The sequence below is a fragment of the Diabrotica undecimpunctata genome, chromosome 2 (assembly GCF_040954645.1).
Source record: "Diabrotica undecimpunctata isolate CICGRU chromosome 2, icDiaUnde3, whole genome shotgun sequence".
Classification (NCBI taxonomy): domain Eukaryota; kingdom Metazoa; phylum Arthropoda; class Insecta; order Coleoptera; family Chrysomelidae; genus Diabrotica; species Diabrotica undecimpunctata.
Window position 1 is genome coordinate 126,959,035 of NC_092804.1, and position 72,089 is coordinate 127,031,123.

General features: G+C 31.6%; 1 protein-coding gene across 1 annotated transcript; it reads left to right on the forward strand.

The window, feature by feature from the left end:
* The first annotated feature begins 11,973 nt into the window (after positions 1–11,973).
* On the forward strand, positions 11,974–49,641 carry LOC140434855 (uncharacterized). The gene is made up of 4 exons (XM_072523429.1): positions 11,974–13,376; positions 28,528–28,730; positions 32,872–33,543; positions 38,043–49,641. The coding sequence occupies exons 1-3, from the start codon at positions 12,026–12,028 to the stop codon at positions 33,538–33,540; spliced, it is 2,223 nt and encodes a 740-aa protein (XP_072379530.1). The 5' UTR covers positions 11,974–12,025; the 3' UTR covers positions 33,541–33,543; positions 38,043–49,641.
* Positions 49,642–72,089: the final 22,448 nt, after the last annotated feature.

A 72,089-nucleotide genomic window follows, 5' to 3' on the forward strand; every position in this document is an offset into this window, starting at 1 on the left:
ATAAACCGAGGCCACAAAATATGGACACTCTGGAATGCTATTGTCTACTGTGCAACTGTATATACCACATTGGGTAAGTATCTTACTACTTTTGAATTTAATATGAATATTACCTGTATAACACTTACATTTAACACATTTAGCGCCATGCGTCCACCATTAGACATTTTCAATGTTTTCTTTAAGACATCGTGTCCACCCGTGGACATTGGACGTTGCTTGATTCAAGTCACCGTGGCCATATGTAGGTTAATATTAGTTTAACGTATGGTGACGTATTCAGTGGTCGCAGGAAATAACAAAACTTTACGTGGACTAGGCAGAATGAATTTATCAATTGTGGTTTTTGGCAGTACAAAAAAACTGATATAATTGTGGGTTTTTACATCGTTTATTACAAAATTAAATTTAACTCTTCCCTAATATTAATACAAATAAACGAATAATCTGAGAAAAATATTAAAAACAAGCAATCTTAACGTATTTGTAATACTACAACAAAAATAATAAAAATTAAATTTCTGGAAATGAGATAGTTGCTAGATGCTTTTGAAAATATTCGAGGCACATTGGCAGATAACACTTATCTTAATATGTATTAGTTGTTTTCGTATTTATACGAGCATAAACTGGATTTTGTCGCTGAGACATAGTCTTGTAGCATAGGCTGCACCTTTTTATGGTAGCCCTATTTTGTCCACCGTATTCTTTCTAGAAGTGTTTTATCTTGGAAGTGGAGGGCCTCGATAATAGTGGATTTAAATCTTAAACTTTTTTTAATTCTATTATACTCAATCTCTTGTCATTGATTTTGTTATACAGATGCAGAGCATTATCCATAACAATGAAAAATGAGTTGCTTATATCCCTTAACGGTTCTTCTCACGTTTGGCGCATAAGATGCCATCTGGTCAGAAGTATAGACAAAAGTTTTTCCTTTGTTGTAATCTATAACCGTCGCTCGTTTATAAACTTTTTGTCCTTTGCGATTTACTATCACCATAAAGTCGTCATGTTTGGCATTAAGCATAAGAACATTTTTTTTATCTTTTCATTTGCAGACAATTGTTTTATTTTCGTTTTGTTGGGTCACAACTTCGCCTTTTCTCAATTTAGATTTGACCACATCTGGTGGATTATATTTTCTGTTTGTCCTTAGGGGTCCTACTAAATGTGTTTTCCGTTGAATTAGACTATTAGACAGTGAAACACTAGTGTACCAGTTATTGGTGTATAAAGTTCTACCTGCATCGAAAAGTCCCTTTATCAGTGTTATGATAATGTTTTCGTCAACTGATATATCGTCCGCTTATCCTTTGCCTGGATAGACTTTAAACGACCATGTACAGCCTTCAGCAATACAGAGTTTAAAAACCCTTCTTCTATACTTATGTCTTTTATTATTCATCAAAATGGTACGTTGCTTTTGTGGCAAACAAAATACAAACTTCTTCTTTGGGAATATAAGATTCTTTGAACTTTTTTTCTAGTACGTTTAAAAATTTAAAGAATTTGTGGAGTCTCTCTTCCGAATCAATTAGTTGGTCATTGTTTGTTAGATAAATCATCGAAAGTTACATCTTAAATCTATTGCCGCTCATTATTTTTGGAATTCCATTTTCATAAATTCATTTTTTGCTTTATTAATCCCTAAATTTTGTCAAATGCATAAGTTCCAATGACAAGACGATGCCTAAAAACTTGCGCCGCTCTGTACGATCAGTGTCAATCCATTTATTCAGTCTTTAAGTGTATAAGTGTTAAGAGTAACTTATAGGAGAGGCTCCATAAAGTTTCTTGGTTATATGGTCGGGTACACCGGTGTAGGCATAAAGAAAATTAAATTTCAATTTGTTTCCTGTCACAGGCTCCCACTTGGTCTATGGTATATTATCGGTTAAAGGGACTGCTTTCGTTCTAAAGATTAGATACAGCTAATTCATCCTCACTTAAATAAGAGCTTCCTTAATCATATGAGTAATCTCGATCTGCAATGGAGTCGTTCTCGGAATAGTCTGCTGCTTCAACATCGGACAAATTTTTCAACTCTCAAATCAATTTTTCTTTTGCAAGACGTCTTCTTGCCAATAATGTTTAAAATCTGCAACAAAAGAAATGATGAAATGCTTAACTACTGGTTGATATTTGGTCCCATAATGTAAAATTACAACCTGAGACCGCGTAACCACCGGTGGGCACTAAAAAAAAAAACAAATAAAAAAGCTGAAAGAAAGTGTGGTTTAGACTATAATAATAAACGTTTAAAAAGCAGGTTTTAAGAAAAAAAAAATTTAAATATTTGGTCCGAGGGAGTGAATAATATATTACAGCGTGACCCTAAATATGTTAAGATTGTTCTAGGAATGTTATTATAGTTTAAATGTGATGATATTTTTTTTCTACAAACACAAAAAAAATAATAAGATAAGCTTAGATAATTAATGCTAGTAAATTAGAGTAATCAGAACTAATTAGTAGTACAGTCTAATTTCGAGATTGGACCGAAACGAGAGTTAGTTTAGCTTTCTCTTACAAAAAAAAACACACATTTTTAGCTATATATTATTCAAATCCTATTAACCAGTAAACTTTCATACACTTTTAAAAACTGAGGTACAAATCTCTTCTTTTTAACACTAAATAGTTTTTTCTAAAAAAGTATTGTACGGAAAACGTTTAACAACGCCAAAAGTTTAGGTCATAAGTAAAAGTAAAATAAGTTTTACACAGTATAAATAACAATTGAGATAGTAGAGTATTTCTTTAGTAGAGTAGAGTATTTATTTAACTACATAACAGATACAAATATTGTTTGTAGCAAGTGAAAAAAAAATACATTGTTTTAAAAAAGGATAATAAAACGTAACTTAAATATATATAAACAAGAACACATCTTAAACAGAAAAACATTTATGGCAAAGTTACGGTAAGCAGTTCAGTGGATGTTCTGCAATGCGTCATATATTCTTCTGAGCAGTGAAAACAATGTATTAGAAGATATTTTTTTATAACTTTATCGAAACTATCGAACAGCTTAGATGTTTTATACTTTTTGGTACAATATTGTAATAGTTATAATTAAGACTATTTTTTTCTGAAAGACTTCATTTACAGCAATTTGTTCGTAGGTAATGACAGTTTCGCGTATTGTGAACATGGACATCAGACTGCTTTATTAAATGGCCAAGGTTTTTGTGAATTTCAGTTAGAACTTGAAATATCAACAGAGTAGGTAGCGGCATAATTTTGATAATGGTCTAAAAGGGATCATCATCATAACATATGGTGGAATTATGTAATTTGAATAGAACTTTGTGGTTTGAAAAAGTTTTTTAAATAGCTAAAAGCTACAATCTTTTTACAAACTAACGAGGAAATCATAATTTTTTTAACTATTCATTTTTCTTCTTTTGAATCTGTATACACATCTCCAAGAACACTAAAGAGTCTAGTGTACAAAATCATATAATTAACTGGGTTATCTGTAGCTTCACGCACTACAAATCTTCTGTGAGTTATGGTAGCTTTTGACCCTTGCTATACCACGGCTATTATATATTACTAACTGACCTAGCAAAAATATTAAATATGAGTTTCATCTTTTTCTTCGTATTTCTGTTCCTCTTTTATCGGACACTGGATATTATTAACGCTATTCAAACTTTGTTGACAACCGTTCTGAACAGTTAGTTTGTGGTCCTAAACCACTGTCTTAAAATTTTTACCCAGGGCATTCTTCTGCGGCCCGGATTCCTTCGTCCTTCAATATTTTTCTGTGTTATATTTTATGGGAATGTGTTTTTTGAAGCGAAGCTTCTATACTGGCGTTGTATTTTACTTTTTTCTCTATACTAAAATGCTGAGGCAGGCGTCACGGAACTAGTGCTACAAGATGGCATCGTCAAGGGTAGCGTCACAAAATAGCAGTTCCTCACATCGATTCAATGCTCTTGATCAATTCGTTTCTAGTCATCATATATTTACGCTAAGCTTAACAAAATATAGACATTAAATAAAAAGAAAAAAATTTAAAGTATATCTTTTAATAAAAGATAGTAAAACTAACAAAAAAATAAAAGATTCATACTTAAATACGATTCGTAACGACTCTCGAACGTCAAAATTTAAAAGTCGTCATAAATGTCATCAAATTAATAACAAGAGTCGTCTCGATTGCATAATTAATTTAAAGTAAAGAATTTAGTTATTTATGTACCAAGGGCGTTAAGTAGAGGTTTATACACATCTAGTAATGCCCACTGTGGATACAAAATTGTATGTCATACTATTTTGTTCATAATCTAAATATTTTTAAAAATTCAAAAAAAAGTGAGCAATACCGTCGTTAGAGAAATGAGGTTATATATGATCATAAATAAACATCTGCTGCTGTCAAACTTAAAAAGTGAAAATGTCAAAAAGTATCTATCACTGAATCTTCTCAGAATTACCAGTTATATGTGAATTCTACTAAATTATGTTATGTAGTGAAAATAGTAATAATACAGAATATTAACGTTATCAATTTTTTTTTGTTTTTATGCCTATGCGGGTCATTAGGTGCAGCGCACGAGCATAAATCATACTAGCTACAGCTACAGAATAAAAAAACAGGAATAAACTCGTATGACATGTTTTTCTGTCTGGCAGACGAACCGAATACTGCTACGGTGCTGGTCCCTACTGGTCGTAAAGTCAAGCAATGGAATAAAACGAGAGATGGTGAGCCCTCGCTTGAGGTATAGGGATCGCAGCAACGAGTATAGGGCGCGATCTACTTCTTACGATCCGACGTAGGAACAGTAACGTTGCCATCGTTTAAGGTGTCGGTAGTTAGTATGGCGGCTACTAGAAGCAATACAAGGGTCCATAAGTCGCACTGGTCAACGGGTTGCGTTCCTATTATCCGAGACGAGCTCATCTGGGGCCATTCTGCTTTCTTTCCACAGAACTTCTGCAGGAGGTTTTCCAGGTTTTATACCATCAGTTCCAATTTAAACGTGCACGTGTAAAACGTGCCTGTAGCTAAAGATGAGAGGGAGAGGAGTAGGCTCCTCGGGAACAACTTGTCAAACGTGCCTCTGCTATCCAGCAGTTATTTTTTATATTAATATTAACAGTTATGAAAAGTATCAAACAAATAATGAAATGGTCCAAGTTAAGAAAAAGTTAAGTTATTCTATGATTTCCAAGATGCATAGCAGCAGCTATTTGTACTTTAATGGGAATTGATTTGAAGAAGTTCAAGGAATTGTTAAGAAAATAAATTTTTGCAATAAATGTCCGAACACTCAGTTACTAGTTCAAAAATTTGAAATATTATTGCAAAATCGCTAGATTCTGTACACGATCAAACAATATTTAATTAAAGCTGCATACAAAGATTCAAAGCGCAAGATCGTAGAAGATGGAAGGCTAAAGTATATGCGGCAAAGACTCACCCCGAGTTGTAAAGCCAGTCAAGAAAAAGAAAGATTTAAAGCTGGGGACTTCGTTAGGTTTGTACTATTTTTTATAATTGGTGAGTGTGGTTACAGTTTGAAATCATATTTATTAACAGGGCTAGACTGTAGATATTTACAACTCCTTAATTAAATTTTTAAAAGACAACAAATTATCATTATAATTCTCTAAAAATTATTTAGTTAATCTTGTTACCTTTGTCTCAAACCATTTGTATAACTTCCTCCTCCCCGTGACCTAGTGTTGTTGTGTCTTTTATAAATAAATGCCTTGATAGGTCCCTAGGCGAGAAGAGTGTGTCCCTGTTCTCCTAATATCGATGTAATAATCTTTTATTTTGATAGGGCAGTTAGGTAAAAATTATAATGATGACTGTCTTAGTCCTTTTGTGTCTGGCTGTATGACGATAAAAAAAAAAAAACAGGGCTAGACAAAATACTAGAACAGAAGCAGAGAATCTTTATATGAGTCTCCCGTACAAACTAGGTAGGTATGTTGTGGAAAGGCAATACAGGATATGGAAATGATAATATCCAATTTAAAAAATTAAAAGTGATTAAATTAAAAGTTACTATGAATGTAATAGTAGCAACAGCAGTACTTCATACCATCACCGTAAAAATGGAATCTTATTTCCTGTAGATCATAATCTAGATCTAGATCAACAAGAAGACCATTTAATTACGGCCATAAAAAGAAAAAAAAAGAAGACAATTTCTTTTAATTTCGAGGAATCTGGCTGATTGACATCTAGTCTAGGCCAATAAAAAAAATTCGAGCAAGCTTAGATAATGCAAGACATTATTGTAAATTATTTATTAAAAACATTTTGGAGAACAAGAGACTAGCAAAACCTTCCAATGCCAAACAAGTATACGTAATAATGCAATTTTGTATGTTAGACATTATATGGATATACGAATTTGGTGTACAAAATGATGAAAACAATATTGCAACTATATTCTCTCACAATAAAACCATTAGAAGAAAAGGACAAAAGAAGTAGCTACATTATTGTTTCAATATTTACGAACTAATGAAGTGACGGCAAAGAGTTTTATTCTAATAAGCGACGGATGTGCCGGACAAAAAATGAAAACTATATTCTTATGAAATCTTTGTACCTGCTTGTCAATAGTTTACACATGTTTGAAACTATGACACGTATTTTCTATTCGAAGTCATCCATTTTTAAGTTTCGACCAAGATTCTTCATTGATTAAAAAACATAAAAAATCTGAAACTGTCGAAATGCCTTAAGAATAAAAACACGTTATCAAGAATGCGAGGAGTAAAACATCACCGTTTACCTTAACTGATGTTAATCAGTATACGGTTTTTAGCATTTAAGAAGCAGTAACTCCATGTATTCTTAAAAAGCTCGTTCTCCAGTGAATATCAAAACCGCCCGTATGTGGAAATATTCAGTTAATGAACCTGGAATTGTTTTGAGTAAGATTTATACAGGTAGCTCGGAAAAATCCCTTATAAGTAACAAACATGGTATACCGAAAGAGTTTCAATTTAAACCGTTATATAGTACGCGTTTGGATATTCCTCCGGCGAAAAAAGAAAACTTTCGAGATTTAACCCAATATTTGAAACAAAGAGGCTCAAAACTTTTATAACCAACTGGTCACAGAATATGGCCATCTGGTCATCAGTCTAAAGAGACTATCCATTTAGATGAAAACGATAACAGCAGTGGTGTGAGTCATAAAGACGAAATATTTTGTATACACACTAAATGTGTGTAATCACCAAAATAATAAATCACTAATTTGAGAATTTCCGCAAACTTGATATTGTTAAATCCAATAATTATTTTTTAATTTTCTTTAATATTGTAATTAGCGACAAATGGGGTTTTTTCAAAGAACGCCTCAATTCGAATTGGAGAGTGACCATCGACTTCTTAGGACCAGAGAAGAGATAAAAAATAATATGCCTAGACTGCTTTCCCAAACTCTTAAAATTAAAACAACTAAGTACAAATGCAAAAGAAGATGAAGTAGAAACATTCTACCAACAAATTAAATATGCACTTAAAATGGCAAAGAACAGGAAAATCATGGTAGTTATGGGTGATTTTAATGCAAAAGTTGGCAAGGGAAGAGCTGGAGCAATAATGAAGAGAGATGAAGCACTAGGGGAACGTAACGATAGAGGAGATTGTCTAATACAATTCTACCAAGAACAAAATCTAATAATCACAAACACGTTCCTTAAATTACCTATGAGTTGATTATATACATGGCGCTCTCCAGCAGATAAACCGGAAAAAGTGGTAAGAAACCAAATCGATTATATAATGATTAAAGACAGATATCGTAACAGCAGCAAATCAGTTAAAACATATCTAGGAGCAGATGTCAGATCAGACCATAACCCACTAATCGCTAATGTCACGGTAAAGATTAAACGTATTAGAAAACCCCAAAGAACTCCAAAATTAGAAGTTAAAAAACTGAAAGAAGCTGATGTAAAAAACAAACTCTAACAGAAAATATACGAAAACGAAACTTAATAAATTAGATACTAACACGTACGAGATAAGCAAACAATGGGAAACGTTAAAAAACTGCCGCCTCGTTCCATGCAAAGAAATATTAAAAGAACCGATAAGAAAAAGAGACAACCGGATGAACGACGAAATACTCGGCAGGATGGACCAAAGAATTACAAATAAAATCAGAAAAATGATAAAAAAGGCAGAACGTACTTACTATGAGAAAAAATGTAAAGAGATAGAAGATCTTCAGAACAAATTCGACCTATTCAACCTACATAAAAAGATTAAAAAATGACAGGGCTGCAAAAAAGACACCACAACACCACACTTTTAGACAATAATGAAAATACTATGATAACGACAGACGAAAAGCTAAAACGATGGAAAGAATATATGAAAGAGCTCTTCGACGACGAAAGAGGAAACCTATAAGACATGCCTTTTAAGGACAGAGAAACAAGTATAGAAATTACAAAGGAAGAAATATTGTACGCACTAAAGAACACCAGAAACGGAAAAAGACCAGGGCCAGATCAACTGCCTACTTATATCCTTAAAATAATAGAAAATAAGTACATGGATGTCCTTTTATTTGTCAGTCGGGTGACATACCCAATGAATGGTTGACCTCAACATTTAGTTGTCTCCCAAAAAACAAAAATGCTAGATAATACACCAACCACCGCACCAGAAGCCTGATGTCTTATACATTTAAAATGTTTTTAAAGATCATCCATAAACGCATTTACGAAATACTTGATATGGATATTAAAGCAACCCAATTTGGATTTAGTAGAGGCGTAGGTACCCGTGAAACTCTATTTGCATTCAACGAACTAATCCAGAGATGCTTAGATGTAAACCAAGATATGTACGTCTGTTTTATAGATTACAACAAGACTTTCGATAAAGTCCGATAGTTTTTGATAAAGTTCGTTTTCGATAAAGTTTCGACAAAGACAAAGAGCTAATGGACGTCCTTAAAGCAAAACAATTACAATACAATGACTTTCGAATTATAAAAAATCTATTTAATAAACAGCAGGCACACATACGCATTAATGAACACACATCAGAATGGTTCGAAATTAAAAGAGGTGTGCGACAGAGGTGTGTATTGTCACCACTACTATTTAATGCATACTCATGCAATGCAGAAATTATGAAAAGAGCTCTTGAGGAAGAAACAGCAGGAATAAAGGTCAATGGAACACCAATTAACAACATTAGATATGCAGACGATACTATCATAATAGCAGACAACCTACAAGACCTCCAAAAGCTAATGAAGAATATAGTTGAGTATGGAGAAGTATTATCAATAAACATGAAGAAAACTAAATTTATGAGGATATCCAAAACCCAAAATAATGATGAAAGCCTGACAATTAACGGTAAAACTTTAGAACAAGTTGAAAATTAGCATTATCTTGATACAATAATTAATCACTCAAACGATTACTCCAAAGAATTCAAAGTTTGAATGGAGAAAGCACGAACAATCTCCAATAAAATAAGAAAGGTACTTTGTGCAAGAGAAGTGAAATACGACTTGAGAGTGAGGCTGGCAAGGTGTTATATTTTCTCTCGGTTTTGTAGGATAGAAGCATAGACATTTAACGCGTTAACTACCAAAAAGTTGGAAGCATTTAAACTATGGGTGTATAGAAGAATCCTGAAAATATCATAGACCGAGCATGTAACAAACAACAAAGTCATGAGAAAAGCCAACAAAAGAATGGAAATATTGGAAACCATCAAGACACGAAAGCTGCAATACCGGAGCATATTATGCGTAATGAAAGATACAACATACTTTAAATAATTATACAAGGGAAAATCCAGGGCAAGAGAAGTGTAGAAAGGAGAAGAATCTCATGGTTGCGTAACTTGAGGGAATGGTACGGAGGCACATCAATTGAACTATTCAGAGCGGCAGCATCTAAGATCAGAATAGCCATGATGATTGCCAACCTCCGTCGCGGAGATTGTACTTAAAGAAGAAGAAGGACAAATATGTGGAATACCTGAAGAAAAGACTTAAGTTGATATGTAAACTGAAAGAAATGGAACTGAATGAACTAAATTCGAACTGACATTACAACCAGTATAAATGAAATATGTATCCCAAAGAAACCAAAAAACAGCAAATTATCACAATTTACAAACAACTTTATGAAATAAAGGTGATGCACGAAAAAAAGGAACATCAGAACATACAAAACTAAATACACAAGTCAGAAAAAAGTAAAAGTCATTTAAATTATAACACGTCACTCGTAAAAACAATTATAAAGGACAACAAAAATACTGAAGTAATGAAATCCTTTAACACATCTAAAAACATAAATAACTCAAATAAAAGATAAAAATAATGAAGTAAAATATAATAAAGATGAAATAAGAAACCTAGTCGAAGACTTTTATCAAAGTATCGCAACAAATCTACGACCTAACTGCTGAAGATCGATTGGTGTTACCAATGTCGCATTAAGGTTAATTCAGCAAACAGTCTCGGGAAGATCGGATGACAATCAAATCTAATAGAGAAATTCTCCTAAATATTAAAAAACTATTGAAAGCATATACCAGAACAACAAAATGGAAGTCAGATAGATGGACAACTTACAGAACCTATAGAAATATGCAGCGGAACAAGACAGGGCACTCATTGGGCACTATGCTCTTTAATTTAATTATAAATGAAATTATCAAAATCGTTAACAAAGGAAGAGAATACAGAATGGGGAACAAAGAAGTCAAAATACTCTATTACACAGACCAAGATGAAGATAGTCTGCAAAGACTGTTACACAGATTTAATATAAGAGCAAAAGAGTTTAATATGACAATCTCCTCTCAGAAAACTAAAACAATAGTAGTCAGCAAAGAACCAACCAGATGTAAAATAGAAATTGATGGCATCAGTATTGAACAAGTAATGGGAAATAAAATACCTGGAAATTACACTGTCCAGCTATGGAGTATTGGAAATAAAACAGATTGAAATTAAAATATCCAGCTATGGAAACCTGGACAAAAAAGTAAGAGAGCAAGTACAAAAAGCATATAAATTGGGAGGCTGCCTTAATAACACGACATTGACACTGAGATGAAGTCAAGAATTTGTAAAGCTAGCGTAAAAACAATAATGACACATGCCTCAGAAACAAGACCCGACACAGCCATAACACAAAGGCTACAGGAAACGGCGGGGATAAGTGCTGAGAATAATTACAGGAAACACGTTAAGAGATCGAATGATAAGTGAGGACATTAGAAAAAATGTAATATATAGTGTATAAACGAATGAACACTAAATAGAAAAAAAAATAATGGAATAACCACATAAGCGGAATAGGGGAGACCGATGTCGTAAAAATACCAAGAGATATATCACCAATCGGCAGAAAAAGTATCGAACGACCGAGCAAAAGATGAAGTAACAACCTTCCATAGAGGTATTAATCCGCTAATGAATAAGTAGAATTGCTTATAAAGAGGAAGAAGAATATTTTTTCATGTCATTTTATTCAATGAATGTATATTAATATTCAGTGCAGATATAGAATAAACAATGTAGCAGCTGCCTTATATGGATTTAATAATCTCATGTGGTAGATATTATTTAATTATAAATAAGCATTTTAATCTATCAATACTTAACAGTATATTAATGTTTGTTATTATTACAAATTATGGATTATTTCAGTGTATATTTTTATCAATATTATTTAAGTTAATACGCTATTATATCTTTTCGTTATTTTATCTTATCTTGGGCTTTAATTTGTCTTTAAAATTCTGCAATTATATTTATTTTTATTTAGAAGTAGATTTTTTATCACAATTGCAGCGCCCTGTATATTTAACGCGAACTTATTTCTACACTATTTTAAAATATCTACACAGTAGTTCCCTCTACAATGCACGCAATGAAACGGACCACCTGATGCCACCGCATTGCGATATTTACCCGAAATAACTTCCAGTCGACACACATCTCCTCGCTCTTGATTCTATTTATATAAATTTAGTCGGTCGGCAAGCATGGATTCCATGCCAACATCTCGCGAGAAAAGTGAAGTGAATGGTGTTAATAATGAATCCGAAAAGATCGATATCGACAAAATTAAAAACCTACTCACAGAAGAACAAGTGCATAGTGATACAATTGCCAGAAGACGACGAAGATTTACAAAGAAGCGAAGTACTAGCTTGACAAGACGAGATCCTACACCGGTAAGACACTTGGATGAAAAATTCACTTCAGACGAAGAGCCAGTCGAGCCGAAACCGAAAACACCCGAACGACCACGTAGGCCGAAAAGAAACAAAAGTTTAATAAAACACAATTTGAGTGAAACAGATACACCTTCTGTCGAAGATAGCAACAAAAGCAACAATGTTAGTAGAAATAACAGTTTTAGAACTAAACTTAAAAAGTTTGAGGCGCAACTTAAGGCCATAGAAACAAATGCTGCTAGAAAGAAAAGTTTATCGGATTTGGCACAGGATGAAATGGTTGCAATATTTAACAAAACTAAGAAAAGCATAACAAATGCCGCAATAAAAGGTAGGGAGAGATTTAGAAAAGATAAGGAAGTAGCGAAAAGAAGCCAATCTGCACCAAATAAAATAGTAGATCAAGAGTTTAATAAACATGTTCAAAATGGAGAGCAAATTGAACAACTGTCACAAGAAAAACCTAGGAAATATTCTGAGTCTGATATGATTATGGAGAGACTACGAAAATATTCAGATTCTAGCTTACATACAACCATACAAGATATTGAATTCTCAGGTCCTATAATTAAAAAAGCTAAAGCGTTAAGACGAGAGTCGCCATCAGGACTTCGTCATAGAAAAAAACCTGTATACTCTTCAAAGGTAGTGGAAATACTTGATCCTAGAACACTAAGCGTAGTTTCAAGAAAAACAGTTGTACGCCTTCCAGAAGTAAAATTAAGAGACTTATACAAAATACTAAGGTTCTATTCAATATTTGAAATCTTCAGAGCCTACAGATTATACAAAGTTGAAATGAAAACTGAATACAAAAAGATAAAAACCTTGTGGAATAAATGCATGTTCGAACTGTTTTTAATAATGATGTTTTGTGGTGCAGCTGGCTTTATCTTTAAATATACTGAAGGGAGATTTGAAAATTTTTACAAATGTGGAGTTAAAAGAGTTAAACGAGACTTTATTGATTTACTTTGGTCCAAAAGCCATAACTTAAGAGAGGATGATTGGAAATCGTTGTTTCGAAATAAGCTGAAAACATTTGAAGAAGAACTGCACGCAGCTCATGAAGCCGGAATGACCTCTTACAGTGGGCAACGATCCTGGAGTTTTTTAAACAGCGTTGTGTATGCTTTGACTATTGTCACAACTATTGGTAAGCCACATAATTCGTTTATAAAATAATACTTTTTCAGTCAAGTTAAATTTATATTTCCGTATTATTGTTTAGTTTGATTTATACAGTTTGGTCCATGGTTCTTTACTCGTGCGTCATCATTAAAAGCATACGAAATAAGTCGGAAATCTACTCCACACAACAGCAAGAGACAGAAAGTGGCTACTGCTCCGATCACGGATTCTATTATAAAATTTAACCTTATCAAATAAATAGAATGTAAAATGTTATCTTTACCTTAAAATTTTGGTGCAGAATTACAGCTACATTTGAAATAGCTTAATAAATTCTTTTAATATCATTAGTGATTAATATACTTATAAATAAAAAAATTATAAAAAAAATATAATTAAATGAACAATAATATTTACAGTGTGTTAATGTTATAGGTAACAGTAAAATTATTTAAAGAATGAAACATTTAGCTCAAATAATATTCTTGCAAGATTTTAAACGTATGTTTTTCGTTTCTCATATCTCCATTACCTCCAGAATCTGGACTGTTACCTTTATTGTTAATTATTACAGGTTCGATATTAATATTACACATCTTTCTTCTCTAATAAACTATTGTTTAATTCATTTTTTAGTATATTCTGCACACTTTGCCCAGGTGACATCGTTACACTTTTTGAATGAATTGCTTCCTTCCACATACTTAAAACATTTCTGTCTCTATATCCATCTCTGCCAAAATATTGTATTACAGTAAGTCTTGCAATCTGCCCATACTAATTGGATATAAAATCTAGGTGATACAGTGGCAATCTAAGCACATCCTGTTCATATTCACGTATTAATTCGTCTACAATATATATAACCTTTTACTTATATTTTCTTGTCGATTCGTCTTGACCAATTATAACAGTTCTGGTTTTTACTGATATTCAGCAAAAGTAACATTGTATTTCTTTAACCAATCTGTAATGTCTGATTTTACCTATTTAGCGGAAGATTGTTTATTCATGATTTCAGTATCGGTGGGTTCGTTTTCAATAACAATTAAAATGGGTTTTCTTAATTAGACATTAATAATTGTGTACTTATTTATTTAGTAAATATTGTACCATTCATTTCGCCGTGATAATTTGCAATTAAGGATTTGGAACAAAATAACAAATTGGCGTCTGAAATAAAAACTTTTGCTGAATCGGCATGGACCACAATAAGTTTTCCTCCATTATAACCACCTGGTTTATGTACACGTCTGCTGCCACGACATCATTTTATTTTCCATATAAAAAATTCACGTTTAATGTAAAAATACAACTTTTCGTGGATATGCACTAATGTCTTCTTCTTCAAGTGCCATCTCCGCGGCGGAGGTCGGCAATCATCATAGCTATTCGGATTTTTTAGACGGCTGCTGTGAAAAGTGTTTCTCTCGACGTGTAATATGTCTGAGATATTCCAACTTTCTTGTTTTAATTGTATTTAAAATTTCTATTTCTTTATTCATCCTTCTCAAAACCTCTTTGTTTGCGATGGTTCTGTCCACGATATTTTCAGAATTCTTCTATACACTCATAGCTCGAATGATTCCAAATTTTTCATTGATGTCGTGGCAGCCGTAGCTCAGCGGCTATGTTACTGGCTTAACAAGCTAGAGGGCCCGGGTTCAAATCCCGGCACCGACAAAATTTTCAATATCTAATTTATCTGAGCTGCCACCGTGCTTCGGAGGGCACGTAAAGCCGTCGGTCCCGGCTACGAAAGTAGTCGTTAAGTCATGTTAGGGGCGCTTGCGCGACCTGAAAACCCTAACACTAGACCTTAGCCAGAAGGTTACACGAACTTTACTTTACTTTTCATTGATGTCGCATTTAAAGTCCAAGATTCCATTCCATAAAACAAAGTCGAAAAAACATAGCACCTCTCCAACCTTACTCTTAGTTCCAATTTTAAATCCCTTGTACATAGCACTCTTCTCATTGCACGTAATGAACACGCTTATGAGTTATTTCAATTAAAGCTCTTTGATTATCATCTTTTTGGAATATTAAGCCAAAATCTTTGAATATTCTACTCAAAGATGTTTTACTTGTAGAAACAATTTCTTTAGCCTGCAGCTCATTGATCAACGCTTTATCGATTATATGATTCTATAAAAAGTTATCTATTTTAATATTTATTACTAACATGTTAAGTTGCCTCGTAATTATTTACAGAAAGTTGGCTTACTTATTTTTTTCGTACATATTATATATTATATTTCGAATTGCCATTATATTGCATTCAAGTGAATCAGTTTTCGTTTTTAAACGAGGTCTGCTTCCCAATATAAGTGCAGCTGCTATCCTCTAAAACAAAGTTAAAATATCAACATTTTTAATTAATATTTAAAAAAATATATATAAAGTTCCTAATTATAAATACTCTGTTTTTTCTTCTTCTAATGGCGCTACAACCCTTTGTGTGTCTTATCCTGCTTAACAATGTTCTTACATTCTGCCCTGTCGTATACTTTCCTTCGCCACTGCCTGATGTTCATGGTTTGACGATCCCTCTCTACGACGCCTATCCATCTTTTACGGGACCTTCCTCTTGTTCTGTTTCCTTGGGGCTTCCATCTCTGGACTACTTTTACGGCTCGATTATTTGGCATTCTTTCTAGGTGACCAAGCCAGTTTAGTCTTGGTGACTTTACAAATCTAACAATATCTGCGCTCTGCATTAGTTCATCCAGCTCGTGGTTCATTTTAATTCTCCACGAACCATCGCTGCATTGGGTTGATCCAAATATCTTCCTTAGTATTTTGCACTCAAAAATTCTCAGTTGATTTTCATCAGTGGTTGAGAGTGTCCACGTTTTACATCCATATGTAACGACTGGTCTAATTACTGTTTTGTTGATTCTAAGCTTAGACTCACGATTCAGTAACTTACTTTTCATTAAGTCTTTGTATGCATAAAAGCACTTATTACCGCTAAGAATCCGTACTTATATTTCTTAATTGATGTTGTTGTTGTCATTTATTATTGAGCCTAGGTAGGGAAAAGTGGAGGCATATTTGTAGATATGGTTGTCTACCTTCAGATTCTCATGTTGATTTGATTTTGTGCACTTCATATATTTTGTTTTGTGTAGCCCAAACGTAGCAGCTTCTGGTTTCAGTTCTATAACTTTTTCGCTTAATCTATAACCTTTTTGTTGCGGCTTATTATGGCAACATCATTCGCATATGCACATATTTGCATTGATCTTGTATTAATACAGCCGTTTATATTCAATTTTCTAACAACAGCTTCTAAAGTTAGATTAAAAAGTGTTGTTGATAAAGCATCACCTAGTCTAACTCCATTTTTAATACCAAAGGCCTGCGTTAAATCTCCATCTATTCTCATTATAGATTTGGAACCCTCCAGAGTCACTCGTATAAGTTTAACCAACTTATTGGGTTAAACTTATAACCAACCAACCTAACCAACCCCTAACATAGACAGTTGGTTTAACATCTTTTGTCGATCTTCTCCATCAAACACCTGTTTGAAATCGATATACAAGTTGTAAATAGGTATGTTGTATTCAATACATTTTTCATGTATACCTCTTAACATATGTATTTGGTTTATAGTTGACCTCTTTGGTCTGAAGCCACATTGGTATTCACCAATCATTTCCTCCGAAAACAATTCCACGCGGCTGTATATAAGTTCTGATAATATCTTGTAGACGACATTTAAAACTGTTATGCCCCTATAATTTTTGCAGAGTCGTTTGTATTCCCCTTTGTACATAGGAAGTATGATTCATACTTTCCAGTCTTCTGGGATGGCTTCTAGTGTCCATATGCGGTCGATTAGTTTATAACATAGCACAAGTCCACCATTCTTCATCAGTTCTGCAGTTATTCCATCTGTGCCAGGTGCTTTGTTATTTTTAGATGTTTTATGACGTTAATCGTTTCTTCCAATGTTGGTTGCTCAACTAGTTGTTCTGTTGTGTGGTGAATTATTTCTCCATATTCGTTTTGTTCTTTTTCTGGGTTTAACAGCTCTTGAAAATGCTCCTTCCACATTTATATTATTTCCTCTTTCTCGCTGATATTTGCCCCATTTTTGTCCTTGCAAACTGTTTATCTTGTAATATTATATCCTTGGGTGTATTGCTTGGTTTCCTTGTAAAATTTCTAGTCTCTCTTCTGTTATTATAATCTATAATCTGTATTTTTCTATTCAACATTTCTCTCTTTTTCCTTCTGCATATTTGTTTGCATCTTTTCTGAGTTCTTCATATGCCCTTCTATTCAATCGGGAATCCCTTTGTAGACATTTCTATCTAGCTATATTTTTCCTTGCCATGAAACCATTCCTCGTTTCTTTTGCTTGAGTTTTCACCTGATGTTTCCTTTGCCATATTTGTAATTGTCGTTTGGATGACATTCCATTCTTCTTCAATGTTATTTTGTTCTCATCTTTCTCTATTGTACTCTGTTTATAATACTATGTCTTCTGTTTAAGTTGGCAAATAAATAATATCAATAATATGTTTTATGTATGTAATATTATGTATGCATTTATAAATTGTACTTATTATAGCTCTTAAATAGATGGCAACGGTTCCAACGGTCCTCTATTCATTTTTTCTAATTCAAAGTACTCGATTAAATTTAAAACGGGTTCATCTGCTTGTGGTGTAAGAGTTTCTCTACAAAAAATCTAAAAAAAATTTTTCTTTTTGTCATTTTTTTCACTTTTGCGGAAAGTTAAACAAAACCATTTCTTAACTGTGTGAATGAGGTTATTTTCTTATGTAAATTAGTGACAAAATAGTAACATACACTTCGCATAAAATTTCGAACTCTAATATAAAATTAATTGTGAAAACATCTGTGTGTGTAATATAAATAACTTCTAAATGCAAAAACAGGATAAAAAAAAAACAGCAAAAAATCAAACAAATTGACAGCCACAAATAAACAAACCAGAAATGCCACAAATTGTACTTAAAATCTGAAAACTTCCCAAAGCGTCTTATTTGAACCTATCTCCTTTTGATATATTGAATCTAAAGCGTGCATAAAAATAGCATGTGTCTTCATTTAATAATAGGCTACCGCCTATTAGCTGATTTGTCTTAAGTTTCATGCATGGAAGACATGAAATAAACGGCGAGATAAAACGTATGTGTTTTATCTCGCCAGATATTATTGACGCAAGGATAAAGAACCATGGACTCAACTGTTTATTTTGGTATATCTTTCTTATAGATCTATTTGGCCTAAGTCTTATCCCTTTCTGTGTAGTTGATGTTGATCAAAAATTTTTAAAAATATTATTTAAATTTTAAAAATAAAGACAACAGTAGTCTACAGTACCACCTACTGTTCCAATTTTTTTGTTTTTATTGAATTTATTGTACTCAATAAAAAAAGTATTTATTCAGTCATCTAATCTTTATGTTTTTTCCTTTGGTTGTAAGTTTTTGCTAACTGCTTTAGTTACTGCTTGTTTTATATATTCGCCCAATAATGTGGATCAATGTTAACTACGTTTATTTAGTTTTTGGGCATGTTGTACATTTTCAGTAAGGGTTTTTACAGTTTGTTTCTTTGTTTACGATTCTGTCAATCTTCTTCTTCTTAATTCTTCTTCTTAATTACATGAAGTTTTCACCAAGTAACAAAAAACTAAATTTGTTTAATATAATAATGTTTGTATCTTGAGAACAAACTAAACTCCTGGATAAAATTAACGCACCACTTTAATTAATCTAAATATTTACAATATGAACACAAAAAAACGGGTGTGGCAGTCCAGTGGGACTGCCGGTAGAAGTTATACTTCTATACACGCGTTCGCCGTTACAAATTTATATGGGAGTCAATCTGCACAATCATTACATATTTAATGCTATAGGTAAGAGAGAGCAGAAAGAGAAAAATAATTAGGTATATAGGTATATGGTGCATCGTTTGCTGTATATAAACATTTGATTTGTAATAGGAGTATAGTAAATGAAGGGTTGTATCAATATTTTAATGAAAATAAGTATATATTTTTATTTTCATATATGTACAAAAGGAGTTGAATGCAAAAAAATTTTTTTACACATACTCTGCAGTAAAATTCATTGTTTATTTTGTTATTAATATAAAAATTACAATACAATACACTGCAACATAATTCAATATAATAATACAATACAAATTAAAATGCAATATTCATAAGTATTTAAAACTGCCAATATACATAACTTACTTTACGAAGATAAAAATAAAAAACCAACAACTGGGATTATGTTGTAAATTTTCATTTTATTTTGAAATTGAACATTTTTGCGTATATTACATATATTTAATAACATTAACACGAGGTTTTTAAATATTTCAAAAATAAAAAAGGAAATTCATATTGGGATTCGAACTCACGTACACCAGCGTATGAACCAAACATGTAAAAGATTTGACAATTAGACATGATACTAACGGATTTTAAAATTGACAGTTGTTGTCTGTCATACAGTGATTATTTTGAAATACAAAAGCCTAAAATAATTATGAACATTTAATAAATAATACAAAACATATCACATAAATAAGAATATTAATATATATTATATTATATATATAATATTATATATAATATAATATATTTATAATATTAAATATATATATACAAAAGGAACATTTTTATTCTCGAGAGAGGAAGAGAGAGAAAATATATCTTATGTCTCTCTCTTACTCATTATCTTACATATGTAATGGTTGTACAGATTTACTCCCATGCAAATTTCCAACGCCGACCGTTAGTATAGAAGTATAATTTCAATAAAACTAAGTTACATGGAAATAATAATAAACACCTACAAATAAGTCCAACATGAGTTTATCATGATCTTAATTTGTCTTATTGTTTCTTTAAAAATTTGTTTTTGCTGGAAATACGTAAATAAGCTAGCATAACTCCAAATTGCAAAAAGAAAAAAATCAGTAAAGTAACACAATAAAATGCATCTGGATCAACACTAATACTGTGTAGGCCCTCCTCTACTTCTTATGACTGCATTTATGCGTTGAAGCATGCTCGACATCAAATGTTCAACAAAAGACTGCGGAATATTCTCCCATTCTTCAATGACGGCCTCAATGAGTTGTTTGTGATTGGCAATAGGGGGTCTACGACTGCGAATCTTTTTTTTGAGATAGTCTCATAGATGCCCTATAGGCTTCATGTCCGGACTGTAGGTGGCCACTCTATTAATGGAATATCAACATCGTTTAGGTAGCCAATAACCTGTCGAGTCACATAAGGACGAGCGTTGTCTTGCATAAATAAAAAATTAGGTCCAAGAAACGGAGCAAAAGGCATTACATGTTCGACAATAATGTTGTCTAAGTAATAATGAGCATTCATAGACCTAGTACGTATGGGGACCAACTCCGTACGAGCTTCAAAACAAATTCCTCCCCAAAACATTTTAGAGCCACCACCAAAAGGTACTTTAGGAGAGATATTGCAGCTAGCAAACCTTTCTCCTCGCCTTCGCCAGACACGCTTACGGCCATCTGGAGTTTTTAGGCTTACTCTAGTCTCATCGGAGAAAAGAACTCGTTTCCATTCATCGATGGTCCAATTTTGATGCAATCTTGCAAAATTCAATTTCTAAACCCTGTGTTCTCTGGTAAGCAAGGGTTTTTTGGCCGGTTTCCGGTTGCTCAGTTCTGCTTTATGTAAACGTCTTTTAACTGTTCGAGATGATATCGCGACATTTTGAACATCTCCTAGTTCATTTTTTAGCAAATTGCTGGTGACTCTTCTGTCTCTGATAGCACGTTGTCTCAAAAAACGATCATCAATTTGATTTTTACAACGTTTTCGCCCTTGCCCTGGTCTTCGATTGTACGACCGTTTCAATATATCGCCTAACCTTGTGACTGATGCTGGAATGATGTCTTCCTAACACACCTGCAACGTATCACATTGACTATCCTTCATCTAAGAGAGTCGATGCTCGCACTGCCTCCTCCATTGACAAATTTCTTTAGCGGCTCATTTTTTTATTTGATTTTTATGCAAATGAACTTCCAAACATGCATGTGATGAAAAATATCACAATAAAAAGCTTGTTTTTCACAAGCACTTTGCTTTAATCGGCACGTTTTCTGAAAAAACTCACTTTTAGTCTAAAACGAAGTTTAAATTATTTTTAAAACAAGACTATTATTAGCTTACATAACAACTGTCACTGTCAAACAATATTATGTAGAGTCTATTATAAATAATACAAAGTGAATTTAAAGAACACAAACAATTTAATTCTGTGAGTGGTTTCCACAGTTTATAATTACTTAAGAAGTGAAATGCATCCTATATTACTCATAATATACTCTATATTATATAGTTCGTTGAGATCAGTTTATTAATAGTTTTTAAAAATATACAAATATACAGTGTGTTCCATAAACATAAAGCTTATGGGCTATGCTAGGCTTGCGTCAATCACTCTATACATTTAAATTTATGTTTAAAAAGCTCACATTTTTATATTAATGTCGACAGGTCTCGGCGTTATTATAATGTTTTAAAACAAGGACAGAAATAATTTTATTCCATAAGTGGTTTTCACACTGTATTAATATTGGAGTTTGCAATAGATCTTTTTTTTTAGTTGCTTTATTCAATTTTTTATATGTTACGCCGAGGTGACCACCTTCCTACAATTCTCGCTTTGTGCCTTATCACAAATCAATTTGACACATCCCGTGACTAAAGCACAGTTGTTAAGATGTTAATTAACTAATTGTTCCATAAATAAGGTTGGTTATTGACCTTTTTGAAAATTGGTTTTTTTTTCGTATATAAATTCATATTCAGATATTCTTAGAGAAATTTAGATAAACATAATGAAATAAATATAATTTAAAGACGAAAAAAATAGTAAGTAATACTTAAAGATTATTTTTTGCTCATATGGATAGCCAAAAACAATTTTTAATTTTACACTAAAAACAATTTGGTAATGTTGCACACCAGTAATAAACTTCATAAATTAATTTAGATTCACTATGTGTACCAGGTGGTGAATCGCCAAACGGGCCATAGTAAACTCAATGGGAAATTTTAAATTATTGAATTCCTGCTTCCCTAATTATTTTGCATCAACAGTCATAAGAAACTATTTGTAAAGGACTGAAATCTGTATTAACAAATGTTAAAATTGTTCTATGAATTAAGCCTACTTCAAAATTTTGCAAAAATATAATACATTTTTCAGGCCACACCTTAAAGTCAGGGCACACGCGGTGCAATATTGTGTATGACATGTTGCGTTTGGTCATATTTATGTTTCTGATATTTGACAATATTTGAGTTGTCAATATTTTTATTTTATGATTAAATTATAAACAGCAAATTTTCACAAATACTACTACTACTAGTAAACAATAAATAATACTTTGTATTATTATAATATAACAAATGTTCAAACAATAAGCCATTTTGTACTAAGCAGAATCTCATTCGATTGTAAAATTCTCGTCTTAACATTAGTCAGAGTTTTTTAAAAATTGTCTGTCTGCATTAGCCCTCTCTAAAATTTCATAACAAAATTCCGCTCGCCGCTCAGCAGCTCCTTCTCTTAGTTCTTGATGACATTGAGATTTATATGACCGGAATTTATTCCTTTTCAAAATTTTTAAAGCCGTGGAATTATGAATATTAAACTGGTCTGCAATGGTCCGGGAACTTATTCTAGGATTTTCTACAACTGCTGTTAATAGATTTGTTTCATTTTGATTTTCTAAATTTCTTGGTACATCAGCAATATTGTTTGTACAATTACAATTAGAAATCACGGTCCCAGTATTTTCAAAGTTATGTAAAATCCTTGAAAGTAATTGCAATTTGTAATTATTGAATGACTTCGAATTGGTCTATTGGGATATATCACGCTAAATAAAAAACTGACAATTTGCGCACTATTGCCTGAATAAAAAGCTTTTATTATTGCTACTTTCTTCTCGACTGAGTACACTTTTTAATCAACTTTATTGTTTTTTAAACAATAAATCACGTAATAAAAATTTTGGCAATTAAAATATTATCAAATATCAGAAACATCCATATGACCAAACGCAACATGTCATACACATTCTTGCACCGCATGTGGCCTGACTTTAAGGGGTGGCCTGAAAAATGTATTATATTCTTGCAAAATTTTGGAATACGTTTAATTCGTAGAACAATTTTAACATTTGTTTTCGATACATATTTCAGTCCTCTACAAATAGTTTTTCTTGACTTTTGGTATAAAATAAATAGGGAAGCAGGAATTCAACAATTTAGAATTTCCTATTTAGTTTCCTATGGTCCTTTTGACGATTCACCACCCTGTATATGTAATAAATAATAATTATATATTTTGAATAAATATATTTTTTAAAAAGTAAACTTCAGACTTTCACTTATGTGTCATTATTATGAATATAAAAACAAGGCAGGATACCTGAATTATCTGTATTATCATCGGTTGTCCAAACATTTCCTAGAAATATTATTTGGTACAACTGCTTTACCTTTAGTACCGGGTGGTACCGGTACGACCGCTAAAGCAATCTGACAATTAGATTGTTTTAGAAGGTCTTTAACCCTCGGGCGGGCGCGCTTTTAAAAATCACAAGAGTGGATAAAAATATACAGATTTATCCTTAGTAAAATGTTGTAAATAATTATAAACTTTAAATAGTTAACCCTTTAAGCCGCAAGTTTATTATGATGAACTTTTTTCAAAGATTTTTGTTTTTTCTATAAAAAAAAATGCTGGTCAACCGTTGTACCGGAGTTCAATCAACAAATAATTTTCATGCTAGTTTTTCTGTTACATAGGGTGTACCAAATGATAAAATGTGGATCAATAATAGGTATAGGACTTTAAAGAATACAAAAATACTAATACACAAACAAAAATATAATAATTGAAATTATAGTTCAGGAATTTCAAAGATATGGTTTAAGACAATCCAAGCACAAAGTTAGTGTACAATCTACGTACTCTATATCACTGCTTTTCTGTAATCCCGGGTTTGAGCTCTGCTGGCATTTTCTTCGCGATCTATATTCAAGGTATTGCTTTTTTACTATTACTTTGCCAAAGAGATTCTTTATAAAGAATGTAAGAATTTACTATGGGTACATTAAAAAGGTAATAAAATAACTTCATCCACCATCAACGACATTTGCAAGCTACTGAGTATGCCTGCATTTGTTGGTCAAACCGAGCAACATCGCCCATATATATAAGAGGAAGTGTGGTAAAAAAAATTGTCAAAGTACAAGCAGTGTCCCCTTTTTTCCAGCACTTTATTTAATTCAGTATAACTCTTTCCCTTGGCCCTAGAGTATATTCGTTATTCCGTTCATGTTTTCTACCTTGATATACCTTAAAATTGATGAGGTAGCCTGTTTCAGCACATGCCATTGCCCATATTTTTATACCCCTCTTTCCCAAAGTAGTCATTCCTTTAAAGGCACGCATGCTTTCATCAACTGAAATGCTTCTGCTTGGAGAAAAAGATTCCATAAAGGTTTTTTTAAATTGTTTAATAAGAGGTTTTACTTTGTATAACTTGTCAAATTCCCGAGTTAATCTGGCTGGCATTTGTTGGTTATCATTCAAATCTTAATATTTTTGAGAAATCTCTTTAAAGTAACCCTTTCATTATAAACTTTTAATCTGAAGACCAGTATTTTTTGATAGAAGGTAAACTATTAAATCCCATTAGAATTAAAATTTCCAAGAAAACTTTCAATTCTTTGAAGGACAAAAATTTAAATTTTTGTTGGCTTAGACAGCATACATTTGACTGTTCTACAATGTATTATAGTAAGGTATCATTGAAAAAAACATTAAAGAAACTTACTGGGTATTCAGAAGATGGTATCACTTTCGAACCCTTGAATTCTGCATAATTACAATTTTTAAATTCAATCGGTATTCTTTGTTCTTTAGACCACCCCTTACAATCATTGGTAATATCTAAAGTTGCTTTATCTTCACTTGATGATAAAACATTCTTATTTTGGTTTAAGAGGGTTTTTTGGGCTAGTAATCTCTGTCTGCTACAGAATAATCGGAATCCCCATGTTCTAAACGATCGTTAATTATAGAATTTTTACGTTTTCTACGTAGAGGCTTGTAGTAAGTTACTATGTCTTGTTTGGCTGTACCACTTCCAAACGAAGTAGACGACAATATTGTAGAAGAACTTCTACTAGAAGATCTTTCTGATGGTGTGTCAGGTTCTACTACATCCTCAGCATCTGAGTCCCCTTCAATCTCGGAATGTTCAGCTTGATTATCCGTTATTTCATGTAATATGTTGGCTAACTGTTTAGTTTTAGGCACCCCTTCCAATACTGTATATCAGAATAGTTTTCGGACATCTGAAAAAACATGCATGTTGGGGTAATGTGGAAAATATTTTCTGATCTTCTGATTGTGATGGTTATAAATATTTATATTTTGGAGGAAAGTTTGAAGTAAGGTTAGGTAATTTTACAAAGATATCATATTTATACAATGTTTACAAGTTAAGTAAACGATCCGATATCAGAGCCATCTATGCATGACTTATTAAAATACAGGTATACATGTAAATAGGTAGAAATCGGATTTAAACTACTCATTTACTCTGGCGAAAATGTGTGGTATTATACCAAGGTTATACAAGAGATACTTAAAGGGTTAAATCAAATAATTTTTTTCAAAAAAGTACCCAAAAAATCGTATTCGTAAAAAAATATATTTTTCCTAATATTCCTCTTTCTTTAGTTAAGTAAGTACACAATTTTTACAGATTATAGCATAAATATTAAAACTCCTGGATTTCCATAGAATCTGGATTTTGAAAATCTTTTTTTTCGGATAGTTCGAAGTCACTGTTATATAATTTCTTTAATCTCGCATTACTATTAATTGCTAAAGTCTACTATATTCTCGACATCTGACAAATTATCAGCCAACTCTTGAAACTTTGTGACCGTCAAATATTTTTTAGAATTTTTTTACAATTAATAATTTACTACAATTACCTTTAAGATTTTAGACCACCTTTTATCACAAAAAACATGTTTACTAAATAAAAAGTAATAAAAACAGTTAAAAATTAAAATAAAAAAATTTAGCTTACCTCGTCGGGCGCGCTGCTGCACGGAAAACCATAAATTTGACACTAATAAAACAAATAAATCGTATAACGACGCGGTATTTGCGTCTTAATTATCCTCAAATAAGTCATTTGAGAAAAGCGGGACGAACAAACAGATGTAACTAAGAATACTTTACGAAATCTTGAAAGTAGTTGAGTAGTAGGATCAATACCGCGCCCGCTGGAAGGTTAATTTATTCTATAAATGTAGTATAATGTCCAATATCTCCTTAAATATCTAGTGGAAGAATTATTTTCTTCTTAGGAGCGCTTCTTATTAACTTTTTTAGAATACTTGATAACGGTAAATTGAACACACACACACACACACACACACACACACACACATATGTCCGAAGATCAAACTGGTCACACTTCTCTATTGAAGTGGTACCTTCCTGACCCCCAGGCTTTTCCTCCACCCCTCCTCATCGTGTGACTTACGTGAGGAAGCTTATGATCTAAAAGTAACTTTGAATGTCTTGGGTAATGGAACACCCTCTGTTTGTATCGACTGTGATTAAGCCACCTAACTGTAGGGGTAGCACACATATCATCTTTTCTCCCTATTTACTTCACTGACTCTATTGAAGTTACTTTAACTTGACATTGGGACTGGTGTCCATAAAAAAAGAAAAACGCGTGTATTTCGAACAGAAAGCTATCAGCCTGGACTGATAACTCTCTAAATAAATTTTATTCTCTTCGCCGGCTGAGCATCCGAGTGGGTCCGGCCACCGAGCCCATGTATGCCGCACATGCCCTCGGTACTCGGATTCGCGATATCTGCATACGATCTGCCCGAGGGGCCTATGCCTAACGGCTGGTATAGAAGGCCTGACGGGCCTTTTATATATTTTGATTTTGGTTTTTTTTTGTGACGAAATAGCATTCACATGACATTCGATGTTCGGTTGAAGACGTGGTTTGGTTTAGACAGTGAGCGGTTTTTTTGTTTTTTTTTTTCTAACTACGACTACTATGCTAACTTAACTATGCAGTGTGTATTCCCAAGTGTATACGGCTCTCACACACCCCGTGTATATGTTTTTTTTTTTGGTTTTTTATATTTTTTACTACATGCTAAACTACTACTTTGTGTGCGTGTGTTGGGGTGTGCATTCTTAAGTGTATATTGCCCTCACACACCCTGGTGTATATTGGTCTTATATACTATGGTTTTATTCTCGCCAGAATGTGACCGAATTGCTGCAAGTATCCAGACTCAGCTAACCAGCCATCTCTTGATTGGTTGCAGCAGTTCTGCCTCATTTTTTTTTTGTGCTCACATGGTGAATTGAACCAACGCGTACCATCGAGGTAACCATTACTAAGAAAATCATGCAACAATAATGCTAATAGCGACCTCTATCGAGATAAAATAGCAATGTCAGTGTTAATAGCAATAAATTGTATTGCAATGGAAATAAATTGTAAACTCAAGTAAATAAAGCTTATAGGTTGATGTTAGGAATATTTAGTATATAGAAAATTTACCTATATGACTCATCATCATTTTTGAACATTTTCGTCGCCAGTCTCGGCTCAACTATATCCAAATGGATGGATGCACCTGTACCATAACCAAAAATTTTAATGTGTTTTTTATGAAGTATTTAGTGTGTTGTCTCTTTTTTGGAAACTTTTTTTTAAGTAACAAGTTCGTCTTTGGAAAGTTTTTTAAATTTTGAAGAAAAAATTTTGTATTTAAAAAAAAAAGGTATCCCTCTTCGACAGTGGTGCTTTTTAAATTTTGACCATAGCTCTGAAGATGACTTTGTAAGTCGAAACCGCTCAGTTAGGCATTAAACGCTTAACACATTTTTAAAGTACCTACTTTTCTCCTCAATACATGCATTTGTGATAAGTGTGAACAAAACACATCAGTCTTTTGCAGTTATTATATTTATATATAGCCATCAACTCGACCAGTATTTTTAAAGTACTTTGTGAATGTACTAAAATATTCTTCTTCTTTTTAGGATATGGTCACCTCTACCCCTCTACTACCACTGGTCGAGCTTTAACCATTGTATATGCTATAGTTGGAATTCCCCTTTTTCTTATAGCTCTTACAGATTTTGGTAAATTATTCACTAGAGCTATTAAATTTTTATGGTCGTTTGTTAGACGACTTTATTATACAGGAAGCTGTAGGAAAGTTAGAAAAAGTGCAACTGCTTCGGTAAGTTGTTACAAATGTATTAATACTCATATATCTTTCTAACTTCAAGAAAATATGTTTTAAAATATATAAATAAGTTTTTAATATTTTATATAAATATAAAGTCAACGAAGTACAAAAAACACTTTTTTGTTTTTATGCTATTATTACTTAATGCTTAGTTAATGAAAAAGTTTTCGTCATACACCATATTTCTAAAACAAAGACAGTTTTAAAACATGTTTAAAACTGTGCATATTTTTTTTGCCTATGTTGTTCATATTTCGACTCAAAACTTTTAAACTTTGGTTTTCTTGAATTATTTTAGTTATTTCTCTTGTATTGTTTTCTCTTATGTCTTTTCGGATTTAATGGTGGATATCTTTATTTAATTTTGTCATTGTTGTGTAGTTGGAGCTGTATTTTTCCGTCAGCTGTCTTCTTTTACCTATTAGCTCTTTGGTAGTTTGGTTTAGTTTTTCCTCATGGGTCAGAAAGATCTAGCAGCACTCCCTTTCCGTTTCTTTAAGAGCCTTCTCTATGCCATCATTGGCTTGATCTACATCTTCTATTTTATCTTGCAAGTCTTGTATATGCCTGGTTAGTGTATCTTCATACATGTCGTTGACGCTGTCGCTGGGGGAATCCATATTTTTTTCTTGTTTTTAGGAGCATCTTTGTTCTTTTCAATTTAACATTTAATAGTATCTTGGCTTATATTAATCTGTGGTCGCTTCCTATAGATAATTTATTGAGTACTCGATGTCTTTAATTATTTCTTTTCGGTTTGTTATGATACATTCTATTTTATTTTTGACACTAACATCTGGGCTGATCCATGTCCACTAACACTAAGGTTTTTTATCAAAAAAAGAGTTCATCATGGATAAATTTTCCTGGCGTAAGAAGTTTAGCAAGATTTCCCCTCGTACATTTCTTTCGCTATATCCATAATTACTACTTCTGGATCATCTTGTAAAAATCCCATTTTCGCATTAAAGTCGCCCATGATTATTGTGTATTATGCTGGTGGGGCACGTAACGCTGTTTCTAGGTCCTCATAAATTTTTTTAATTGCTATATCCGATTAGGTAGTCGTTGAAGCATATGTCTGGATTACCTTAAGGTTATATATTGCATTTAGTTTAAATATGAGATATACAATCCTCGGTCATATGCTGATAATTTCAACTATATTATGTATGTGCTTTCTATGTATAATAAATTCTACTCAACCATTTTAAGTGTCTTCTTCACCTTTAAAATAAAAAACGTGTCCTGATTTAAGAGTAATTTTTATTTCTCGTATTTGTCTTATTTCCTCCAGTTCCATCATCTTCTGGTCTGATATAAGAGTTTTAACATTGTATGAAGTAATATGTATTTGTTGATTTTTGTAGCAGCCTGATTTTTTTCGGGAATTCTTAGCCCCCCCTGCTCCAAACCTTTACCAACCGCTACCTTGGTTGGGGGTTTTGGAGCAGCCGGAGACTGAGGGTCGTTCAGTAGTTTTGTCTTTTATAAAAAATAACTTTTGAGGTTATAAGCCATTAAAGCCATGCTTGGCTAATGCATGTTGAAGAGCTGGTTTCAAAGTAAAGGGAGAAAAGGTGGAAATGGGAATGCTTTGAAAGTCTTCCCATGGATAGGAGGCTGGGGACATTCATGAGCTTGCATGGCCAGGTGTGCTATTCGTGAAGTAGATCTATCCCATGCCGGGATCGCAGAGAAATATCCATCCGCTACCCATACAAAATACAAATCAATACAAAATAAACATATTGTACGTCTATTGTAAAGGTTTTATTATGTTGTTGTTTGTTAAAATTCTAAATTTGGCTCGCTATTTCTTCTTGTTGGAAGGTGTATCCACGGGAAATACGAGTATATGACATTACGCAAAAGTTTTGATATTTGCTAAATATCTATTTGTTAGTTCAAAAAATGTGTTTAATAATTGTAATAGATTATTTTTAAGATTTATATACAGTGAACGGCTAAATTATGGAATATTATCATTATTTCGAGAACCGTCGAGTTTTGAGAGAAATCCCGAAATAGGTCGATTTTTGTTACAAAATACCCATCTTATAACGAACATGGAGTAGGGATGATGGCACCGGTGTAGGCGTAGTGACGTAATGGTTAAATTTTTTAAATAGAAATTGGTATAATGCGACACCTCATTTGAAGGAGAATTTAATTCTCTATTTAACGTCATTATTACATTTTTACCTAAAATATTTTTTTTAAGGATACAAAAACAATTTTTTTTAAATTTAAATTTAACTAAATTACAACTAATGATTTAATTAATAATGTACTTTAAAGTAACCAAATTATGCATAATAATTATTTTAAATTAAATGTTCAATATGCCATCCATCGGTTTCTTGACAATATGCGAATCTACGGACACATTCATATAGTACATTGCGGATGACTTCTGGAGTAATTAGACTCATTTTATACCTAATTCTATCTTTCAAGTCCTGTAAATTTTGGGGTCTATTGACATAAACTTTTGATTTTATGTAACCTCACAGAAAAAAGTCTATAGGTGTTAGATCTGGTAACCTTGCTGGCCACTCCATAAAACCTCGTCTTCCGATCCACCTCCTGGGAAAGAAATGATATTCAAAAATTGACGTACTTCACGTGCGTAATGCGCAGGAGCTCCATCTTGTTAAAGCCAGATATTTCCACTAGGTAAATTTGGATTATTGGCATTTGGATACATGTGAGCAAGGACAGGTATAAGTTCTCAAAAAAGTTAAATAACGTTCTCCTGTTAGATTTTCTTCAAAGAAAAAAGGACCAATGATTCTGTTATTAATGATCCCTGCCCATACATTTACTTTCTGAGGATATTGCGTGTGTGACTCAGTCATCCAATGTGGGTTTTCTTGACTCCAATATCTGCAATTCTGACGATTCACGGTACATGTATAAAAAATGTGGCTTCATCGAAAAAAAGAATTTGATTGATGAAATGTGGATTGCGGATACATAAATACTGCATAATTTTAGAAAAATGAAGCCGGCGTGATCGTAGTCGTTTAATTCCTGATGTAGTTGAATTTTGTAGGGACGGTATTTTTCTTTTTTTTAAATACGTAATACCGATCGTTGGGAAACTCCAGCATATTCACCCATTTGTGTTGAATTACTGTGAGGATTGTCACGTACATTTAATAATATATCAAGTTTCACATTGTCTTCAATTTTAGAACGCCCAGCGTTTGGAATATGTTTAACGTGCCCAGTTTCTTCAAATTTTCGGACTATTTTACTTACTGTTGATTGGCTGATGGGCTGTCTGAATATTTTGCGTTGAATAAATTGCATACCATGTTCTGTACTAATAATTAATATTTCTATGCGTTGTGTTTCATTTAGGTGAGCCATAATTTAGTATTCAAAAGTAAAAATTACAATTGACAACTGATGACAATTCAGAAAATCAAAACATTTACGTCAATAAATATTACAGTAAATATGCCACTATCACTTGCTTGAATTAATATTTGACAAAAAGTTTCAGTGTTTATGAGATAACTTTTTGTTTCTATTATTATTTTTACTTATTTTTGCTTTTTTAAGTATTTACTTCAGAAAGTCATGGCAGGAACCGATGAATGGCATTTCGAACATTTAATTTAAAATAATTGTTTGCATAATTTGGTTACTTTAAAGTACATTATTTAATTCATAATCATTAGTTGTAATTTAGTTAAATTTAAATTAATAAAAATTGTTTTTGTACCCTTAAAAAAATATTTTAGTTAAAAATATAATGTCGTTAAATAGAGAATTAGATTCTCCTTCAAATAGGGTGTCGCATTATACCAATTTCTATTTAAAAAAAATTAACAATTACGTCACTTCACCGACACCGGTGACATCATCCCTACTATATGTACGTTATAAAATAAGAGGGTATTTTATAACAAAAATCAATCTGTTTCGGGATTTCCCTTAAAATTCGACGGTTATCGAAATAATGATAATATTCCATAATTTAGCCGTTCACTGTATTATGACCTCCTTTTATTTTATGTTTGGTAAAAAAAGTAAGATTACACAAATAAGTCAGTCTTTTAAAAATTACTTAAAAATTTGCACTCACGTAAGAAGATATTTATATGTGATTATGTTGTAGGAAATATTTAAAGGAGCCCAAATGATGTATGGCATAGCGACTTTCCGTAGGCCTTCAAAGGACCCCTCGGCTGAAAGTACAGGACCGTTTTCAACAGATATTACTAGTATAAAACCTATGTCATCGCACGATACTGTAATATCAGCAATGTCCGACGACACACCAACTACACCAGATTTATCAACTTTTGAAATAGATGATGAGTTTAATTTACCAATATCCGTTGCTTTGTTTATACTTGCAGCGTATATGTTTATAGGGTCCTTAGTGTATTGTGCCTGGGAGAAATGGGAATTTTTCACCTCGTTTTACTTTGTATTTATTTCACTTTCTACAATAGGATTTGGCGATTTTATCCCAGCTCAACCCGTTGTTCTAATTGTATCAATAGTTTATCTAGTTTTTGGATTAGCTTTAATGTCAATGTGCATTAATGTCGTTCAAGTCAAACTCAGTGATACTTTCCAACAAGCTTCCATTAAGTTATCCAGTACCATGGGTTTTGAAATGCCAGATAGTGCCCTGACTCTAAATGAGAATGAATCCGATCTTGTCCAAATACATAAAGATATCGAAAAAAATGAGGACGAGACTAAGAGCGAGAAAATAGAAGTCGAAAATAATAACTCAGCTACCGGTGTTGAACCTGCACCTGAAAAATCGCAATAAAAGGTAATGAGTTTTTTTATATATGAGTGACCTCATATCAAAGACGGACATGTTTCATGCAAGAAAAATTGAAATAAATTGTTTTTTTTTGTACACAGCTGCTATTATTCTTTTTATAAAAATCTCACTTCTTATAATTTTAGTGAAGGCTTCAAAAGTAATCTTGTGAACATTCTTATATCAGAAATATATGAAATTATTACAAAATGATTATTAGAAAATAGAGATGTCCGCTTTTGGAACAAAAATGGGTAAATGTCCATGTTTGATCCAAATGTGATGGTAGGTGTCCGTTTTTGATGAGAAAAATAATTTTATTTGAAAGAGTGAACGCTGGGTTTGGACCTAACTTAAAATTTAATGCTTATAACATTCATATAGGGAATTCAGGTATTTTAAATGAAAATTCCAATTTTAAAATCTTTTATTGTTGCATTAGTACCTACCTACAAAGCAAATTAACTAAAAATATATAAAGTAAAATATTCGAACCTATAAAATATTTAAACTTTAGTAACATTCAAATTGGAATTAACACAAGATCACCATCAAAATCAGTATTATTATTTTCACACTCACATGAATCGTCACATTTAGCCGATATTTCAGGCTCTGCTTGTAATATGTTTTTGTACCACTGCAAAGTTTCTTTCTTTCTCCAATTTACTCCAAAATGTTTTTCAAGCTATTTTACTACGTCCTTAACCTTTTCTGCTTTTAGGGTCACACCAATAAGAATTTCTTTTGGGTTGGTCTGTCCAATAGTGCAGTTGTTCTTACAACTTTTCCTCTCTGCACCTGTGTCAAGGTTGTAAGCCATCTCTCCTTTCATAACGAGGTTTCCCAATTTAGTTTTCCAAAGAAATATTCGTAAAAAAACTTCATAACTTCATAAAACTTTTCGCTTCTTGTTTCCAGTCCAACGGCACCCAATCACTTCCAATCAACTTAATAGTACCATATTTTTTAAAAATTTCGTTTTTTGTTGATTTTTTTTAATGTTTTCTCTATTATCTCAAATACTCTGTCGGCAGGAAGGAAGGAGTGCCCTGTTACAGAAAAGACTGTTTCAAATTTCCGTATGCTTGTTGGAGCACAACTATCCAGAAACTTGCAGCACATAGTTAAAATATTTATATTCTTATTTTGTTCAGCTCAACCATCAGACACCAAACGAATGGAGTCATATCCTGAGAGATCAGCTGATCTCAACTCATTAAATATAATGGAAGCAACCTCGGTGGATGATTTTTTTGTTTCATCTTCCGTCCAGGTATAAATTGAGGCAGTACTGGAATTCAGGTATTCATTTGACATATGAATAGTATGCACTTTGATCAGTTACTTTTGGCAAAACAAGGTTCTTCTGACAAACGAAACTCAAAATAAAACATCGTTGTGGTTTTTCTCGCAAGTGTTGAAAGAAGGCTTGGGCCTGTTTCTTGTGTAACTCCTTTGCATTTTTAGACACCTTTTTCTTCCTCCGTTTTTTTCACTTGGATAAGGTTTTGTAATTCTAGGCAACTACTACATTTATCCATGCAAGGGGTAAGAAAATCCAATGTTGAAATCTGATCAAAATATTTTCCTGAAAAATCCTTGAGTAACCTTCTCAGATTTTTCTTTGTTATAATTGAACATTTTCCACAGTTTGGCGATATTCAGGTCTGATGGTAGGTAGACTCGTGATGAGTGATGTCGTGAATATTGCGATTCAATAGCGAGCAAACTTAACTTCCTTGTGGTTTCCGTCTCGGGTTTACACTGAGACATGAGATACACCGTTCATGAATTTTGACACTCTATAATTCTATGCTTAGTAATAGGCTACAACACCTTGAGAAAAGCATCCCTGCAACGTTGAGATTATTACCAGCGTGGTTAAAACCGAATATTAAAAGATTGTGGTTTTCCCCTTTATAGGCTTAAGCTTCTTCCTTTTGGGGTTGGGTGGGCCAGCAGGAAAGTATTTTAAAATGAACGCATCTTGCTTGCTTTTTTCTGGAATGGATTATAAGGCTTTGTGAAACTCAATGACATCATGAATTGTTAAAAGTTGGCACTGGTATCCAACTCAGTGATGACAGTTGGGGTACAGAGGAAAAACTTTGGCTGAGTATCTGCATGAACATACAAAAGAAGGAATTCATTAAACTTTAGTTAATTCAATGAATAGTCTATTCGTTCAAGTTAATAGTCAGAATTTTCATTAGTATCTCTCTTCATTTTATGAAAAACTTTAGCAAGTGGTACTAAGCTGGTCATGTTTTTACAGCCAACTTTCAAGCTTTATATTTTAAAATCAGACATTATCATATCATTTAAAAACTGTTCATAACTCGGACGAACATATACAGTAACGACTAACATATCAATCTTCCACCTACCTATTGACAATTTGTTACAGCAATCAAATGTTAAGTACATGATTGAGTTCAATGATTAAACTTACCTTTGTCGTTTCTGGATGTTTTTTTTTTTCATTTTTCGGGATCGCTCTTCCTTTTACGCGTCGTCCCTGGATTGACAGATATATTTGACTTCATGAATTTACTTTGTAAATTAATAACAAGAAAAAAAAATATCAGTTTAAACTAGTGATAAACACAAATAAAACGATTAACATCAGACAAGTTGAAAGCAATGGCGGCCATTGTTGATTTCTCAGTCATGTATTCACAATACAGCATTCTCAGTGGCTGTTACAAACATGTCCGTTTTTAGAATAAACCTTCATAGCAAAGTTTAAAATAACGTATTTGCGTCCGTGTAGGAATGAAACTATTATTACATATTATACATATTATATATTCTTATTGATAAGAACAGGAACAATTCTATAAAAAATCACTACAAACTAAATTTTTATTTTTTTGACACATGTCCGTCTTTGATCTGAAGCCACTCATATATGGAATATATGATTTATAATATAATCAATATAGATCTTTTTGTATAAAGCCAATGTCTAGCATTTTTTATTCGGATCCTTTATAAACAATTTTTATTTTTATGACACTTGTAAAGTCATCCTTATAAGTGGCTCGACAATCCGTTGTGGATCTTAGCCTGCTCACAAAGAAGTCGCTACTCCTGTCGATTCCTGGCAACTTTCATTCATCTTCTGACCCTTAGAATCTGTAGGTCTTCTTCTACATCATTAATCCATCTCCTTCGTGGTCGTCCTCTGCTTCTTGTGCCCTCTGGTTTTGAAAATGTTAATCTCTTCGTGTATTCGTGATCTGACATCCTAACAATGTGTCCAGCCCATTTAAGTCGCTGCACTTTATCGAATTTGACAATACCTGGATCTGTGTATAATTGAAATAGTTCAAAGTTGTATCTTCGACGCCATAGGCAATTTTGATTTACGGTCCCAAAAATCTTTTATCATCATTTTGAGATAAGGTCCACGTTTCAGATCCATACATTAAAACCGATCCTATTAAGGTCTTGTATACATTGAGCTTTACTAAACGTTTTATATTTTTATTTTTTAAATGTTTCTGGAGACCGTAAACAATTCTGTTTGCTATTGATATGCGCCTTTTTATTTCGTCGCTGGTCGTGTTTGTTGCGTTTTCTGGCGATCCAAGATATGTGAATTCTTTGACTTGCTTAAAGGTATGGTTGTTAATTTGAATTCTCTGTTGGATATTTCGGGAATTTTTAGAAACCAACATATATTTGGTTTTTCCTCGTTTACCATAAGTCCTAATTCACTTGCCGCATCCGCAAGCCTTGTAAAAACACTGCACCATATCTCTCATACTTCTGCCCACCATAACTATATTGTCAGCGAATGCGAGAATATGGGTCGATCTATTAAAAATAGTTCCATTCATTCTAATATTTAATTGTCTGTTTTAACTAAACGTATTTAATTACGTTTTGATTGAAAATTGTAATTAATATTTAAAACTATTGAATGAATAATTATTTATAATAAATAATTTAAAAAAAAACTAAATTTATAAATTAGTTAAAAAAAAACTGCTTTTTTGCAAATATCTCCGTAAATTATTTATCAATTTTAATTGAAAAAACGGAAAAATAAACATATTCTTAATATAAAAAAATTATATCAATATTGTTTATTTAAAATATAAGAGAAAAAACTATAGACAAAAAATCAAATGGTGACCATAAATTATTATTGTTTAAAAAAAGCGCAAGGTAAAAATACCAGTACCTTTTCATCTATTCTATTTTCATCTAGTAACCCCCACCTATGTCTTAAAAGCTTCAGATATCTGCGAAATATTTTTCGACTTTTTTTTAACCAGACTGGACTATATACATAAGCTTAATTTTGATATCACAATAATGTTTTACTCTTAACTACCCTATAAAAAAATATGGTCCTTATAATAAAAATAAAATAATATTTTTCTTAGATTTTTTGGATATATTCTATAAACGTTTTAAACTCGCTGCAGAAGAAAATAACAAAATATAATATATGCATATTTGTTTTATTTATTTCTAAATTATTTTTTTAGGAAGAAGTCAAATATTCTACTTTCTTCTAGCAAATACGTGAAGGTAAACTACAACAATTCTTATTGGACATTCGAACTATTTATATATGAATATGGCTGTTACGTAAAAAGTTACCTTGTATATACTTTTAAAGTTAACAAAATATTTTATTTCATAATCTCTTGTGTCGTTATCGAACATAGAACAAATGTTCGAATTTTTGATTTAATATAAATAAAAACAGTATAAACTTTGTAAACTGGGTGTTTATTGATTTTTACTGGGTCTATTAATTATTAGTAATAGTTTTGATATTTCAAGACTTACTTTAATCCTTGCCCACTAAGGTACGTGATTATCTATACATTACATAATATAAACACAATGCTCAGTCATCGTTTACTTGGATTGCGTTTTCATATTTTTCCGAACCTACTACAGTATTTTTGTCTTTGTTAATATTATTTTACAAAAAAAGTGATTTGGTGGTTTGATTATCACTACATGCTTCATAATTCTGTAATAATTCTATTAGAGTGGCAGTTTTTATATTTTATATCTCTTCTTCTTCGTCATCCATTTTCTGTTTACTCCTAAATGTCTCTACCAATTGCTTCCATCTTTCGTGCGCCAATGTAATCCACTGTTTATCTGCCAATGCTATTATGTCATTCACCCACCTTTATTGAGGTCTTCCCATTTCCAATTTACTAGGTAATGCCTCACCGTTCTTTAACCGTAAGTTTCCTCTGATTTTATGAGGGTTTGTGAAACTTACAACTACGCTATCTATCATCCAACTTTCTGAAAATTAGCCGCCACTATTTTTTCCTTTTATATAAATTCTGTAATTGGCAATTTCGTTATCGTGAAGATCAACTCTGTCCATATGTTGTTTGTATTATGCGATGACTTTCGGCTAAAAAATAGAAACCTTTTCTTTCCTGTCGTATATTTGTCGCAAGAGTAACAGCAACGTTATAATTTCATCGTATCAAATTACCTGATGCTCGGGATCTAAAAGAAAATCATAGTAATCTCTTCATTTCTTTTTATATTACTTTGTGTAGCTTGTATTGAGCTGTTATGTGATCGGATTTTACAAATCATCTCTGTAGCGTAAAACCTAAAGAGATTGTACAAAGAAAAACAGTTGGTAAAAACCATCGATGTTATGGTGACTACTGGATAACGAACAAAAGAAAGAAATACTGTTTTTTCTAGTCTTAAGTTACCTGCTTAATTATTACTAGACTTCCCACCACATGAAATGAATTTAAATAAATATTCATTTGAGCTACAAAAACACGATAGCTTAAAGCCAAATCTTATTAGTTTGCCTCTCATAAATACCTTACAACTATGTCGACCAAAATATGTAACCATTTCTTCATTGATCAACAGATTTTGAGAAAATATTCCAAACTGGTTATTTTTCACATATGTGTTAAAATCGGTAGGTTTAAGTTTATCATTATCTAATAGGTATATTTTATTTTGCTTGATGGAGTCAAATCTGTTTCTACTCATGCCGTTTCGGACAAGCGAAATACGTTTGTCCTCACCTTGCGACCAATACGTTTAAGTAGCTGGCAAAGTATGGTATCCAGAAAAAAATCAGTATTCCACACAAAGTGTGGCTCTGGTTTCTTGTGTTTAAATTAATCTCGCTTATGAGCGTTTTTGTATTTTTGAGTAGTCAACAATTTTTCCCACGTCGCTGAAATACAAAAAAAAATCGTTAGCTGATTTTCCTGCCAATTTGTTTACTTTTTACTAACATAATGTGTTATACATCGTATGGTGAAATATCTTAGTTGAGGTACTATTTTATCCGCTTCAGAATATCATTCTTTGTTTTTACGAGAATTGTAGCTTTTCTCGACAATCATAGTGTTGCTTTGTTTCTTTTTCTGTTAATTTTACACGTACTTCATAGGTACCAGACACATCTGGTACATTTAGTTTATTCTCCCATATCTCATTATCAATATCTTCCTTATCCTTAACCCTTAACTGGTCCGGTACTGTAGCAGTAGCGTAACTGGTCCGGCGTAGTCTGCGAAACTACTCTTTTCAAGAAAACAAAACAACACTCAAAAATAATTTTTTTATTAAGAAAACATACCCTGATATATTTAAATAAAAGCGAACGTATTAGATTTGGGCATTATTTGGGTTATAAACAAAATATTAAATCAAAACTGACATCCATACAAATATTTGTGAAAAAGTACATAGTTTTGTAAAGTAATTAAAAAATATATAAAAAACACTATGAAAAAAAAAATGTATTCCAAGGATAAATGTTCAAACTGCACACTAAACAAAAAACTAGGTAAAATAAAAATCGATTAAAAATGTTTGTTTCCAGCATCAGTCAAATTTTACCAATTTTATATGCAATTTTCACATATTGGTTTTGTACATCCCAAACAAACAAATATGCTTTTTGCAACGCAAGCACAGGTATTTTGTCATCCTGCGATTTCTACTGGGACACAAACTGCAATTATTGCGTTTTTCTAAAATATGAACATTCGTCTGATTGTCCTCTTGTTCTTCTTGAACTCCAAGTATCTGACTAATTGTAAGATGTAATTGACGTGGAATGTTCATCATTGTCATTTGTCTTTTCATGTGAGCTTGCACTAACTGCATAGCCAACTCCAAAGCAAAAACACTTTTTTCTTTTATTACTGGATTGTTTTTGTAACACTGATGTAGAATATGATGTAGAATTTGCTATAGAAATGTCCAATATGCGAAAAAAAATTTCTCATTTCTCATCTAGGGAATCTACACCTCCCTTATTCTCATTATAATAAGAAATAATTTCTGGTTTTTCAGTAGAGGGATCACTATAACGTCTAGTATGCATTTAAGATATAAGTACTGTAGCCTTTCCCACTTTTTCTACATGAGAAATTAAGGTAAATTCTTCCCTGAATCCATAAATTGTTGACCCTTTAGGTCCGTTTCTGTTGGGCAGAAAAGATGAAGGTATTTCAGCCTTATTTTTTTTTTTTCAGTGTGCCCACATAAGTTAAGTTTTTAGTTCGTCAAATATCCACTAATTGAATAGAAGAGTACCAATTATCAGCTGTGACATTTCGGTTGCTACCAAAGAGCGGTTCAGCTAGGCGCAACACAGCTTGTGTAGGCTTTAGGAATTTTTTGTACTAGTCACTGATACCAAATTCAGCTGAGTCTTTTCCGCTGTAGATATAAGCATTATACAAATAACCATTGCGTGCATCCGTAGGACAGTGTATTTTGAGTCCGTATTTAGCCGGTTTGTGAAGCATGTACATTTTAAACCGGCATTTACCTCGAAAACTTACAAGCATTTCATCAATTGTGGCAGATTGACCAAGTCCGTATACTCTTTGACAATTTTCTAAGAAAGTATTGAATATAAATGAAATAGCTGCAGTTGGATTATCTTTTTTGCGTTCCTCCGTGTCTTCAGGATTGTCGAATCGGATAGCAATAAAATAACAGCAAATCTTTTTTTGCTCATGACTGCTTTAAAAATTTCTTTTCCAGTTCTATGTGTTGCAAATAAACGGTATATATATTTTCGTGACTGGAGTTGAAAATGGCAGTGTAAACAAGGAGTCCCAAAAATGCTCTTAACTCAATAACATACATTTCTCTAAGATGATGGATAGAACTAGCAGAATATTTCTCACGCATCTTGATCGTAATTTTGTGTTTGTATTATGCTCAATATGTTGTAGAATGTTATCACTAAACAACATATTCCAAACACACAAGGGTATCGCAGCCTCGCCGAGAATTTTTGCCTTTGTTTTTAGAATTTTCACTTTTATGACAATGTTGTGTTTACGTGTTCTAGATGAGGGGATAACTTCTGACGTACACTACCTGTGTCGATTTTTACCATAAACATAGGTTTTGTCACTATCACTTACTGCTAATTCATCACAATCTGCAGGCTCGTCAGAATCAGAAAATTCCGAACATGTATCGTGTTCAGATTCAATGTTATGGTCTTCCGAAATATCGTCTACATCACTGTTACTATCACATTCCTCATTGTACCACTTTAAAAGAGTTGTCTCATAATCGTCATTGCCGAAACGCACTCGTTTTGATGGCCTGCCCATAATTTCTAAAAATGCACGACACACAAAAAAGTCACACCAACAGTCCGGCGTCGTCTGAGGAACTACTCTCGACCTAATTGTTGCGATAACTTTTAAGGAACTGAGAGAAACTTGTCGCAAACACACCCACTTGTCAAGCTCCAATAGTTTAAGGATTAGATAGAAGGACTTGCCTGTGGGCGGTGCCAATTTCCAATAAAATATAATTAAAAATATGGAATCGCCTGTCAGACGACGCCGGACCAGTTAAGGGTTAAGATCATCCACTGACCGTGACATATGAAGAGTAGAGATAATTTTATGATTTCTCGTGTTAATAAACATGAGAAAAACATGTTTAGTACATAATTTAATATGGTTTACGTAAGTCAACAATTTCGTTTCATATTTTTTTTTATAGTTAACTATGACAAAAAAGTCTATAAATTTTAAAACATTTTCCACATATGTCAAATAATGTTTCCTTATATAATGGCCCATGCACAAAAAAATATTCTTATAAAATGGGACATGTGTACATGTAAAAATTTCATTAATGGAAATATCCTTACTATGTGTAAACTTAACATATTTAACATTTGCTTTAACTAAAATAAAAAAGTATTATTCATAAAAGTATGTTAAAACATTAAAATATCTTATTCTACCAAGTTCTCATAAAATTCTCTATTTTCATCTTTTAAGTAATTTAAAACACCCCTCAAATCCTTTTATATTGTCTGCAGTCAATCTGCTTTTACATTCGAGTGAAGTCAAATACGATGTCAAGTTTTCCATTGTAATGTTTTTCTTGAACACTGTAATTTCCTTCCTTTTCTCTATGTCATTTAGAGCTGTTTTGGTCATAACCTCCCTAATTAAGAATTTTCAATTTTAATCCATTGCACTTTTTACACATTTTACATTGTTGGTAGTAATCGTGTTTTCAGCTGATTATTTAAAATAAAAAAAAATCTATTTTTTTTTCTATATGTGAGATGTCTATACAACTCAACAAAGAGTAACATTAAATAAGGCAATTTTGCTTAACATCATCAATAATCCCTTCATTAATTATAAAAAAACATAAGTACAACAGTATCTTGTTCTTATTTTGTGCAGCGCAGTTATTGCTCCAAAATATAAGTTTCCCTTTTGGCGCAACTTTACATTTTATAACTTTTAAAATAGCCAAGGCAATTTCGTTGCCGCCCCCACCTGTTTGCCCTTCATGCTACATTGTTGTAAACAATGTAAAATTGTAAACATTGAGCTGTCTTTTCCTTCTTCTTCAGCCTTCAGTAATCCAACTTTGGACACAGGCCTCCCCCAAATCGATCCAATTCAGTGTCTTCTATTTTGCGCCACTTGCTTCCAGTTGTGTCCTCTGATCTTCTTAATATCATCAGCCCATCTTATTTGTGGTCTTCCTCTGCTTCTCTTTCCTAACCATGGTCTCCATTGTTGTATTTCGTGGCTCCATCTCTTATCCTTCAGTCGGGCATTGTGCCCTGCGAAGCTCCATTTTAATTTGGCAGCATGATCTTCTGCGTCTTTTACTTTCGTTTTGCTTCTAATCTATTTGTTTGTTTTTTTGTCTATAAGTCTCACCCCGAGCATTGATCTTTCCATCGCTCTTTGTGTTTTTACTATTTTATCCATATTGGACTTGGTGAGTGTCCAAGTCTGTGAACCATACGTGAGTATAGGGAGGATACATTGATCGTAAATTCTGGTTTTCAAATTCTGTTCTACTTAAGTGCTTTTCAAGATCCCACTCAGTTTTCCAAATCCTGCCAACGCTAATCTTATTTTTCTGGTAATTTCGGCAGTTTGATTTTCTTTGTTAATTTTCATTATCTGTCCCAGGTAGATGTATTCACTTACTGTTTCTAAATTTATGTCATTCAATGTGATTTTTGGAATGGACGGTGTATTTGTCATTATTTTTGTTTTTTTCCAAGTTCTTCTTAAGACCTACTTTTTCCGAAGCTTAAAATAGTTGCGTCATCATGGTCTGTATTTCTTCGAAACTTGTAGCGAATATTACAATGTCATCAGCGTATCTTAAATGATTCAGTTTTCTTCCATTAACATTTATTCCCTTATCTGCCCAGTTAATGTCTTTGAACACGTCTTCAAGTCCAAGTGTGAATAGCTTTCGTGAGATAACATCTCCCTGGCGAACTCCTCTGTTGATTGGTATAGCTTTGGTTTTCGCATTAATTTGTATTTTGATTGTAGCTTTCTTGTAAATATTGTGTATGAGCATTCTGTATCGGGAGTCTATCCTGCAGTTGTTCATAGCTCTCTCTAGTGCTTAAAGTTCTATGGAGTCGAATGCCTTTTCATAATCAACGAAGCCAATATATAAGTTCAAGTGATATTCATTGGTTTTCTCTATTAGAGTTCTAACCGTAAGAAGATGATCCGCTGTACTGTAACCTTTTCGGAATCCTGCCAGCACTACCGGTTGATAGCTATCGAGCTTCGACGTTAACCTGTTAGTTATTACTCTCATAAACAGTTTGTACATTTGGGAGAGCAGGGAGATTGGCTTATATTTCTTGAGATCTCCCCTGTCTCCCTTTTTGAAGAGAAGTATTGTCAAACTTTCATTCCAATCATCTGGGACTTCTCCTCTGTGAAGACATTCGTTGAAAAGTTTTTCAATTCATCGAAAATAATTTCATTCCCCTCCTTCAACATTTCTACAAGTATTCCATCTGGACCCGGAGCCTTATTGTTCTTTAGTTGTGCTATAGCTTGTTTTATTTCGAAGGATTCTATGTTGAGCTGAGTATGAGCTGTCTTAAGTAATACATATTTATGTGACTAGGAGCTGACAAAGAAAACACTTGTTGCCTCTGCCTAGCTTTTTTGCCTTACAATGGTGCATTTCTAAGTGTTGTTTAATATTATTTTCTTGCCTATTTTTGTTGTGTAGTCTACTTTTATTTAAATCAGTACCAAGTACTCCTGTTTACTCTTAGCCCTCGAGTAGTCATTTTCTTATCTGGGAAACGAATTTACGTGGTCCATAATCCGTTATTTGTATGCAGTGGAGTACTTTGTGTTTCTTCCCTTTTGCTCCTTTTTCCATGTAAGCAGTTTCTCCCGATTTTAAATATTTATAAGAGTTTCAATCCGGGTTTAATTTACTGCAACCACGTCTTGAAAGGTCCTTTTGCACACTTTTACAATATTCCCTGATCCATTTGGAACTACATTTGGTTTATGTGTAGGTTATTTATCAATCCCATAAGATAAGTATTTTGTACATTAGGATTTTCTATTTTGTAAAAGTCATCAAATAACTTCAGTTTCTGTTCATGTTTCAAATGCTTGCATTTTACGTTAACATAAAACCTAAAAATAAAAATATAAATGAATGATTTTATACGCTTTTCTTCTAAAGGACACTTGGCAATCCGTTAATGTCTCCAACACTTCCAACATCTATTCGCGATCTTGTATTACAACCTTCACTAAGCATGATCTTATAGCTGACATAATATATAACCCTAACCTTTTATTATCATAAAAACTTGATTTACATTACAGTATAATATCAAGCTGAATATGGATTAGATTAGAATGATAGGAATGTGGATTACACCTAAAGTACAATGCAATTAAACAATATAAATATTGAAAACAACCCTTAATAAAACACAAACTAACAAAAGTACTTAATCTTCCTCGTACATTCTTTTTCTGGATGTACAGCGAATCTTATTGTTCTGGTGCTTGTGTAAAATCTATGATGTATTGGAGGTATAAATAAAGGGAATTCCAAAAGATCTTGTTTTATGCTTCGGTTATTGGACGTATACCGGAATAAAAATGATCTAGTTGAAGTAGTTTCCTATTTGCCATCTTTTGTTAGAATGAATTCCTAAACTTAAATCTGGTGCAAATTAACATCTGTGGGTGGGATATTTACTAATGATTTTTTTACTTCAGTAGTTGTGTCGTCACCTGTATTATTAGCGGAACTACTTTGTCCCCTTTTATCCTGGGATGCAACTCCAGGTTTTCAGGGTTTTCATAAAAAAAGGGTTTACATTTCTTATTTTTTACAGGTCAATCTCACAAAGAGAATGGTTAGCCGACTCTTACATTATGATTCACTTTTTTTCACTATGATGCACAATGAACCTGCTAGATCGATATATGCTGTAATATACGGAAACGTTGGTTGGGCCGCTCTTGATTTAAGACTTTAGGTCGTTAGAACTGATTGTGGTCTATAACTCAATTAGAACAACATATTGGTTAGACCACTTTTGCTCTCATAGCCTTAATTAAAAGTACTTATACTATAAATGAAACCTATATTTTGTTTACCAAATAATTACATCAGCTGTACCGGCCACTGTTAACAATATTTGCATGTATTGTAAGCGTGTAGTCCCAACGTTTCAAATGTGCAACAGTATTTAACACTTTAACTCCTGGGCCTATTTATCCGCATAAGTTGTCACAGCCTGACCACTTTTTTTTCATGTTCTTTAATAAAATGCTCTATATGTATGAGTTAATTCATATAATGACATTTTTTTTATTTGAAAAGGGCTTTGTAGGGTGTGTTTATTTTTGATACACGCAGTTCACCTAGACGACTTTTAATAATGTCATTACCCATAGCCTATATTTATTGAAATTGATACACATTATGTAAGAAACTTTATTACGAAAAAACATAAGCAAACATCTAAACAAATTATTTTAAATATACATTATGTGTTTTAAAAAAACAAATGTTACAAATAAATTTTTTTTCTCTACATTCAGTGCCAGTACACCTAGTGTTGCACTGTTTGGAATTCTTAGATGCATGTGCGCGACCAAAGGATTTTGCCAGTGTGGTGTAACATATAACACATCGTCCTCTTTTGTCATATTCTTCCAGTCTATGGTGTGTTTGTTGAGGGTTTGTAACATTATTAACTTTGCAAATGGCAGTCACTAATTCTTCGCGAAATTGTGTTACATCCATTTTTTTGTTCAAAGCTTTGTTGTACAGAATTAAAGCATTCACTATGGCTGTATTTGTCAATAACTCTACTCTCACTTTCCGGTACGATACGAATAGAACGGATAGAACGTCTGATGGGATTACTGTAGGAAGCTTTTTGATCAGAGACGTCAATGTAAGATTTAACAGAATTATATTCTACTATTGTAGACGGTTTTCTTTTTATTCCTGATTTTGTACGAACGTCGACCATTTCTGGACAAGATTTTGTAGTCAAAAATGTTACCTCTCTTTTGTCGATCCATTTTGCTACAATAACTTTTGTGTTGCTCTGTAGCGCCATCATATCTCATTTAGCTTTGCTTCAAACACTGACTTTGGATTGTATTTCCTATTTTTACGAAGTGTTCCAATTAGATGAATATTGTTATCATTTAGTTCGTGTGCCAAATTGACACTAGTGTAAAAATTGTCTGTAACCAAAGTTCTTTCTGAGTGTAGAAAAGGTTGCATTAATTCCATGACCACTAGGGATGCTAGTGATTGTTCCTTTAGTCTTTTTTGCTTTCCGCCATAAATTTTTGCGTGATATGTGTGGCCGCCTTTTCCGCAAAGTTTGAAAACTTTTACTCCATATTTATTACGTTTGCCAGGTATGTACTGTAAAAATGACAAACGTCCTCTAAAGAGAATCATCAATTAATCAATGCAAACGTATTTGTCTGGTACCAAAGCAGATTGACAACTTCTATTGAACGCCTGCAACAATGATTCAACTTTGAAAAATCTGCTTCCTTCAGGACAAGCTTCATTATCTGAAAAATTGAAGCAATCAAGAAGAGCCTCAAATCTACACCTTAACATGTTTGTCGTCTTGTATATTGAGCAATGATGGATAAAATTAGTGCTCCAGTAATCTCGTATTCGTGGTTTTGTATTCAAACCCATCCATATCAAAATTCCCAAAAATGTTAATATTTATTCTCTGTTAGTATCATTCCAGTTAGTGAGATATGAATTTGTCTTAACGTTTTCACGATTTATAGCATCAATAATTTTTTGTTCGGCATATCGATTTGTTTCCTGCACTAAAATATCGAGTATCTCGTCTGTTAGGAGTGGTCTATAAAATGTTAAAGGTGTATCATTTTCCCTACTTTCTACAACTGTACCAAAAGAAGTGTTTTCATGTATAACGTCGAATGTATTTAAATTTTCATCAACATTGTTCCATATAACATTTGCCTGTAAATTCCCTATATGAGGATTTACCATATCTATATTATTTAGATCTTCAATTTCAGATTCACTTTCGCTTATTTGCAAATTTAACTGTTCATCTTGAATTCTAGGTTGACTTGTAACATTATCATCCTAAAATATTTCAAAATTAGATATAACATTTGAAATTTATACGTAACTATAAACTTACCTTAAGTGTTTTTACTTTCTGCCGTTTTGTTTGTGGTTCACATTCTGAAGAGTATTCACTGCTATCGGAAATATCAGTGTATAATGGATCGACATCTGAGTCATCAAATTCACAATCACTTATTTCGCTAAGATTTTCAGCCAAATGCTCAAGTTCGTGTAAAGGAAGGTATCTCTTGTTATTTTTAGACATTGTACATAAACAAACCTGACTACAATAAAGGTCTAACAGTAATTGGTATGCTACTCGACGATTTTGTGTCTCCAAATTTTATCTACAATGTTGCCGATTTTAGTATGCTAGGATTACCGAACTAACATTGAAAATTGGTTACCACAGCCTAAAGGAAGGATAATATACGTATAAATACATTACAACTGCGTTCGGATCACATACACAGTCGCTTGAATGCTCTTGTGTATCAAATTCATACACATAGGCTCAGGGAGAGTACCTGTTGTGTATTATATATGATACACATAGGAGTCAAAGTGTTAAAATGTTTTACTGAAGCAAATCAAAATACAATTATACAGATAACAGATATAACAAATTTATTAAAATATTTCGTACACGCACGATTAATGGGTAAGGATATAAATACATACAAAATACAAGACAGATACAAAAGATACAGTGAATTTTATTTTTTATAATGCTCAAAATTATGACCAAATGAGAATTATCCTAACCAATTTTTATGTCTAACGTTACCTTAGAATTCCGGAAAAGGCCTCCGTTGCGTTCAATAATATTATATGTAGTAAATTCAGAGTATATTTATGCCAAAGAGTTCTTATGGTACATTATAAAAAAACAGTCCATTTATAAAAAATGTTATCAAAATTTGTACAGAGAATATGTTCGTATGACCGTAAAATTAAATACCCAGTTAAAAGTATGAATGTTATTTATGTTAACGTATAATTGCGTACGTTTTTGATCAATTTTCTAGTCAATTATTTTATTAGTTTTATATATTTGAGTGATATTTTGTGCCTAAATGTAGATATTGTAAATATTTATCTCTATTTTAATTATAAAATTTATATGAGAGTTTGTTAATAAAATTCAAATAAATTATTCCTAATATTCCTATTTTGATTTACCGATTCCTATCCTGTTTATTTTAATATAATATACTGCGCGTGATAAGTTAGGGATATTGCCAACGTAATGGTAAACGTACTACATTCTGCATCAATTATTTGTAAGTAAACAATTAAAAATTATTATAGATTTTAAAAAACATGATTATTTAAGACTTTGTCAAGTATTGGCAAAGCACTTTTAGAACCATTTGAAAATCATGTTTGTTCTCTCAAACGGGATAAAAAAATATATTTGTTTAAAAACGACTCGACCGATTGTGACCATGTTTCGCATCTGTAATAACTTTATAAAAGTTCACATTATGAAATGTGATTTAAATGTTTTTCTTGTTTATTTTAATTATTATAAACAAATGAATAACATGCTTACTTTCGGGTTTAATTTGCTATAACTTTTTTGTTTAAAAGCATTTTTTAATTTAAAAAATCTCATTTTAAAGACAATGTATTTTCAAGAAAGTCTTCTGTCTAAAGTCTTTATCTAGAATGCGTAGTTTTTTTTCAAAATATGGAAATAAATAAAAAAAGTCGTATTTGTGCGTACATGTCATGACGCAGTAATAATTTTGATAACCACAAGGTAATACAACTATTCTATTGACTTCCTCCAGATATTCCAGTTAAAAAATAGCTCCGAGTAAACTTTCGATTTTTCAAGTGATTTTTCGCCTTCGTTCCATGGTGTAATCAACTACACCCAATTTATATATTTAATTTAATTTAATTATTTCTACAATTGTATACTTATTGTTTTATTGTTTATTTATTATTTAACTATATCCCTAACTTATGGCTCGCAGTTTATATATTATATGTTGTATAAACTAAGCCAATCTAAGGAATTCTAGAAATTCGAAATGAAGAATAAACAGTACAAGGTATATTGCAAAAACGAAGTAGTATGCAGATTGTTAGGATTAGGATTTGGTTCATTTATTCATTTTTGATACATGCTGGTTCCTTTTAAACTGCTTAAAAAGTATTAAAATATTTACAAATATTGTAATATATATGCTTTCTATACGTCTAATTCTCACTTTCTAGTAGCTGAGATGTTTTTTACCCCCAAGATTTACCTTAAAACCCCGTAAAGTAACATTCAAATTTATATCGCTATCACTACACTTGCAATGAGTCGATATGTACCTAACTGTGGTTTTTTTAATAGAAATAAAGTAAATTAATGATACAACAGGTTTACGCTGCGGTTAAGCTGCGTGAGATCGATGGCAATTAAGCAGTACATGAGTTGTAATTAGGCAGTGCACACACGACTAAAGCCGCGGCGTGCAAGCTACTAACAAGCGGCGAGGCCGAGAGGACACCAGTTTCTGCTACGCCGCCACATGAACGCGGCTTCCACAACAATTCGGTATTCGGTAAGCGAGTACACATTGACCAAGCGTTGGATTTTAACGTGGATACAGAACTGTTTATTGCTGCTGTTAACAATTAGGCTGCCATATGAGATACTACATCAGAATATTGCCATGGGAGAATTAAGAAGAGATTATGGCAAATAATTGAAAAAAATCGTCTCATCCCCACGTAGATCTTGGAAAGTGGTAACAAACGAGCACTAACTAAGCAACGCACCTAAATACTTATTTTTTTTTTGTATTATTAAAATACTCATACGCGGTAAACGCAAATGCAACACGTTGTCTGTGATCATCCATGCTGCGTGGGAGGCGTAATGAGACTGACGACGCAAGTGTGCATCGCGCCTACTATTTCCAAAATAGAAATGTTAAAAGCAGCTAACTTGTTATTCAAAGTTCCCTACAGAATGGCCGCGCATAATTGTAATGGCTTGGATTAATCGCCACGAGGTTGTTAGAAGAAAACACTTAGTATTAAAAATAATTTTGAGTTTTAGCTACGTTTCAGTGGGGAAATAGATATTCTTTTGGATTCAAAAAGTTTTTATAGTAATATAAGTTGGCGGCAGTAAAAAAAAGCATAATACTTAGATATACATTTATAAACTTAGATCATCTTGTAAGATTTGAACGATGTGAGTTATACGATTTTGAAATCCACGATTGACTTATGATAGTGAGGAGGTCAACTTTAGTTAAAGTATCTCGGCTAGTTCGGCTAATCTCTAAGAAAAACAATGGTAGCAAGGGAGATCAAGGCATGACACAAAAATTAAAACAAACATTTTATTTAAGTAAATAGACCTGCATCTACACTTAATTTGCCTGCTATCTTTCTTGAATGGCTACTGGATGAATAACTAATAAATTGGGAATAGTAAGTATGATACCAGATTATTTAGTACATGGTGGAATGCATTGTACCGTTGGTTTCGTGTTATATTAGGTGAACTGGACCTGTGATGGACGAGTGATGTACAATGTTTTGGGATTGAGCCTGAATAAATGGCAAAGCTAATTTTAGTTGTCCCAGTATAAGAGACCCAAGTTACAGTATAACGAAAAACATTAAGATCGAAAATATGATCTTGTTGCTGGTTAGCTAGATGGTTGAAAACGAGAAAAACCTGTTTTCTTCGAAATGACATATTTAAACATTTGAAGTTGGAAGAAGTAGGAATATTGACAAGATAATTAATTGATAGTACTATTAAGATACCAGAAGCATCGAAAAGGAGACAAGACAAAAATTAAAAAGTAGAATTTGAGCGCCAACTATTTTAATATTTATAATAAAAAAAAAAAAACAATTAACAAAAATATAGCGTCGTTATGTCAACATAAATTATTTAAAAATAGGAAGAGAGAATATTTGATAGAAAACTAGGAAAACAAAAATGTGGAAGCTTCAACATCTGCAGAACCAGTGGATATTGTTTCGACGGAACGAACCCTACACGCAGAGAGGGAGATAGAAATATTCAGAACTTTACTGTTTCTGAGAAAGAACTGCGCCAATTTTTGGGATTACTTTTGATAGTAGATATTTTTTACGTCGTAGAGAGTTTTTTACGTTGATATAAAATCACTTGATATAAACTTTTTAAACGTTTACTACAAAATCATCGAATTAGGCAAATGTTAATAGAATATATTTTTATTAAATATAAAAAATGAATAAATCTATTTAAAAAAAAAACTAATTTTTGATAATTGATTGTAATGAATTGATATTTTTGATTGTAAAGCACAATAAACAAAATATTTTTTAAGCTTCTAAAACACTTCTTTAAATAAATTTTCAACAAGTGCGTTTTTAACATTATATGTTATATATCGATTGGATGCCTACTTTATTGCCATCTCTTGGCAGTAAATGAAAATTCTGTGGGCTGTTTTACAGTTTGTCATAACAGGGAGCATTCATGTATTAAAACTGATGATATTCATTAACAGATTGCACATGTATACTAGTCGAACAACTAAAAATTTGAATCAAAACTGAAAAAAAGTAGAATTTTTTATTGTCTGATGAAAAAAATTCTATACATATGAAAATAAATATGTAACAATACGTTAAAAAGAATGTTGCCTATAGTTATTTCACATAAGTCCGGTTGTTTAAAGTTTACTACTACCGAACTAAGCACATTATATACCATGCGAGCAAAGATGATCTTGTAGAGAATTTGGGCAACTGTATTTATACATAGACGCTAAAACTGTTTTCAATGCAAGCAATGTCTTTTAGTTTGCAATATACACAATGTACACTTCTGATGCGACATATTTATGTATCTTCAGCGCTCTCCAGACTAGGGAATTTTGTAAACCAGGTTTTTCTATAGAAGCCTAAAATAGGTAAAATATTAATAAAATTAAACACAGTCAAGATTTCCTTTCACGCAAAAATAGTCTATGTATCTGTTGATACGTATTTCGCTTTAATAAAGCTCATCAGAACAGTTATTCATAGGCTTTCTCAACGTGAAAATTAATCTTTTCCTGTCTTTGGGAAGCAACGATAAAATGGCTTCGAAACGGACGCAATAGCGACATCTGATATTAAATCCGTAAAATAGTTTCGAAACACAATTCAGATAACTGCCTTAATCTGAACCTTCTATAAATGCAAGGTATAACAGACGCTGATAAAGATGTTAATAGAGACATGGGGAATCTAAAATTTGCATTCCACGACATGTCTCCTCAGCTAAGCAGAAATCGTTAGCGAATTGTGTTTCTTGTACTCATACAGAGTAGATCCGAATAAAAATAAAATTAAAGACAGTCAAGATTTCCTTTCACGCAAAAATAGTCTATGTATCTGTTGATACGTATTTCGCTTTAATAAAGCTCATCAGAACAGTTATTCATAGGCTTTCTCAACGTGAAAATTAATCTTTTCCTGTCTTTGCGAAGCAACGATAAAATGGCTTCGAAACGGACGCAATAGCGACATCTGATATTAAATCCGTAAAATAGTTTCGAAACACATTTCAGATAACTGCCTTAATCTGAACCTTCTATAAATGCAAGGTATAACAGACGCTGATAAAGATGTTAATAGAGACATGGGGAATCTAAAATTTGCATTCCACGACATGTCTCCTCAGCTAAGCAGAAATCGTTAGCGATTTAATATCAGATGTCGCTATTGCGTCCGTTTCGAAGCCATTTTATCGTTGCTTCCCAAAGACAGGAAAAGATTAATTTTCACGTTGAGAAAGCCTATGAATAACTGTTCTGATGAGCTTTATTAAAGCGAAATACGTATCAACAGATACATAGACTATTTTTGCGTGAAAGGAAATCTTGACTGTCTTTAATTTTATTTTTATTCGGATCTACTCTGTATGAGTACAAGAAACACAATTCGCTAACGATTTCTGCTTAGCTGAGGAGACATGTCGTGGAATGCAAATTTTAGATTCCCCATGTCTCTATTAACATCTTTATCAGCGTCTGTTATACCTTGCATTTATAGAAGGTTCAGATTAAGGCAGTTATCTGAATTGTGTTTCGAAACTATTTTACGGATTTAGGTACAATATTGTGTACCTAATCGTATACGCTATAATCTTTTCGACTGTAAGTAATATCTTTGAGTTTTTAAACAGCATATAAATGGATGTTGGGTTATTTTGTATGTTTGCTCTAAACAAGTAAGGCGAGATGAATTCTACGATACTCCAAAAAGATATGCTGAAAAGATAATAAGTACCGATTTGCATTAATTACTTTAAATTTAAGTAAATAATTTGGAACGCCACAATGTCAACTTACCATGCAACACATCCACTTCTGTTTAGACTAGGAAATTTTGTAAACTAGCATTATTTATACTAACCTTTGCTAGAATAAGACACAGGAAGAATAAAAAAATAAGTTTAATTTGAACTTAGTAATTTTAACAGGTTCACTGCGTACGTAATCTAATAGGAACATGCCAGGTGCTAGGAACTTTGTTTCAACAAACAGTGATAAGAGTTGGTTGTTGGTATTTTATTTGATGTTTTAGATGTTTTAGACATTATATGACACATTTGGGAGCAAATGTCAAAAGGAGGCGAATCCGCGCCGTTAGCAACACACTTTAAATTTTCACACCAAATGTTAACGGAGGCGGATCCTCTTCTTATTTTTGAAATAAAGGGGTACAAAAAAATTATGTTTTATTTGAAAAGTAACAAAACATACACTAAAAATAATATACTAAGAGCAACTTGAACGTTATAGGTAACAATAGTACAAAAAATACACCAACTAGAGTAATTTTCGGTTTTCATGATATGTTACGAAGCATGCGCCTAGACAAAGACCAGGTTTGTCAGTACAAATAAGACATTTATAAATCGTATCTTTTCTTTTTTTATTCACTGTACACACCCTTGACTTTTTACGTTTCGTTTCTTCTTTTGTATTTTTCTCAGCTATTTTGCTCAAAATATGCAGTTCAGACAAGTTATTAAATGTTTTAGGAAGATTTTTCTAAGGAAATTAGTAAATTTCTTATAATTTCTAGTTAAAAGTCATAAAGAGACAGTTTTGTTCCAGAATATTTGTTGAATAGAAAATAATAGTTTACCAAAATCACTTGTAGTATATATATTATGTATACCCAATTTTTATACCAGCGAAGGGTTTTTCTTTCGCTAGGATAGAAAGTATGGTAACATTTAATCTTTGAAAACAACACCACTCATATTTTTATTATATTCGGCGATTGGAAGAGGTTTTAGTTTTTTTTGTTTTCGTTTGTTCTCACATTCTACCATAACATTGCTGAAAGTGGATATATACATTACTTCCCGTTTATCAACTCATTTGCCAACAAAAGCACCGTTTTTGTATTTTGCTACTGACTCGCCTTTATTTAACTTGGCTTTAGACACTTCTACTGGATTTCCCTGTCTTCGTCCCAGAAGAGTTCCTGTACAATATGTTTTGTTCTTCATAAGTGTTTCGGCAAGGTCCATACTCATGTAAAAATTGTTCATAAACAACAAGTGGCCTGCATTTAGATGTTTGTGCATCAATTCCATGACAACTTTTTTGAATGGTCTGTTCCGGTGGTAGTATCAAATTTACCGGCATAAACTTTCATATTTTGAAATAATCCGTTAGGTTCAGTAGGTACATACAATTTTATACCAAATTTATGGCGCTTATTTTTAATATACATTCTAAAACAGTCCGAGCCTTACGCAATGAACCTGTTAATACGAAATAAAGTTCATATATAAAAAAATTAAAAAAATGCTGGATAATTAAATAATTATTTTTAAGCAATCAATTACAATTCAAAACAATTTTTTTACTCTTGAAAAACGTGTATTATGTAAAATACTTCATACGATTTGATAAATAATTGAGTTTATTAATCGTATTAATTTGGTTTAGGATATTTAAGGATAGGAGGTTTAGATTAAGAATTGGTGTATTTAAAAATTTTCTTTTAAATTTAACGAGCCAGACTAACCCAAGTCCTTTATTGAAATTTTTGGGAGAGCGCGAAATTACAAATATTACGCTTATATTCTCAGTAAAACTGTTTATTTTAATCCAAACTATTTGCAGTTTTTAAAGATTTATATAAATACAACTATTTATACAAAGATGAACGTAAAATACGGCGATACCGTGTAATTTTCCATATTATCACCAAATTATATGTGAATTTGGATTAAGGTTCTGCTTACACTCGCTTCTTTTGAATTTGTACCTTGGGTTCTTTTTTTTAGCGGTGAAAAAAACCAGTTTAAAAAAATCGTATAGTTGTAAATTAAATTGGGTTATTCATTCAAATCATGTTCAAATGAAGCGAATGAATGTCAATTAACATTTAACATTTAAATTTCACCCTTAGATTAGTTGTTATAGATAATTAAAACAATATCACTGAATAACTTGTCTCCACTGACTTGTGCTGATGGTGGCTTTTATTTTTAGGGGTGAAAATAATTTGGAAATATTTTATTATACAGTGACATTAAATTTACACTTCTTCGCTGTTTAAATTTTTTATCACATGATTTCTACCGTTATAAAACCACTCCTTTTGAAAAAATTTGAATAGTTGTAGTATTTTTTTTTTATTAAAACTATAAATGCAATAAGTTTTTTAATAAGAATGTTATGAATTTACTTTATTTTAACTGAAACAATAATCCCTATTAGTGTAAGGATGGATAAAAGTATGTCTTTACCTTAATAGCAGTATTTGATGTATCTCACAATGCTCCAGTAAACTCATTCTAATATCTCCCTAAATATATGACTGGTGTTTTACTCATAATTCGGTTAGCTTTTAAGCCATTATAAACTTACATAAACCATTTTGTATGTTTTTTAAGGACAATAAGACCATTTAAATTCAATTTTTTTCAAAACCTCACTTTTAGAAGAGTTGTAGTTGAAATGTTTTGAACGAGTCACTACTCACGAGTGTACGTAAACCATAAATGGTCATATATTACCCTTATTGTTAAGTTATTTTGAGAAGATGCATTTTTCAAAATTAAATAAATTTACTTTAAATCCAATTTTTTTAAATCAGCCCTTTTAACCATTCAAACTTACACACGGCAGAAACAATACATACATAAAGTAAATTTTACAGTGGTAATGATTAATTTTATTTAGAGCACTAATTAGGGAATGATTTTCACGAGTTTTTCCATGTTTTTACCAAAAATAAAGGGCCAACTTTATTTTGAGCGTACCTTGCTCAGTTTTAATTCTAGAATCTCTTCTCTTTTTAAAAACTTTCAAAAAGTTTTGATGAGTTTTTCTCAAAACGTGCGTAATGTTTTGGTTAGTTTGGCTATTATCTTTTGCAGTCGTTTTTTCATTACAAAAGGCATTAAAAATAAATATATTGTCTCTGAGCTTCATTCAATTTTACGGAGCATTTACTCATTAGGGTTCATTTGTTTTACTGAAACAAATTATCAGCTCTATTGTGAAAAATATTTCCGTTACATCTACGATCACTATTTTTTGTAATATCTTCCATCTCCACAGACTGTAAAGAAAATATATGGTTTCCAGCAGCAGACAAAAGTCGATTGCCATCACCTGAAAAAAAAATCAAAGACAATTTATGATTGTTATTATTTACCTATTGTTAATTAGCTTAATAAAATAAAGATAAATGATTATAACATTCGTTTGATACTTAGGTGTACTAAAATTAACTTCTTATCTGCATCAACAAAAATTTATACAGTTTACAACTTATCTACTATATTAGCATGCCAAAAATTTTTATTTTCCTCTAAGCATTTTATTAGTCTTTTGTTCTGTTTTTAAACCCATTAATTTTGACTTTTTCCATATTACGATAAATCGATGAAAAGAGTTTTGCACCAACAAACAGAAGTAAAGAAAGCCCTACAGAATGCAAAACAAGAAGAAGCATCGGGTCCTGATCAAATTCCAGTTGAACTGTTAAAAGCCTCATATGGCGGTAATATGAAGAGACTCACCCGAATTCTCAACCACATATATGTAGAGCGCAACATCCCGGAGGAATGGTTTAAATCGATATTTTTACCTCTACTAAAAAACAACAATCCCAAATCATGTAATGACTATAGATTGATAAGCCTAATGTGCCACCCTTTAAAGATTCTCTTGAAAATTCTTCAAAACCGAATTTATAAGAAATATGAGGAGCAGATAGGTCAAACGCAATTTGACATTAGGCATAGAGGCATTATTTGTGTTGACAGCACTCTTGCAGAAATGTCGGGAATATAACAAGAGTGCATATGTAAGCTTCATGAACTTTAGGAAGGCCTTTGACCGAGTGCAACATATGAAGTTAATAGATGAATTAAAAAACATCAATTTAGATACAAAAGACATTGAGTTTTTTAAGACTATATACTGGAAACAGAAAGCAGTAGTAAAGGTGAACGTTATAGAAACAAATAATATACCCATTGCGAGAGGGGTCAGGCAAGGATGCGTCTTGTCTCCGACGCTTTTCAACGTGAACTCACAGGTCATATACAGAAAAGACTTATGGGTAAGAAAAGAGGGAATAAGAATTGGTGGAGAAATCGAAAACACCATGAGATTTGCAGATGACACGGTAATTATGGCTGAGAGTATAGAAGAACTACAAACTTTACTAGATGCAATTAATAGTGAATGCATTCAAATGGGACTTGACATCAACACAGATAAGACCAAGTTTATGATAGTATCAAGGAGTCCAATAAATAATGAACAACTAACCATTGGTGGACAGCAAATAAAGAGAGTGTAAAATATAAATATCTGTAAGCTTACATCAACACAAAATTAGATCCAGACCAAGAGATCAGGCTACGAATAGAAATGGCAATAGCACCGTTCTTAAAATTTAAGCAATTGTTCTGTGACAAAAATCTGATTACTGTGCTGAGACTGAGGTTTGTTGAATATTACGTCTGGTCCCAACTATTGTACGGGGTAGAAACATGGACGTTAAAAGCACAAATAGTTAGGAAGCTTGAAGCCTTTGAACTTTGGATATACCGGAGAATGTTGAAAAAGGATGAGTCGAGAAAAAAAATTGTTGAGAACAGTAAAAGTACGCAAGACTGCATACCTTGGACACATACTGAGGAATGATAAATATAGTCTTCTACAGGTCATCATGCAGGGTAAAGTCGATGGCAAAAAGGGAATAGGTAGAAAGAGAAAGTCATGGCTGCGAAATATTCGAGACTGGACAAACATGACTGTAGACGAATTATTCTGCGTTGCAAAAGACAGAGAAACTTTTAGAAATGTGGTCGCCAACCTCCGTTAATAGGGACGGCATAGGAAGAAGAAGAAGACCAACAAATAAACACATAAACTCGTTTGCTAATAACAGTTCTACTATTTTTTTAATTGAAACATTTTTAGGTGAGGATTTAAGTTCGCACAACTGTAGACATATAATACAAATAGACTAAGCGTTGCAGTATAGCGTCGTTTTACCAGTGCAACAAATAAAACTGACGAAAAGCAGTCGCTGCATCTCTTTCTAAAAGGTCAGATTATTTGACCACGTAACCTAAATGACTAATGCAAAGTTCACATGGTCGATACATCCTGCCCAGTAAAAAAATGCAGGAACTGCTTTGCGTCAGTTTTCTCTCACACAGGAGGAACGGGCCAGTATTTCAACAATTAATCTATTTGTATTATATGTCTAGGCACACAACGTAAACAGTGCCGTACCTAAGTAAAGTAATAACCATAGAAACCTAACTTCTCCTCATTCCTTGAGCCCTTGTGAGGGCGTAGTGATACTCTAAAGATGATTAGCTTGCTGCCTCCATTGTCTACAATTCTGTGCCATATGAACGGCTTCATGTAGGTATTTTCCCACCAGAGCATTTGGTCGTGTGGGAGATCTTCTTTTTGGTCCTCGGCCTTATACCTTTTCCTCCACTACCAACAGTTTCATGGTCACCGTTCTTCTGGCTATGTGGCCGAAGTCAATTAGGTATGCTTGGTTTACTTTTTTAATAGACTATTTTTGATATGAAGCTGTTCCAGTTTAACAGGTTGGTTCTATGTTCTGTCCAGGACACGCGTAGAATTCTTCTATAGAACCACATTTCAAAGTCTTCGATCTTACTCCTTTCCATTTCTATAGAAGTCCATGTTTTATCTACGTATATAGCAATGGCAAAAATAAGGGCAATGACAATGACTAATCTGAGTTTAGTATTGCTTGTTATAGTTCAGATTTTCCATATTTTATTCAATTTAGCTGTTGCAATTCTTGCAATTGCCGTTGTTGGTTATCAGGCAGCCCAAGTATGCAAATCTGACTACCACTTTAAAATTTGCCACTTGTTGTATATGTAGTAGATTATTATTTGCTCTGTCTACGATCATTATTTTTATTTGTCCCAATTATTTTTGTAAAGTCCCAATTCTTCGCTTATCCGGCTTAACTATTCAGTAATGCTGAAGGTATAACTTCATTCGCTGCTAGTATAAGTGTGTATTCTGCATATCGCAGGTTCCTGATTTTTCTGCCTCCTCTAGCGATTCCTCCATTCCATTCGTCTAGTACTTTTCTCATCAGAGTACATGTTGTATAATGATGGTGATCCAGCCTGTCTAGTTCCTTTCTTGGTTTATAACGTTTCTGAATAAAAAGATGCATTGAAAAATCTAATATAGGTTTATTTAAATAAAACTCTTTTGAACCAAAGTAACCCATCTACCAATTAGTTCTATTTGGCATTAAAAATAAGTTTAACTAAGGGTTGTTTAAACAATTAAATTGTCCTTACTTTTATGTACATGGAGAAGGTTCATATGACTCTTATAGCATTAGAAACTACTAGTTCACAACTGGTATAATAACCTATATAGACAAAAATTTTAAACATACCGTATATAATTTTAGAGAGTGGTTTGGCTGTACCACTAACAAATTATTCAAAACGGCAGTAAATAAAATTAGAATCGCCCTAATAATATCCAATCTCCAATAGGAGAGGCACTCAAAGAAGAAGAGTATATAACTTTCCTCGATCTTTCCTGTCTTTATGTGCTTCTAATTTGTTATGGATAAGTTTTTAATAGGTATTTATAAGGTTTTATTATCCAATTTTTATAATTGTAATTACTGAAACTAAACAAACAATAAACTATCGGTTTTAATTTTAATTCAATTTTATATCAAAGTCTAAACTGATCTCCCTTTAGGAAAGTCGACAGGAAGTGTAAGAACACTTGTCTCTCTTGGGAGATTAACAGATAAATCAATCAGAGTGGCGGGTTGCTTCTGAAGTCTCTTATCACGTCCTCTTAGTCTAGACAATATTAATTAATGCAATAACATCAGTCCAAGTCATAGATGGGATCAAATATTGATTGATTGCTTAAAAGCTAAGGAAAGAGATTATGTCCCTAAATTTATATATATATATATATATATATATATATATATATATATATATATATATATATATATATATATATGTATATATATATATATTGATACGATTAGGGTTTATAGAAAATAATTTATAAGTTATATACTACATAATATTAGATATTTGGTTGTTTTAAATAAGTTATATACTAGAGAATTTAATAAAAATTATTTATGTGAGGGTATTTTTAAGAAATTATCATATAATAAGTGTAAAAAGTTGTATTTTAATGTTGTAAATAGATTTAAGTGAGCCATGTGACTAGGCAACCAACTATACATACTCCAAGTGTCATATTAAGAATTTTTACGAATATAAGTGGGGTTATAATAATATATTGTTTGAATTGTGTATTTTATTAAATTAGAGTGTTAGTTACTAATTTGAATGTTTATTCTGATCTGAAAAGCCTAAATGTCAACAAAATTATCAATGGAACATTAACGAATTCTCCAGAGTGCAGAGTGTGACCATTGTTTACGGTCGAACATTCTGGAATAATGATTATGTCGGTGGATAGAACAGATATTTTTTTCGAGAACATCGATATCGAAGAAATAGAACAAATTGGAACATGATTTCTTACCAGATGGTTCTGGAGCATCCAAAAAGATATAAATACCCGTGATTTGGATTCAAGATGGCAGTTTTTAGTCAGAAGTCAAGCAGTTTATTATGAAAGTTAGTAGATTAGTTAGTGAAGTCAATTGTTCACAGTTTTAGTAAGTCAGTCAAGCAGTTTAATAAGAAATATGAAAGTTAGTTGGAGATAGTCCAATTGTTTAATATAGTGAGTTAAATGAAGATTAAAAATTATGCATATCATTTAATGCACATTTATAATTATACACAAATAATTATTGAAGATTAAAAAAAGTATATTGGAAGAAATTAAATTATATTATGGTTGGAGATTAGTTTAAATCAACTTATAATAATTGGATATTGGTATATTGAAAAGAAGAATAAATATAAATGCTGTTTGCTGGTTTGGTTGGTGGTGTATAAATGCTGGTGAAGAAAACTATATCTTAAATTGGTAGAAGCTGATAATTGGAAAAAGTAATTTCACAAAAAACAAGGATAACTGAAGTACGAAGACATTCAGTGGTGATTAGAATCTATATAGTGGAAAACAGTTCATTTAGGCATTCAGTGAAAGAAAGGTACAAAATTTTGTTAATATAATTTAGTTAGTGTCATAACAATTTCAATTTTGAGGATAGTTTGTTTAAATTTAACATTGTCTATAGAATTTAATTAGTTTTATAAGAACATCAATTTAAAGATAGTTTATTTTAAATTTACATTGGCTAGGTTAGATATATATGTGTGTTTCATAATAGTTATAATAAAGATAATTTAAAAAAGTACTTACAAGCTAATTCTTTGAGAACCGCGATAAAAACCCTATATATTATATTATTAAAAATACTCATTGCTCATCATTCAAACAAAAAACACATCATAACAATATATATATATACAATATATATATATATATATATATATATATATATATATATATATATATATATTTATATATATATATATATACAATATATATATATATATATACATATATATATATATTTATATATATATATATATATATATATATATATATATATATATATATATATATATTATGTATATATTATTAACGCTATGTAAAACCATACAAGTAAACGTTTAATCTTTTTGACTGACAATCTCCGAAATATTTGTCAAACCCCCATATCCGTAATTAATTGTTGGAGATAAGTTATTCACTTTCTCCTAAGTAGCAATTAAAACAGAGCTTCTACAACCCAATTTCATGTTTCAGAGATTTTAACAATTAGTCAGTTTTAAGGGTTGGCTGTTACACTCACCTACTTTTCAGCTGATGAGAGAAAATGTGGATAATTTTGATAAAATGTACACTTTTGCAGTTATTTGAAAAATTTCTTTAGTTTATTTGCTATAATTTTTTGTAGTATTTGCTTATATAGAATTTAAAAAAAGTCTAGGTAAAACGACTATTATTTTTTTTATTTAATAAAAAACTTGAATACTTTAATTAATTAGGTAAAATTATAAATTATAACATTCCATTTCTTAACTTGTTGTCTCTAAACAAAATACGCCACCCCTAAAAAATAAATAGCAACAAACAGCACAAGTCCAAAAGTGAAGTAGAGGATAAGTACAACCTGAATATTAATTTTCATGCAATTCGGTGGTGACACGGAAAACTGCATGGTATCGCCTTATTTCACGTTCATTTAATGACCTATTAATCACGACATTGTAGATAATCAGAAAAAAAAATATAAACTTGTATTATCCGAAATATCTATTATTCCATGATTAATATACACTAAACTTTCAATCTAAAATATACCGTACCATACCGATAACCAATTAAACTGAGAGATAAGCCAGGTAACTTTAAGTCGAGCGCAATTTGGATACGATGTGTATCGTAAGTATAGGTTTATTGTCCAATTTTTGAGACATTATATAAATTAATTATTTGTATCTACTTGAGATAAATAGATTTGTATCTATTAATTCTCTTCTGACTTGGCAACGTCAACCGAGTAGGTGGAATTTGGCGAATTCTATCGTATTATCGCCCGATCAACAAAATTTTGCCAAAACCCAAAAAAAAATATATATAAAGGATGAAAATTCGGTAACAGGTATAACATTTTTCAAAGTAAAAACGTTGCACGTCACAATTTATATAAAGTGACTTCACTTATACTTAAAATTTCCAGAACGTCAACCTTAGAGTTCAAATTTTCCTAACACAGCTAATAATACGAAACCCATACGGAAGTGCTCGATCTATCATAGGCGTCAACATGGTATAATAATTAGAAAAATTTAATCATCATTATATTGTTATCATTATATTTATCATCAATATCATTAAAAATACTCATTGCTCATCATTCAAACAAAAAACACATCATAACAATTTGGCACCCAACGCGGTGGCTCTCTATTTAAAAGAATTAGTTTGGGAAGATAAGTGCTCTCATATAATTAAATTAATTATTAGTAGAAAGAAAAAATTATAGATTTTTTTTAATTATATTTGAACAAGTAAAGTCTCAAAATGTCTCAAGGAAAGAAAGGTACAAGAACCAAAAAGAATGAAGAAGATGTGGAAGTAGAAACACAACCTATACAAGAGGAGAGTTTAGTACAAGCTCCACAAGATACTGCAGAAATGAATCCAGAAAGAGAGGAAAATGTCAATATGGCAGCTTTGATGTCATTAATGATGCAGATGAACAAGACAATAGAAGAGAATACGAAAAAAATGGAAGAGAATTCAAAAGAAGTCAAAGAAGACATGAAAAAAATAGAACAAAAAATGGAAGAGAATTCAAAAGAAGTCAAAGAAGACATAAAAAAAATAGAACAAAAAATGGAACAGAATTCAAAACAAGTCAAAGAAGACATGAAAAAAATGGAACAGAATTGGAAGAGAATCATAGAAAATTAGAGAAGAAAATAGAAGATAATAATAATAAAATTGTAAAACAAATGGATAAAAAACTTGAAGCTGCAGAGAAAAAAGTAGCAAATGAAATAAAAAGTATACGGAATGACTACAAGAAAAGGAGAGAAAATGAGAGGACAGAAGTAAAGAGGATTATTCAAGATAATAAGATAGATATAGAACAGAAAATAGAGTTACAGAAATGTAACTTAGAAGTAAAAATTAACGAAGACAGGAGAAACACAGAAGAAAAATTAGACGATATACAACAAAATATCCAAATAAATTGTAATCAAATAAGAAATGTGGAACAGAGAATAGATGATATTTCACAAATGAGAGACATAGGGAGACCTTACTTAAATTTAACAAATGAGACTGGGATTAAATTCTCTGGTAATATAAAAAATTTGCATCCTAGAGTATACATAAATAGTTTAAAACATAAATTAAGATTGGTGAATAATATTAATGATATTAAAGATTATATTAGAATGACATTAAATGACAATGCAGCAACTTGGTTTGCTAGTATTGAGAATGATTTAGATAATTTTCAAACATTTGAAAATAAATTTTTAAATTATTATTGGGGTGAATTAGAGCAAGCCAAGTTTAGAGAAATTCTATATTTTGGAAAGTATAATCAAAATTTAAAATCAAATATGGTAGATTATGCATTGAAATTGATAACAGTTGCAAAATATTTAGAACCACCACTTAGAGAGGATGAAACAGTCTTAAATGTATCTAGACATTTTGATGCTGATGTTGTGCAAACCGTAACTGTACAAAATATTCAAACAATAGATAGTTTTATTAATTTTATTCAAAGAATACAAAGAGGCAATATGACAAGTAATAATAACAACAGAAAAAACAATAATAACTTTCAATATAATAAAAATGATAATCAACAATATAGACAATCATATAATAGATATGGTGATAGTTTACAAAATTTTAATAATAATAACAGTAATCCAAATAGACAAAATTTTAATAATAATTATAATAGACAACATTTTAATAACAGTACTAATAATAATAGACAAGATTTTAACAATAGAAGAAATACAGAGCGACCTAACTATAACAGACAGGTAAATTGTGTTCGAAGGAATAGGAGCTGCGAAGACAGGAAACGAAATCGTACAAGGCAAGAAAATGTGAGTAGAAGTCATAGTAGGGAAAGACATAGTACATCAGATCCAAGTGGTCAGATACAATCTGACAATTCTAATAATCAAAATTTTGTGCAGTAAACTTTCTGAATTACAAGTTAGGCCATTGCTATTATGAAAAACCTTCTGAATTTATTTCTTTAGATGAAGATATATAAATGCTTTGGCCAAAAATAAAATAATTAAAATTATGATAGATACTGGTTCAGAAAGTACTTTAGTCTCGGAGAATTTTATTTTTAATACATTAAAACTATCAGATATAATAAAGATTCCAAAAATTAAAATTATTGGTGCAAATAATAAGAAGTTGGGTGAAATTGATAAACTAGCCAATTTTAAAATTAATATTCTTAATAAAGAAATTAATATGCAAGGATTTATTGTCAAGGATTTATGTGTTGATATATTAATGGGAAATGATGAATTGGAAAAGAAGAAAGTAAAGATAGATTTTGAAGAAAGAATGGTAACTTTGGAAGGGCAAATAATTAAATTTATGCAGAAAGATGAGGTAGAAGAAGGAATAAGAGTTGATAGGATATTATTAAAAGAAAATAATGATGTTTATGAAGAAGAAATGTATTTTGATGATAGGGAAATGTCCCAAAAGAATGTAAAGAATAATTATTGTAGTGAATATTTAAGGAATGGAAATTTTAAGCAGATGGATGCCTACGAGGCGGAGTGCGTAAAATTGGAAGCAAGGAATAATGAGTACATAATGAAGAATAATTTTATTTGTAAAGAAGAAGATGTGATAAAAGTTTTAAATTGCACTGAAGAATATAAATCAATAGTCATTTCCATATTGCAGCAACACAAGGGACTTGTCAATAAAGAAAATAGAATTGCACAAAATTATATCCATAGTATAAAAGTTAAAGAAGAAAAAAATTTTAAAACAAAATCATACCCAATACCATATAAATACAGAGAAGAAGTAAACAAAACAATTAATAATATGTTAGAAGATGGGATCATTGAGAAGGCAGACACACGTTTTATTAACCCCATAGTAGTAGTACGAAAAAGATCAGGTGAAATCAGGTTATGTTTGGATGCAAGGAATATTAACAAGATTACTGAAAAGCAATTTGAAGCACCAATGAGTATAGATGGAATATTAGGAAGAATTACAGGAATGTCATTTTTCACTAAAATCGATTTACAGCATAGTTTCTGGTTAATACCTCTAGAAAGAAAAAGTAGACAGTATACAGGATTTCAGATAGATGGAGTAGTATATCAATTCAAAGTAGTACCATTTGGACTTCAATCATCTTGCAGTGCTCTATGTAGATGTCTTCATGATATTTTGGATCAATATGAACATTTTGTAATTCACTACATTGATGATATATTAATTTTTCTAAAACGGCTGAAGATCATGAGAAACACCTAAAAATTATAATAAATAGATTAGACAAAGTTGGACTAAAAATAAATCAAGAAAAATGTACATTTTTTCAAAAAGAAGTCATATATCTAGGTTATAAACTTAACACTAAGGGAATCGAAATGGATCCAGAACGAACACAAGTCATTCAGGAATATAAAACACCACACAATTTAAAAACTTTAAGAGGATTTATTGGAATAATTAATTATTATAAAAGGATGATACCAGATCTAAGTATAAAAGAAATTCCATTACTTGAACTACTGAGAAAAAGTGTAAAATGGAGATGGGATCAGAGAAGACAACTAGCATTCCAAGAAATTAAAAACATTTTTCTGTCAAATTTGAAAATATACTATCCTGACTACACACAGCCATTCATATTAAGAACAGATGCATCAATAGAGAGATTATCAGGGGTATTATTACAAATACATGATGGGGTCGAATACCCAATACAATTCATTTCAAGAATTACAAAGCCACATGAAAAGGGTTACTCAGTTTCAGAATTAGAACTAGCAAGTATAATACACTGTGTCACAAAATTAAGATTTTATTTGTTGGGTAATGAATTTACAATAGAAACAGATCACCAAGCTTTAACGTCTATATTAAATAACAAATATGGAAACAGTAGAATACATCGGTGGAGTCTAATACTTAGTGAATACTGCTTTGAAATCAAATACATTTCTGGAAAATCCAATATAGTGGCAGATGCTTTATCAAGGTTAGAAAATACACCACAAAAAGGGCAGCGAGCAATAAAAATTGGATTAAATCAATTAGTAGAAAGTACTGGATTATATTCTAAAGAAGAAATTATAAGAGATCAGATCAATTTGAGTGAAAAACAAAAAGTCCTTAGGAAAGATGGAGTATATTATAAAATAATAAATGGCATAGAAGTATATGTAATAACTAGAACTTTAGCAAAGAAAATATTGAAAAATTTACATAACAATTATATGCATATTGGTTCAAGAAAGCTATGGATGCTATTTAGGGACAATTATTTTGCAAAAAATGACATAAGTATAGCAAAAGAAATTACTACCCAATGCCCAATATGTCAACTAAACAAAGAAAAGAATTTCAAAAACCAGAACACATATAAATCTAATGTTGTATATGAAAAACTAAATACAGTTTCCATGGATTTTATTTCAAATTTAGTTCTCAGTCCAACAGGAAAAAAGCATATACTAGTGATAGTTGATTTATATACAAAATTTATTAAACTATATCCCTGCTCTAGAACAAATGTTAAAACATTAAAATTATATATTAATCAATTTTTCGAAGAAATAGGACCATTTAGAAATTGCATAATAGATAATGCTACATATTTTAACAACCAAAAATTTCGGACATTTTGTGAGAAAAAGGGAATCAACATTCATTTTACAAGTATCAGACATCCTCAGGCAAATCCTGCAGAAAGATATATTAAAGAAGTTATAAAATATTTAAGGATACTGTGCCAAAATCAACACGAAACTTGGCAGCAACATATACCACAAGTAGAGTATTTTTTAAATAATACACATAATTTGAATACAGAGGAAGTACCAGAATATTTAATGTTTGGCCATATAGGAAACAGAAAGTGGATTAGTGAATATAATCAGGATATGTTAGAACAAGTAATGCAGAAAGTGAATAACCGAATTAGGAGGAAAGCTGAAAAATATATCAGAAGACAAAATCGAAATATAAAAAAACCAATCACATTTCAAAAAGGAGACCTAGTGTTAATTCGTTCACTTAGAAAAAGTAATGTTAAAGAAAACCGTTGTAAGAAATTACAACCAATGTTTGAAGGTCCATATACAATTGAAAATCAGAATGGACTAAATAGTTATGTGTTAATAGATGCAGAGAACAGACTAAGAGGCATATTTCATATCAACGACGTTTTTCAATATCATGAAGAGATTGAATAATGATTTCTACACCTTTAACACAAATATAATAACACTAATAACTTACTGATATATCCATTTTATTCAATAGACTTGATTTGTTAAATGATAGATGGTAGATTTCATTATTTTGAATCAATTTGACATTATACTTGTTGAATTTTGTATATATGGAAATTAATTTGTACCCTAAAAATCATAATTTGGGGTTAGACACAAAATTGATACTATAATTGCTATAAAAATGTCTTTCTAATATAATAAAGTGAAAAAAAAACTTACCAATTTATATTGATGAAAGTTATTTTGAATGGAAATAATTCCTAGATTTTGTCTATAAACAAACAGAACACCATATCGATTATATTTTTAATTAAGGTTATATTTTATTCTCTGGTATAATATCCATTGCTCCATTTGACATGACAGTTTGACCATAGAATAGCCGAACTGTGCTCCGTTGTTCTCTATTTTGACATAGACAGCGAACAGGGATGTATTTAACACATTTTAAATAATAAAAAAAAAATTGAATTATTAATTTATTAAATTTAATAAGGTATTAGAAAATTAATATTTAAAAAAATAATAAGTAAATTATTTATTTTAAATATTATTTTGGGGTATGATACGATTAGGGTTTCTAGAAAATAATTTATAAGTTATATACTACATAATATTAGATATTTGGTTGTTTTAAATAAGTTATATACTAGAGAATTTAATAAAAATTATTTATGTGAGGGTATTTTTAAGAAATTATCATATAATAAGTGTAAAAAGTTGTATTTTAATGTTGTAAATAGATTTAAGTGAGCCATGTGACTAGGCAACCAACTATACATACTCCAAGTGTCATATTAAGAATTTTTACGAATATAAGTGGGGTTATAATAATATATTGTTTGAATTGTGTATTTTATTAAATTAGAGTGTTAGTTACTAATTTGAATGTTTATTCTGATCTGAAAAGCCTAAATGTCAACAAAATTATCAATGGAACATTAACGAATTCTCCAGAGTGCAGAGTGTGACCATTGTTTACGGTCGAACATTCTGGAATAATGATTATGTCGGTGGATAGAACAGATATTTTTTTCGAGAACATCGATATCGAAGAAATAGAACAAATTGGAACATGATTTCTTACCAGATGGTTCTGGAGCATCCAAAAAGATATAAATACCCGTGATTTGGATTCAAGATGGCAGTTTTTAGTCAGAAGTCAAGCAGTTTATTATGAAAGTTAGTAGATTAGTTAGTGAAGTCAATTGTTCACAGTTTTAGTAAGTCAGTCAAGCAATTTAATAAGAAATATGAAAGTTAGTTGGAGATAGTCCAATTGTTTAATATAGTGAGTTAAATGAAGATTAAAAATTATGCATATCATTTAATGCACATTTATAATTATACACAAATAATTATTGAAGATTAAAAAAAGTATATTGGAAGAAATTAAATTATATTATGGTTGGAGATTAGTATAAATCAACTTATAATAATTGGATATTGGTATATTGAAAAGAAGAATAAATATAAATGCTGTTTGCTGGTTTGGTTGGTGGTGTATAAATGCTGGTGAAGAAAACTATATCTTAAATTGGTAGAAGCTGATAATTGGAAAAAGTAATTTCACAAAAACAAGGATAACTGAAGTACGAAGACATTCAGTGGTGATTAGAATCTATATAGTGGAAAACAGTTCATTTAGGCATTCAGTGAAAGAAAGGTACAAAATTTTGTTAATATAATTTAGTTAGTGTCATAACAATTTCAATTTTGAGGATAGTTTGTTTAAATTTAACATTGTCTATAGAATTTAATTAGTTTTATAAGAACATCAATTTAAAGATAGTTTATTTTAAATTTACATTGGCTAGGTTAGATATATATGTGTGTTTCATAATAGTTATAATAAAGATAATTTAAAAAAGTACTTACAAGCTAATTCTTTGAGAACCGCGATAAAACCCTATATATTATATTATTAAAAATACTCATTGCTCATCATTCAAACAAAAAACACATCATAACAATATATATATATACAATATATATATATATATATATATATATATATATATATATATATATA

Excerpts from the sequence above, each read along its gene's own strand:
- LOC140434855 (XM_072523429.1), top strand. The coding sequence starts at position 12,026 with ATGGATTCCATGCCAACATCTCGCGAGAAAAGTGAAGTGAATGGTGTT. Across the intron at positions 13,377-28,527 it reads GACTATTGTCACAACTATTG|GATATGGTCACCTCTACCCC; the intron begins GTAAGCCACATA and ends TCTTCTTTTTAG. Across the intron at positions 28,731-32,871 it reads GAAAAAGTGCAACTGCTTCG|GAAATATTTAAAGGAGCCCA; the intron begins GTAAGTTGTTAC and ends ATTATGTTGTAG.